Source organism: Carya illinoinensis, chromosome 8 (genome assembly GCF_018687715.1).
Source record: "Carya illinoinensis cultivar Pawnee chromosome 8, C.illinoinensisPawnee_v1, whole genome shotgun sequence".
In the NCBI taxonomy this organism is placed as follows: Eukaryota; Viridiplantae; Streptophyta; class Magnoliopsida; order Fagales; family Juglandaceae; genus Carya; species Carya illinoinensis.
The window spans coordinates 21,712,456-21,784,544 of NC_056759.1; the positions used below are offsets into that span (position 1 = coordinate 21,712,456).

At 37.8% G+C, this 72,089-nt stretch overlaps 1 pseudogene; it reads left to right on the forward strand.

Moving 5' to 3' along the window:
* The first annotated feature begins 24,065 nt into the window (after window positions 1-24,065).
* Window positions 24,066-53,576, forward strand: LOC122274503 (annotated as a pseudogene).
* Window positions 53,577-72,089: the final 18,513 nt, after the last annotated feature.

Sequence of the window (72,089 nt, forward strand, 5' to 3'; positions counted from 1 at the left end):
TGGAAATTACATGCCCGAGAAATTTAACTTCTTCCAACCAGAACTCACACTTGCTAAGCTTGGCATAAAGCCGATGTTCTCTCAATCTTTCAAGTACCAGACTAAGATGATACACATGCTCTTCAACATCTCGAGAATAAATCAGTATATCATCAATAAATACCACCACAAAAGAATCCAGATAAGGTTGGAATACCCGATTCATTAAATCCATGAAAGCAGCAGGAGCATTAGCTAGCCCAAACGGCATCACCTTAAATTCATAGTGTCCATACCTCGACCTGAAGGCAGTTTTAGGCACATCCTGCTCTCTGATTCTCAGCTGGTAGTATCCCGACCTCAGATCAATTTTAGAGAACACGGCTGCTCCCTGAAGCTGGTCAAATAAATCATCTATCCGCGGGAGAGGATATTTATTTTTGATGGTCACCTTGTTCAACTCCCGATAGTCAATGCACATACGAAGAGTTCCATCTTTCTTTTTAACAAATAAAACTGGGGCACCCCACGGCGATGTACTAGGCTGAATAAATCCCTTCTCTACTAATTCTTGCAACTGAGTCTTCAACTCTTTCAATTCAGCCGGTGCCATGCGGTAAGGAGCCTTATGCACAGGAGCCGCTCCAGGTTCCAAATCTATAACAAACTCCATCTCTCGCACGGGGGGTAGTCCGGGCAAATCATCCACAAACACATCGGGGAACCCTTCCACAACTGGAATGTCTGCCAAGGACTTCTTCTCAGACGGCGTGGATACCATCTGGACCAAGAATGCATCCGCTCCCCATGCAATTTCTCTTCTTGCCTGTATCCCCGATATAATCATCGGTTTTTCTTTCAATTTACTCCCCGCGAATTCCAGACAATCACCATCCGGAAGCTGAAAGCTAACTGTCCGACTTCTGCAATTAATAGTCGCAGAATATCGGTATAGCCAATCCATCCCGAGTATGATATCAAAGCCCAACAACTTGAACACTACCAGATCAGCATCCAAAAACCTTCCCTCAAAATTTAACGGGCATCCCAAAGCAACTTTGGAACACCACACCCTCTCACCATCGGGTAGGGCCACTACCATAGCCTTCGGCAACGGTTCCATGACCAAGTTACACACCCGAGCAAACGTGGAAGACACAAACGATTGTGAAGCACCGGAATCAAACAAAGTACAAGCATAAAACTCATACAAACGAACTCTTCCTGAACCAAACACACAACCCATGAAATCCAAAAAACAAAGAAAGAGCCAAATGCACCAAAAATTAAATCCAACTTAAAATTAATTTAATCCATACCTGTGATTACTCCAGCATCATGGGTCGCTGGTGCCTCATCATCTACCTCTCCGGGTGTGACAGCATAAACCCGGGCTTGCACTGGTTGTCTCGGGTTGGTTCTTCCACCGCGCCTACCTCCACGGTTCCCTTGAACCATTCTTGGACATTCTCGGGAAAAGTGGCCCGGCTGGCCACAAGTAAAACATCGAGCTCCACCAGAAGAGCACTCGCCCGCATGAGCTCTATTGCAAATTCCACATACAGGTACACGTCCTCCCATGCGAACACTTGAGGATGCTTGCGATCGAGTCCCGGACCGCTGAACAAACTTCTGGGGCGAACCCGAGCTACTTCCTTCACCAGAAAAACTCCGCCTCTTTTGTCCTGGAGGGGAGCCCATACCCAGATTATTTTCCCGCTCTATAAGGGTGGCCACATCCACTAACTCCTGAAAAGTGGATATCCGGTGGCTGACCACCAAACGGCGTATATCAGGGCGTAGTCCCTCCTGGAAACGCTCTGCTCGCAACTCCTCAGTGGCAACAAGATGAGGAGCGAATTGCTCAAGTTCTATGAACCTCCGGGCGTATTGTTCCACTGTTGCGCCCCCTTGGATCAAATTAGAGAATTCTCTTGCCTTTTGTTTTCTTACTGAGGCGGGAAAGAAGCGGTCATTGAACTCCTTCTTGAAACGCTGCCAGGTCACTGCAGCGAAAGATCCCAACTCAGCTTCCAGCATCACCCTCCTGGTACCCCACCAATCAGAAGCGATACCCTGCAAAAGATAGCTGGCGTAGAGTACTTGCTGAGCTTCAGTGCATCCACACACCTCAAAGGTTTTCTCCAAGTCTTTGATCCATCTTCCAGCCTGAAGAGGATCCTCATTTCCAGTGAAGTGTGGAGTCCGATGCGCTAGGAAGCGCTCATAGGTGCATCCGGCTTGCACCATGCTACTTGACCCGCCCGGATACATCCAAGGCCCTCCCTGATATGGCCAAGGACCTCCTGGTTGTGGCCAATACACTCCCTGTGGCGGACAAGGCCCTCCGGGTGGTGGACAAGGCCCTCCTTGTGGTGGCCAAGGACCTCCTTGTGGTGGCCAAGGTCCTTGTGGTGGCCAAGGCCCTGCCTGTTGTGGCCTAATATTCTGTTGCATAAACTCCGTCATCTGCCTTATTGCCTCGGCTAAGGAGTCATCTCTGGAGGTATTGTCTTGCGGTTCCTGAGTATTTTTCCTTGGTCTTCCTGGTCTTCCCATTTTCCTGACACAACACCACACTTGACCCTCCTTTAAGAAAACAAATAAAACCATCACAAAACCAACATAAACAAAAACAACACAACACAACAAGAAACAAAAGAAACCGGCATGTTAAAACATAACTAAATAAATAAAAACAAGCAAACAAGCTCAAACAAATAAACAAATAAAACAACTATACTTAACATAATTTTTAAAACACAACTTTAAAACATTCTGGTACTACCTACGGGACATGTGGTTTTACCCAGAGCCAAACTGCTCTGATACCACCTGTGACGCCCCCAAAATCCCCACGCCCGAACACGGGGAAATTGAGACGTCCGGATGGTGACACCCCGGGTCACCATCCCATCGACGGGTGCCGAGTGTGTGCAAGGCAGCAATTGTGTACAGAGAGACACGCAGCGGATAAGAAAGTCATAACTAAGTACCAGAATTTTTCTTAACGTAATACAAGCTGTTTAAAACATACATAGATAAAATATTACAAGAAACACAAATACAAGTTTGAAAACAGATAAAAAGCACAGCATCAGCAACCCGGCGGAGCCGCATCCTCGGGCTCAGCCTCCTCCTCCTCTTCCTCGAACTCTGCACCAAAAGCTACGGAACCAAGAAAGGTTCCGCAGGTAAGTATGACCCAAACACTACCAGATGAAAATACATATAACCCAAACAACAAGAAAGCAAGATCAAACAAACACACACCCCGCAACACATATATTTTACCACGCACGCCAAGACCCAAAAGGCCCACCAACCTCCATAAAGCCACACCTCGCCATTATCCCAGATAATGGCCCAAACCACCATTTTTCCCAGAAAAAGGATCATAACCGAAAAACCATACCACAACCCGCTCCGTATGCACCATGATCTCCCCTAGGGATCATCCGCACACCCTGGCTCAGTGCCACACCGTAGAGAACGGCTACGCGTGCGACACCTAAACGAGCGATGCCCAGACTCGTGCCATGCACGTACCGGGCCGGGCCATCCTCTAGCCCTCGCCAGCGAAGGGCCACGGGATCGGTGAATAGAGCGATGCCTGGACTCGTGCTCAGCACGTACCGGGCCAGACCCATCCTCTAATTTCCGCTCCCGGAGTCAGTGAGTAGAGCGATGCCTGGACTCGTGCTCAGCACGTACTGGGCCAGACCCATCCTCTAATACTACTCCGTCATCGCGCAGGGCCTCAGAATCGGTGAATAGAGCGATGCCTGGACTCGTGCTCAGCACGTACCGGGCCAGACCCATCCTCTAGTACCGAACTCGTCAGCGCCCAGACGACTACTCAGGGGATGTCACTCAGTATTGACCGCTCCCGAGTGATCAGAGGAGCTCCACCATGATAATAACCCATCACGGCTTGGGCTCGTGAGACACACGCACCCAAACGCCAAAACGCCGATAAGCATGATGCACATGCACGCGATATGCAACGCACACAAATAAAATGCAACGCACGCCACACGGCCCAATCAAAACAACCAAACACAACCAACCAAACAAACACTCCGTCCTCAATCCATCCGACCCCCGAAACTCCTCGGACTCAGTCCGGAATCAACAACCAACAATAATCAATTAAATATATAATTAATTAAATAAAACCATTGAATGAGCAATATATATTAAAATCTGAAAATAGGGTTTGGAAAATACTTACAGCGCTATACGGTATTTTTAGAAAGCTCACGGTGTTGCAAACGGCGGAAAAACAGCAACGTCACAGTGAAAATTCACTGTGGCCGTGGGTCCGAAAAACCCACTTTTGAACGGGGACAAACTAGGACACGAGATTGATAGGGTATGGTCTAGAGGTGGTTGTGAAGCTATAGGAAGTGACGGACGGCCGTGGGTGGCGGCGGAATGGCCGGAAATGGCCGAAAATGGCAAATCGGAAAACAAGCTCGTGGGAGCTGCTCCGGTGGTCGATGGAGGCCGGAAATGGGTGGGTTAGGACGGCAAGAGGTCGGTGATGAAGTGGTGAAGAAATGGTGGCCGGAGGTGGAGCGACGGCGGCGGATCGGAGGAAAAACCGTGGAGGCTTTGGAGAGCTTTTCCGGCCAAACGGCCGGCCGGATGGGGGTGATTTTCGGTGGGGAGGTGCGCCGGAGGTGGACGAACCGAATGGCACCGGCGGTGAGCCGCACGGTGGCCGGACGGCGGTAGATCGGGGGCAAGACCAGTCCGGCGTGAGGGAGAGGGAGGAGAGAGAGAGAGAGAGCTCGGGGGGGGGTGAGCCGATCGGGGAGAGAGAAAGGGAGGGAAAAAAGAAAAGAAAAAAAAAAAAAGAAAGAAGAAGAAAAAAGAAAAAAAAGGAAAAAGAAAAAGAAAAAGAGAGGAAAAAGGGAAAAGATGTAGGGAAAAGATGAGGTCCAAACCTCATTCCGGAAAGCAAAACTAACCCGCCAAAAAGATTAAAAAAAAACACAAAACAACTAAATAAAACACAACACCAAATAAAATAAATTAATTTAAAAACCAACATTAAAAACGCAAATAAATTAAAATAAATAGCTAATATATTAATTAAAATAAAAACAATTATTTCAGCGAAAATACACTCAAAAACGGGTCATCACAACAATTACTTCAGCGAAAATACACTTAAAGGCGGGTCATCACATAATCTTTAGCGATTAATTTAATTAGCCTTAACTGCTAAATCTTCCAGTTAGACAGAGTTGACTTTCTAGTTTAATTGAAGTATATTGATTGGAGATAATATTCTAAATTATTAGATGGATCCTTAAAACTGTAGTTGTTTTTCATCTCTTTATTTTATCATTTTAGTTGTATTATGTTACTTTAAAAATCTTCACCTCAATAATTTTATCTTCCATTCATTGTACATATTGCCACTTTTATTTTCTCTTTGTAAATATCATCCACCATTGTATGAGTTTGATTTTAAGTACAATTTTTTTGACGAGACGATTTAAGAATTTTATTCCTAATTATTACGCGACATCCTCCTGTACTTTTGATTGCCTTTGTGCTGCTCGTTTTGGAGCAAGTTTAATTTTTGGTACCGTTACTGGATAAAGTTAATTATCTTAAATTTAAACTCGTATTTTTATGTTTATTTTCATTTTATTTTCATTGTTAAAAAAAAAAAGGACGCTTCTTCTCCTAATTTCATTTTTTTCCTTGTTTTAGATTATTTTGACCCCAGTTTACCTTTTGTTTTTTTTTTTAATTCTTTTTTTAATTTTCTTTCTCCGTTTCCTGGGGAGTCATTCTCTTTCTCCTTGATTTTTAGTTTTTGGCTTCTTGGGACAGCGCCTCATCCTTGGTATTAAGCTTGGTTTTTTTTTTTTTTTTTTTTTTTTTCTTTATTTTTTTTGGGACGGCCTTCCTTAATCTTTCTCATTTGCATTTTTTTGCGGCGGGCGTTGTCTTCTTTATTTTCTCTTTTAGTTTTACTTTTTTTCTGCACTGCTGCGTTTTGCTTCATTTTCTTTCTGGCAAAGTAGTTATCTTACCTGTTATCCTATTTGTTTTACGGTATTTCTTTAGAGATACTGAGTCTAAGAAAACCCATTTTTAAATGAGTCATTTTTTTTATGTTTTTATTTCATTAATTTTTAAACCAAAAAGGAAAAACAAACTTTTTGATTAGTGTGTGTGCAAGTGATAAATAATATTTTGCCTTAATGTGATATGCACTGATATACATATGATTGACACACACTTCATTTCTAGCATTTTATGAAATCTAAGCATCTTATTGGAGTAGTTGAGCAAAATTTTTTTGTGAAGATTTATTTTCAATCTTAAGCATATCGCATGATTTATGATGCATCATATTTTTTTTATCATAAATGACTTAAAACACCGGGATGCTATATTTATTGAGATAAGAATTGATATGATTTATATACAATGAAGGACAAGTTTTGAAAGAACATTTTGTACATGCTTGCATTTATAGTGTTTCTCATAATGTTCAATGATTTAATATAGGAGAAGTAAATTGTAGGACTATTGAGCCTTTAAAAAAAATAAAGAATACGAAAAAAAAAAGATTTGAAAAAAAAAGGAAAAGAAAAGGGAGAAGAATCATAAATAAAGAGCTAGAAACAGTTACCCAGAATTTTGGGGGTTGAATCTTCAACCTTTAAATAGAGTTGGTGTGAAAACTGCAATCCCTTGGGCTTTGAAGTAGTTAGAATCATAAATGGTTAATCTTAAGGTTGAAAATCTTATGATAAATCATGGTTATGAGTGAGAAACACACAGTTATTTAGCAACACACATTCGAGTTCTGAGACTTTTGCCTTAATTCTACGAAAAAAAAAATGTTGAGAATGTCTTGGTGGATATAGCATCTTGTGTTGAGCAGTCACGGGCCATATTTTGTAAGAATTCAGAATTATATTTGATTACTTTTGTTTAAATTTAGAGCTTTATGCAATATTCATTTCAATTAATTTTCACTATTTTGCTTAAAAACTAGCAAAATGCTAGTCGGGGGTGTGATTGAGCTGAATTATTGCATATTTTATATATTTAAAAACTAATATATATTTAATTGTTTTATTATTTTATTATTGGTTTTAGATGAGAAAATTGTTAATATATATAAATCCGAGTTGTGATTTAAATTGATTAATATCATGATTTATGTTTAATTTTATAATTTATAATTTAATTAGACAATAATTCTTTACATGTATAATATATTTTTAATATTCTAATCTTTCTTTTCATTTTTGTTTTTGGCTTTATTATTTTTATAGTTTATATTTCTTTTTAGGCTAATTGCATGCGGGTCCACTTCATAAGAGGTTTCGAAATTTGCAATTCGTGTGAAATAAAAAGGGGAAAAGACCAAAAAGCAAGGCTAAGCATGGCTATTGTTTAAGCTATTTAGGAATGAAAGACTTCTTGACTTGTGGTTTTGGCTTCAAGCTGAAGGAAAAATTTGGCACCTTGCTGTAGAGCTAGGCAGCACACAACCTGCTGCCAAGGATAGCAACTTGCTGCAGGGGGAGGCTAGGGAACAAAATTAAATAGTGCCAAGGACTTGCTGCAGTTGCTGATAGGGCTGAGCAGAAATCTGAAAATCCGACTCCGACTCCGACTCCGCTCCGACTCCGCTCCGACTCCGACTTGTCGGAGTCGGAGTCGGAGTTTTTTTCCCATGAAAAGTCGGAGTCGGAGTCGGAGTCGGAGTCCAGGCAGATCCGACTCCGACTCCGCTCCGATCCGACTCCGATCCTCCGACTCCGACTCCGATTTCCTATTCCGACTCCGACTCCGCATCCGACTCCGCTCCGCTAGTGTACATATTTTATAAAAAATATATGTGTTTTTCTATATAGTAATCATATAAATATAAATATAGTAACATCATTAGTTAAATCCAATAATATACTAGCAATTAGCACTAGTTATTAGTTATAAACTTATAGTAAATAAGTTAATAAATATTACTAATTTACTATATACTAATAGACTAATAGTATTAGACTATTAGTATATAGTAAATTACTAATATATATAATAGTATACTATTAGTTGTATATATTAAATTAATATCTTTAAGTTATTATCTATTAGTAATTTAGTACTAGTGTAGTGTTATCACATATTATTAGTTACTAGTTATTACATCTAGACTATCTAGTTATAAGTTATTAGACTATAGTAAATAAGTTAATAAATATTACTATATATTAATAGACTAATAGTATTAGTATTAGTGTATTACTAATATATAATATATATATATATATAATAGTATACTATTAGTTAATATATATTAAATTAATATCTTCTAAGTTATTATCTATTAGTATTAGTGTAACTAGTGTTATAGACATATTATTAGTTACTAGTTATTACATCTAGACTATCTAGTTATTAGACTATAGTAAATAAATTAATAAATATTAATATTAGTTATATGTATATTAAATTAGTATCTTTAAGTTATTATCTATTAGTACTAGTCTAACTAGTGTTATTAGATATTATTAGTTACTAGTTATTACATCTAGACTATGATGACTATCTAGTTATTAGACTATAGTATATAAATTACTAAATATTACTAATTTACTATATATTAATAGACTAATAGTATTAGTATTAGTATTAGTGTATTACTAATATATAATATATATAATAGTATATATTTTTACTAACTTAAATATATTTTTACTTACTTAAATATATTTTTACTAACTTGTTAAATATAGTTTTACTAACTTATTAATTTATTTTTACTAACTTATTAATATGTTTTTATTATTAATGGGTTTTCACTTCCCCCCCCCCCAACAACAAGCGGCATCGTTTGGGGTTAAAATAACCCCAAACGGCGCCGTTTCTGTGCAACCCTAATGGGTTTTCACTTCCCCCCCACCCCCACAAACGGCGCCGTTTGGGGTTAAAATAACCCCAAACGGTGCCGTTTCTGTGCAACCCATTAAGGTTTTCACCCTCCCCCCTCGATTCCCTTCCCCTCGCCTTCACCGAAGCCTTCTTCCCTTCTTCCCTCCCCTCCCCCTGCGCCGAATCAATTCTCTCTCTCACTCTTCAGAAATCGATTCTCCCCTCCCCTTCCCTTCTTCCCTTCTTCCCTCCCCCATACCCAGTTCCCAACTTCCCAAATCGGCAAACCAAGTCATCGTACGGTGCCAAGTCCGACGCCAGTGCCATCGCAGACTTGGGTCATCAGTCATCGCACGGTGCCATCGTAGCCAGCTAAGTACGACGCCATCAACGCCGTCGTCCAACTCCGACTCCGTTCCGACTCCGCTCCGACAAGTCGGAGGTGGAGTCGAAGCGGAGTCTAACACCTTCGGAGGCGGAGTCGGAGGCCGGATTCGGCCTCCAATAAAATCGGAGTCGGAGTCGGATGACTCCAATACCGACTCCGATTCGTCGATGCTCAGCCCTAGTTGCTGAGCGCCAGACAGAAGAACAGCAACGTAAACGACAAGCTGCAACTGGAACGGGAAGGAGCAACAAAGCAGGGGAAAGCACGCCTGCAGGAGCTTTGAGACCCACGTTTTTATTTTCTTGCTTTTTGGCCCGATGCACGTACGAAATGACTATAAAAGGGAGAGGTGTTACACCTCTGCATGAGGATTTGCTTTTGGTTCTCAATATTAGTATTTTTTTCCAGTTCTTGAGAGATATTTTTTTCTTTGTTTTTAGTATTATTATTTTTAGTTTTTGAGAGAATGCAGGTGGGAAGAGGGAGCCAGGCAGCGCGGTTTCCAACTATTGCTGCCCAGTCTTCCTCCTCCACCTTAGCCTTTCTTTCCAGTTTATTTTAATTTTAGTTTTTATTTAATTTGATGTTGTTTATTTTTTTTGCAGCTTTAAGCTTTTATTTAATTCATGCATGTTTAATTTGATATCATTTACTTTTCTTGCATTTAAATTTCTACTTATTTAATTTGATGTTATTTATTTTTCTTTCATTGTACTAAGATTAGAGGTGAAGTATAATAATTTAGATATTGTTTCCAATCAACAATAGAGTTTATATTGTGAGTTTGATCAATTGAATGATTTTATTATTAGAAACTTTAACTATCCATATATTTTTCTTGATCCTTTGTGATTTCTGGATACATTGGATGCTTGAAAAATCCCTGTGATATTTAAATGAATTTGTGAATGTTTTAATCATCAATTGTTTATATTTAATCTTTAGCGATTAATTTAATTGGCCTTAACTGCTAAATCTTCCAGTTAGACAAAATTGATTTTCTAGTTTAGTTGAAGTAGATTGATTGGAGACAATATTCTAAATTATTAGATGAATCCTTAAAACCGTAGTCATTTTTCATATCTCTTTATTTTATCATTTTAGTTGTATTATGTTACTTTAAAAATCTCCATCTCAGTAATTTTATCTTCCATTCATTGTACATACTACCACTTTTATTATCTCTTTATAAATATTATCCACCATTATATGAGTTTGATTTTAAGCACACTTTCCTTATCTAAGAATTTTATTCGTAATTATTACACGACATTCTCTTGTACTTGGGATAGCCTTTGTGCTGCTCGTTTTAGAGCAAGTCATGGGGTTTCACTAGGGTTTAAACAAGTTAATATGAGTGTGTTAGACCAAGAATATCAAGAGTTGGTCTTGTTTGACTTAATCTTAATGTTTTGGCATTTTCTATGCTTTAGTGGGTTAAGTTTTTCATGAAATGTCTAAATTAGTATTTTAGCATGATTTTAGAAAGAGTGATGTGATTTTTTAGAGTTGATAAAATTGGTTTAAGCATGATGGTATGTTGGATGGTCAAGTAGCAACAAAATCATGTTTTTAGCCTAATACATGAATCGGCCTGGGAGTGTTTGGCATAGTTGTGACTTGTTTTAAATCTGCCTAAGTTGATATTTGTATTTAGTACAAACTTTCTATGAGGAATGTGATTTTTGATAAGTTTTAGAGTTCATTTGCAAAACGCTTATTTTAGGGAAAAAAATTGTAATTTCTCACAAGTAGAGGGGTAGCTTTTCAATTTTAGCCCTAAGTTAGTAAATTTTATTTTTATAAGATCCATGCTAGAGTGTTTAAATTCGATTTGGAATCCCTTGGTTTACTAAGAACAATCAACATGTTTCAAATGAGACCTATTTAATTGGTTACTGAAGCGAAGTCAGGAGCCCAACGCTGATGGTCTCAACTAAACATTTAACAGTTTTATCAATTTATTATCATGATGTATTCATTGTTGGAGTAGATGCTTGTGATATGATGTGGTACCGACAGGTCACATGACCATTGAGGAGTTGTGAGCATCCATAGTTTCATGTTAATCAAACATGAATATGTAAGGTTTTGACCAAAGCTGGTGATGTCAACTACTCATTTAACAGTTTTAGCAGTTTAATTATCATGATGTACTCATAGCTGGAGTAGATGCATATGATATGATGTGGTACCGACACGAGCACATGACCATTGAGGAGTTGCAAGCATCCGTAGTTTCACGTTAATCAAACATGTATATGTAACAAGGTCATATTCATGTCAAGTCCGGTCATGTTCAACTCAAGTCATGTTACGTTCATGTATACTCATAATATTTACAAGCCACATCACGCATTTTCAAGTCCATGTCATCATGCATACATGTAATTATACTATCATGCATGCTTATGTATACTGTTGGTAGTTTGGTAGCTCACTTGTGAGATTTGTAAAAATCTTACTTGGTAGTCTTAACTACAATTCTTCCATGAATGGTAGACAATGTGTCAAGGCCTAGAGAATCCATGAAGAACCAACTAGACGTGGTCGAATAGACCAAGGAGCAAAGACAAGGAGCTGATAGTATCGACACTTCATTCTTTGGATACGATTTTGGATATTATGGTTGAGTTGCATGAGCGGCTTAGTGATTAAGCCCAATAGTTTATATTTCCTATCGGCATTATAGAGCTCTGTCTCCTGTAGATATTTTGATATAGACTTGTTATAACTTTTGTGAGATGTGAATTCTTTGATATCATGATTATGTTTGGGACATAGTATTTCTAGTACATTGTATATTTCTCAAAAGAAAAAAAATTATATGTTGCAAATACTGCATACTATTAGGTACATGCTAGGTGCACTGCATCTTTAATTGTCATAAACGAGAGTATGTAACCTTGTGTTGCAAGTCTAGACAGTTCAAAACTTGATCAAAACACAAGCAGAGTTTATGAGCGTCACATTTATTCTGTAACTTCCTTCTTTTTCTCATGAAAATAATATATATCTTCTTCATTATGCTTTGATGAGTACAAGAAAGTGCACTCTAAATACCCTATTATTGGATTAAAATGCTAAAATGTGAATAGAAATCATATGAATTAATGTGTATTCTTAAATTGAGTTTCTATTTACGTTGGAATACTCCTAAACAGTTTTCTTTTTTTATGTTTAATTTTAGAGTTTATAAAAGAGCAAGTCAAAGCACAGTTAAATTCAAAGGAGGAGCTTCACGTGGTTTGAGAGCAATTTGGACCAAGAAAAAAGAAAAAGAAAAAAAAACAACACAAAAGGAACCTGCAAGAAGTCCAAATCTGAAATTTGCTAGAAGATAGTCTGGACATATTTTAATATTTTGACCGTAACATTTTGCTCACATATCGGATTGATACAATTCTTGATGCATTAGAAAGCTATCTTAAAGGGCTATAAATTTGTCCCTAATAAGAATTTCCAAATTCAAAATCTTAAAGTGTGTACATAGCTGCCAAGATAAGTCCTAAAATTTAGGTGATTTTTTTTATGCTGGAATTATGAAGACATTTGAGTTTATTTCCTATTCTATATAAGCATATCATTAGTACGAAATCGGGAGGAGGAGAGGCACAAGATGCAGATTTGAAGAGAGGAGAAAATCACTTCCATGGCCGCCGTTTGCTGTACTTTTCTTTGGAGATTTTTGTTGTCTATTATATTTATGGGTAACTAAATTATCAAGTAGGGCTAGGGATGAACTTGCACATTAGATGGTATTTTTAATTTATATATTTTATTTTTAATTATTAAAACTCTTTTGTTTTATTATTCTCAATTCATTGTTGATGTTTTCTTCGCTAAATAGTCATAGAGTTTAGTCTGTTTATGGATTCAGTCATGTTTTTTCTATTGAATGGATTGATTCTTTGATTATGTTCGAATCAATTACTTATCCATATTAATTTAGTTCTTTACTACAATATCCCTCCTTGAGTATATTATTGTCATTGGATCTTCTCAATAGCTATAATAGTTTACGTATTTTAAAAGTGGTGAATGATTTTTCAAAGGGTTACATTTGATTTAATTTTGTTTTATAAATCTATACCTTCAGATTGGAAATTTCGGGAATTGAGTTATTCTATGAATTAAGAATAATTAAAACACAGGATTTGTGCAAGGGATTCTCGATGCTCTATTGTTCGTCAAATTTGAGTACTTTTTCTGTTAATTACTTTGCTTCATGTTGTGCATAAACTTTAACTCAAACTAGTGAACTAAAATTTAGTGTAGTTTTACTTGCAAGTATACATGTGTTATAATACCCAACAGGGTTGAATCCACAATAATTGACTTATGTGATAAAGAAAATAACTCAAACAATGAAAATAAATTACTACAATGAATGTGCAATCCAATAGAAGAGAAAATTACAAAGATGCTGATTTTTAAATTAACAGAATAAAACTAAAATGATAAAATAAATTGATATGTAGAAAGACTAAGGTTTCGAGAATCCGTCTAATAATTTAAAATATTGTTTCCAATCAATTTACTTCAATTAAACTAGAATAATGATTCCGTTTAACTGGAGGATTTAACATTTAAAGTCAAGAAAAATAATCACTAATAATTAAGCATGAACGATTGATGGTTAAACATTCATAAACTCATTTAAATATCACATGAATTTTTTCAAGCATTCACTGTATTCATAAATCACAATGAATCAAGATAAATATAGATAATCAAAATATCGAATAATAAAATCCTTCAATTGATCAAGCTCCCAAAATAAATTTCAATGTTGATCCGAAAATAATGTCTAAATCATTAAACTTCACCTCTAAGTTTAGTACTAAAATTTAGCCAACCATGTTTATCACAAGTGCTATAGAAATTAAATAAACATTCTCCATGATAATACTAAAATAAAATACAAGAAATCAGCCACAAGAACATAAAAGTGAAGAGAAGATAGAGTTAAAAAACTCCCTTTTCGAAAAGTCGAAGTCCACGGAAAAAAATAGTAAAAACTCCTTCTCCGTTTCGTAAAAACCAGAGCTCTCAACCCAGAAAAACTCCAAGCCTACACTGTAGCTCAAACCTCCTGTTTGTCCAAACCTCCGGCCGTTTTTGTTTGTCCAGGGTCCAACCCAGAAAAATAAATCCTCCTTTTTCCATTTCGTTTCTCTCACTAAGTCTGTCCCTGCATTTTTGTCTCTCATCAGTTCCATCCTTCTCATCTCTTCGTTCAAGTCCCCCAAGCTTTTCTTTCTTTGTATTTTTTTTTCGTCCAGCTCCCAGCTCTTTCCATTCGGTTAGGTCCATGGAAAAACACCAGCCCTCATCTTCACGTTTCACTCTCTCCAGTCTGTAACTCCAAATCAGAAGCTTAAACTCAGTTCCTTTCTTTTTCATCCTCTCAGCCCATTGTCAAAATGAGAGGTCCTCCCACCGTTTCATGTGCTGCCTGTCCTGCTCTGTTTCTTTGCTCTAAAAACAGAGTTGAAAGTCCAGACCCCAAACGTAAAGTCCCTGTTTTCACTTCCAAGACCAGAATGGGAGAGTAAGCCTCTTTTTTTGTTCGTTCTCCGTAAGCTTTCTTCGTTCAGTCCCAGCCCCACTCGTTTCTCTCTTGCCCCGTGTGTCCTTATTTTTTTCTTTCCAAAAACAGAGCCCACTCGGTTCTCTTTCGTTAGAGTCTTCGCCTCCCGAAGCTCCCTCTCCAAGTCCGTTTGTAAGTCAGGCTCTCTGCTTCTGTCTGCTAGCCGTAAGCTTTTTTTTTTTTTTTCATTTTTCTAGTGAGCTAGCCCGCTGAAGTGCAGCATCAATAAAAATCCCCCCCTCTCCTAGTTCTATGTTCCAACTTCTATATCCTCTGTAAGCTTTCTTTTTTCTTTTTTTTCAAAACCTCCTCCCTATGACTTTCAGCCTCTCCTGTCTTATCTTCTTGTTCAGCGTCCACCAAAGCCAGCACTTACCAACTTTTTTTTTTCAAACCTATCTCTGTGAATCACTCCTCTAATCTCTCCAAAACCTATTACATGGCACCCCGTAAGTCTATCATCAGCACATGAAAAGGTTAGTCTTTTCTTTTCTTGTTGCAAAGTCCACTGCATGATGGTTGAAATGTGTTGCCTTTTTCACGTGCTTGATGGTTGAAATGCAGTTGTTGTGTATGCTTGTGCTTCTCAAATCCATGTGCTTCCATAAAATAATGAGTGGATCCCACGAAACCATGTGCATGTGTTTTCCCTTTGGCTTCTTGTCCAAAATCAAGTCGGTCATGTGCTAAAATTGCATGTATTTTATCTAAAGACAGGAACTCAAAAACTATAAAATCAAAAGAAGAGTAAAAGTAAAGAAAAGAAACCACACCAAAAAAATAGAAAACCAAAAGTAAATTAAAAAGTACAAATATAATATCAAAGAAAAATATTGTTTACATGAAGAAATATTGCTCAATTAAATCAGATGTTAGAACTTTAAGTATAAACCATGATTTTAACCAATTTGAGTCACAACTCAAATTTATACCTATTAACTATTTTTCCATCTAAAACTAATAATAATGTCATGAAACAATTAAAATACATTTGTTTTAAATATATAAAATATGTAATATTTTAGCTCCATCACACCTCCCAACTAGCCTTTTGCTAATCCTTAAACAAAATAGTGAAAATTAATTGAGATGAACATTGCATAAAACTCCAAATTCACACAAAAGCAATCAAACATAATCATGAATTCTCCCAAAAAATTGATTTGTGACTACTCAATACTAGGAGTTGTATCCATAAGGAAAGTCTCAACAATTGTTCACATAGAATTGAGGCAAATGTCTTAGAACTTGGATATGTGTGTGTGACTAAACTTTTATGTGTTCCTCATTAGTAAGCATGATTTGTTATATGATTTTTCAACTTTAAAATTAATCATTATTGATTCTAACTACTTCAAAGCCTAAGGGACTAGTAGTTTTCACGGCAACTCTGTTTAAAGGTTTGAACACTCAACCCTCAAAGTTTTGGGTAACTGTTTCTAGCTCTTTATTCAGGAACATTAATGAGGGACACTACAAAGTTTTGGGTAACTGTTTTCAGCCCCTCCTGTCTTATCTTCTCCTGTTTTAAATCAATGAACATTAATGAGGGACACTACAAGTGTAAGCATGTGCAAAATGTTCTTTCAAAACTTGTCATTCCTTCTATATAAATCATACTAATTCTTATCTCAATAAATATCGCATTCACGTGTTTCAAGTCACTCTTCAACAAAATATGATGCATCATAAGTCATGCTCTATGCTTAGGGTTGAAGATAAATCTTCAAAAAATAATTCCGCTCAATTACTCTACAAAGATGCTCAAATTTCACAAAAATGTCAGAAAGAGTGTGTTAATCATTTGTGCTTCAATGCACATCACAACAATTTTTTTTTACTAACACATTTTCAACATAAAACTCTCCCCCCAACTACATGTGACATTATCCTCAATGTTCTGCAAATGAATGCTATACAGGCATGAATTGAATCAAGATAAACACTACATAATATATATTGAACAGAGAGGAAGGAAGTCACTTGGGATACTCGAGTGCACACAAGGAGTAGATTTCTGTCAAAGTTAGAAGATACAAAAAGCAAAAGAAAGAAAAACAAAACAAACAAATACGGTATATACAATGACAAATCAGAAATTAATTCTAATAAGCAGGATCCTCCAGGGTAGTGGACTCAACCTTTGGTGTAAAATCATCCAAAAATGGTTTCAACATTGTCCATTAATTTTAAAAACATTACCATTCTCTGGGTTTTCTATCTCAATGGCCCCAAAAGGATAAACAGTTTTTACAACAAAAGCCGATCCATTGGGATCGAAGCTTGCCAGGAAACAAATGGAGCCTTGAATTATACAACAAAACTTTTTGGGAAGGCTCAAAAGATTTTTGAAAAATATTTTTATCATGAAAAATTGTCATTCTCTCATTGGAAACACGATAGTTTTCATAAGCTTCATTCCTGATTTTCTCTAACTCACTAAGCTGAAACTTACAAAGAGAGCAAGCTTTGTCCACATCAATTAAATTGCTTAATTTTTCGATAAGCTTTGTGTTCCAATTCCATAGATAAGTGACACGCCTTTCCAAAAATGGGTCAATATGAGGACATACCAATTGGGATTTTAAAAGCAGTACGGTATGTCCAAAGTGCATCGGTTAGTCGTAAAGAGCAATCTTTGCAACTTGGGTTAAATGTCTTTTCTAAAAATGTTTTGATCTCCTGATTAGTTACCTCAACTTGGTTACTTGTTTGTGGATGATAAAGGGTAGCAACCTTATGAGTAATACCATATTTTCGCATTAAGGGCTCGAAAGGTTTATTGCAAAAATGTTTACCCTCATCACTGATAATGGCTCGAGGTGTTCCAAACATTGATAAAATACTTTCTTTCAAAAATTTTAATACAACTTTGTGATCATTTTTCTTGCATGGAACCACCTTAATCCATTTGGACACATGATCAACAGCAGCCAAAATATAGAGATTGCCAAAAGAAACTGGGAAGGGTCCCATGAAATAGATGCCCCAATAATCAAATATTTCAACAACCAAAATTGGATTTAATAGCATCATATTTCGGTGGGTAATCCCTTCCAATTTTTGACAACACTAACAAGTTTTACAAAATTCATGGATGTCCTTGAAATTGGTAGGCCAATAGAAACCACATTGCAAAATTTTAAGAGTTGTTTTCTTTCCAGAAAAATGGCCACCACATGCCCCAGAGTGACAAAAAGACATCACACTTTGAAATTTGCTATTGGGAACACATCGTCTAATTATCTGATCCGAGCAACATTTAAACAAATATGGATTATCCCAAAAGAATTTTTTTACCTCTACAAAAAATTTCCTTCTATCTTGTTGAGTCCAAATGTGAGGAATTTCACCAGTATCAAGAAAATTAGCAATGTCAGCATACCAAGGCAATTGAGATATACTAAAAAGTTGCTCATCTGGGAATGTGTATCTAATAGGAACTGTCTCTATAGAAAATGAAAGAACAAGTCTAAACAGATGATCAGCAACAACATTCTCAACTCATTTTTTATCTGTAATTATCAAATCAAATTCTTGCAGCAAAAGGATCCATCTAAGCAACCTAGACTTTGCATCTTTTTTGGCTAAAAGGTATTTCAGTGGCGCATTATTAGTAAAAATGACAATGTGGGACTCAATAAAAAAAAACTAAATTCGTCAAGTGTAAAAATTACTGCAAATAGCTATTTTTCAGTTGTTGAATAATTCATTTGAGCCATATTTAAAGTTCTACTTGCGTAATAAATCACACGACTTTTTGTCCTTACATTGGCCCAACACATCTCCAACATCATAATTATTAGCATCACACATAATTTCAAATGGTAAATTTCAATCAGGTGATTGTATTATTGGGGCTGAAATCAACATACCTTTTAGCTTTGTAAAAGCTAACTCACAATCATCAGTCTACACAAAATAATTTTTCTTTGACAATAAATTGCACAAAGGTCTAGAAATTGTGCTGAAGTATTTTTGAACCTCCTATAAAAACTTGCATGACCTATAAAAGATCTGATATCCCTGATGTTCTTTGGGATGGGCAAATTAGAAATTAATTCATCTTGGCCTTGTTCACTTCAACACCCTGAGAAGAAACAATGTGACCAAGGGCAATCCCTTGAGTGACCATAAAGTGACACTTTTCCTTGTTTAAAATCAAATTCTTTTCTTTGCATCTAATCAGCACTTTTTCCAAATGAGTCAAACATTCATCAAATGAATTACCAAAAATAGAAACGTCATCCATGAATATTTCAACGAAACGCTCTACCATCTCACTAAATATGCTAATCATGCATCTTTGAAATGTAGCAGGAGCATTACAAAGTCTAAATGACATCCTTCAATATGCAAAGGTACCAAATGGACATGTAAAAGTGGTCTTTTCTTGATCCTCAAGAGTAATCTCAATTTGGTTATATCCAGAATAACCATCTAGGAAGCAATGAAATTTATGGTCCTCTGCACGTTCAATGATTTGATCCATGAATGGTAGGGGAAAATGATCCTTTCTGGTGACAGAATTTAGTTTTATGTAGTCAATACACATACACAAACCAGTAGTAACTCTAATTGGGATCAATTCATTATCAGCATTCTTAACTACAGTCACACCAGATTTCTTTGGTACCACCTGCGTAGGACTAACCCATTGTTGTTAGAAATAGGGTAAATGATCCATACATCTAGAAGTTCTAACACCTCTACAATGACAACCTCTTTCATGTTGGGGTTTAGTCTACGTTGCATCTTTCTCGAGGGTTTAACATTGTCCTCTAGATATATCATGTGGGTACAAATTAAAGGACTAATACCTTTAATATCAGTTATGGTCCATCATATTGCTTCTTTGTGTTTAATGAGAACACGAATTAATTTTCTCTCCTGAATTTCATCTAGTTTTGATGAGATGACCATTGGTAATGTCTCTTCTTGGCCTGAAAATGCATATTTGAGATCAGCAGGTAGAGGTTACAAGTCGAGTTTTGGTGTTTGCACACTTGAGGGGAGGGATACGATATCATGAGGTAGCAATTCCTCAAAATGTGTCCTCCATTTATCAGTGTCCATTATAGGAGTAGATTCTAACAAAAAATTCATCAATGCAAGCATAGAATCATCATTAAAATTTTCACCGTGAACCAAACAAGCCTTAAGAAAGTCTGAAAAAATTTACAAATCAAATTTATTTTGAACAAGAGTTTGGATCAAATTTACTTCATGCACATCATCATCATCGCCAGGTTGCTTACAAATATTGAAAATATTCAACTCCAAAGTCATGTTGCCAAAAGAAATTATCATCACACCACTCCTATAATTTATTAAAGCATTCGAGGTTGCAAGGAATGACCTACCCAAAATTATAGGAATTTGAGTGCAAACATCAAAGATAGGTTCTGCGGCCAAAAGCCTTCGCTCGAGCGAACTTGTAAAATCTGCAATATGAAATTTTGCAAGCCATCAGTGACACCCCGTAAGTCCATCCTTAGCACATGAAAATGTTCGTCTTTTCTTTTATTTTTGCAAAGTCCACTGCATGATGGTTGAAATGTGCTGCTTTTTTCACGTGCTTGATGGTTGAAATGCAGTTGCTGTGTGTGCTTATGCTTCCCAAATCCATTTACTTCCATAAAATAATGAGTGGGTCCCACAAAACGATGTGCATGTGTTTTCCCTTTGGCTTCCTGTCCAAAATCAAGCCGGTCATGTGCTGCAATTGCATGTATTTTATCTAAATACAAGAACTCAGAAACTATAAAATTAGAGGAAGAGTAAAAGTAAGGAGAGGAAACAACACACCAAAAAAATAGAAAACCAAAAATAAATGAAAATGTACAAATATAATATCAAAGAAAAACATTGTTCATGTGAAAAAATATCGATAAATTAAATTAGAGGTTATAACTTTAAGTATAAATTATGATATTAACCAATTTAAATCACAACTCAAATTTATACCTGTTAACAATTTTTCCATCTAAAACCAATAATAATGTCATGAAGCAATTAAAATACAGTGGTTTTAAATATATAAAATATGCAATATTTCAGCTCAATCACTTCACTTTAATTTGTATTTAAAATTAATCTTTGTTCTCTATTAATTATTTAATATTTTTCTTTAGTTTCTTTATTCATTCTGATATTCTTTTAATTTGTCTCGGAATCAACACCCCAAAGTTGTGCTACACCTACCATGTTACTCTTTGGACGTAATCAAATTTTGGCATTGTTGCCGGGGAGACGGTAGAAGAATTGCTAGATAATTTTTTTTTTCAGCAGTTGGTAAAGGTGGTAACTTCGTTTCCTCTTTTAGCTTGCTGCATCTTTATTTTACTTTCTTTTTATTTTTATAGTTTTTTTATTGTTGCATTTTTCTCTACCTTGCATGCACAGGTATAGAGACGCCTTGGGTCGATTTGCTTGTAGATTTGTGATAGAGTCAGAGTCAGAGTCTAATTTTCTAATCATTTGTTTGATAATTTTTCTAATTCTAAGGAAATGAGTGAACACGGAGATCAACCCACTAGGACCCTTCAGGATTACCTCCACCTTACATGCACAACCACATCATCATGCATCATGTTTCCAGCCAATACTCGCCAACTGGATTTTTAAACAGGGATGATACAATAACTCCCTACTTTTCATGGCTTGGAAAATGAAAATCCATATGTACACAATAGGAAGTTTGAGGAAGTAGTTACAACTTTTCATAGTCAAAATGCAACTGATGACATTGTGAGACTTAAGTTCTTTCATTTCTCTTTGAAGGATAGAGCTAAGAGTTGGCTATACTCACTGAGACCACGATCTATTGGGTCATGGAATGAGATGACTCAGGTATTCTTTAATAAATACTTTTCCCAACATAAGACCAATGATTTAGAAAGGCAAATGTTCACCTTTGCACAAAAGGACAGTGAGACTTTGTATCAGTCTTGGGAGAGATTTAAAGGGCTATTGAGTATGTGTCCTCACCATGGGTATGAGAATTGGCGCTTAGTGAGCTATTTTTATGAGAGACTTACATCTAGAGAGCACCAATTTGTGGAGATGATGTGTAATGGTGAGTTCTTATAGAAAGATCCTGATGAGGTCATAGAATACCTCAATGAGCTTGCTGAAAAAGCTCACACTTGGACTGGACCTGGTGCTACTGAGAGCACAAATACGTCACGACCATTGTGGTGGAATTTACCATCTCAGGGAAGAGGATAATCTAAAGGCTAAGGTTGAGATGCTTACTAGGGAGTTAGAGGTTTTAAAGACTAAGAACTTAAAGCCAACACACGTGGCTAATCATGCAGAGTCTTTTGGACCATGTTTTGTGTGTGGCGGGATAGATCACCTTGCCCAAGAGTATCCCACATTTGCTGAGATGAGAGGAATATATGAGGAACAATGTAATGCCTTAGGTATGTACAAGAAGCCTTTTAAACCTTTATTTGATACCTATAATCCAGGGTGGAGCAATCACCCCAGTTTTAGCTGAAAGTTTGAAAACTAGCAGCCTACACAACCCTCTAGATCATATCCTGCACCATATCATGCACCTTCATCTTTTAGGAGTCCTTTAGAAGACACTTTGCATGCTTTGATTGAGGCATAGGGTAAGACTAACCAAAAGTTTGAATCTTTGATTATGCAGGTCATTGAAGAAAACAAATAGATAAAGAGTCATATGTCCAAATTGATGAGCTCCTTGAGTGTGAATGAGCGAGGAAAGTTCCATTTTCAAGCTCAGTCTGCACCCCATGGTCAACACATGGCACAAGAGAATTTGAAGGATGTGAATGCCATTGTGACACGAAATGGTAAGTCATTATACATCCCAACAACGAACAAATCAGAGGATGTGGAAGAGGATCAAAGCAATAGTGGTGCCGAGTTGCCTAAAGAAGCCGAGGTAATAAGGAGCCCAGTTAAGGTACCATTTCCTCAAGCTTTAAAATTGAAAAAGTGAACTTTGGAACCTAACAATGAAATCTTGGAGAACTTTAAGCAGGTAAAAATTAACCTTCCCTTTTTGCATGTTATTAAACAAGTTCTTACTTATGTAAAAGTTATTAAAGATTTGTGTACAGTTAAGAGGAAGCACCATGTGAAGAAGATAGCATTTTTGACAGAGCAATTTAGTGCTTTAATTGAGTAGCGAATTCCTCCAAAGTACAAGGATCCTGGTTGCCTAACCATTGCATGCAGTATTGGAAATCATGAGTTTGGGCAAGTTTTGCTAGATTTAGAAGCTGGCGTGAATCTAATGCCATATTCTATTTATTTGCAGTTGGGGTTGGGAGAAATCAAACCAACCACTGTGGTATTGCAATTTACTGATCGTTCAGTCAAAGTACCCCGGGGCGTGGTAGAGGATGTTCTAATTCAAATTGACAAATTTTATTATCCTGTTGATTTTCTAATCCTTGATACTAGCTCTGTTGTTACTTCTAAAATTTCTGTGATTGTTGGTTGGCCTTTCCTTGCCACTGCTAATGCTCTCATTAATTGCAGGAATGGGCTCATGAAGCTTTCTTTTGGAAACATGAGTCTTGAGGTGAATATCTTCCATATTACAAAACAACCAGAAGATGATGATGATGAGAGCTAGCAGACATACATGATTGACTCACTCATGGATAGGGAAGTTTCTTTAGCTCATGATTTTGATCCCCTTGACTATTTTCTAGTTAATTCTGAGTTTGATTCTATCAATGATTCATCTGATGTAGTTGATATTTGTGCTATTTTTGATAGAACTCAGGATTATGGCACTCGGGCATGATAACCGAAGTTTGAGGAGTTGCTTGAGAAAAGTGAAGAACAAATTCCTTCAATTGTGGAAGCACCCGAAGTTGAATTGAAGCCTCTGCCTAAGGGTTTAAAGCATACTTTCCTTGGTCTAGGTGATACTTTTCCTGTTATTATCTCATCCAAATTGTCTGAGTCTCAAGGTGGGAAATTAATTCAGATCCTAAGTGAGCATAAGTCAGACTTAGGTTAGAGCATTGCTGATATAAAAGGTGTTAGTCCCCTGGTCTGTTCTCATAAGATTAATTTGGAGGAAAGAACTAGCCCTCGTAGAGACCCCCAGCGTAGGCTTAATCCCACTATGAAAGAAGTGGTGAAGAATGAAGTGTTGAAACTATTAGATGCTAGAATCATATATCCTATTGCTGATCGTAAATGGGTAAGTCCTACACAGGTTGTTCCTAAGAAGTCAGGTGTTACTATGGTGAAGAATGACCTGGGAGAGTTAGTCCCTACAAAACTTGTGACTAGGTGGCAGATGTGCATTGATTACAAAAAATTGAATGCTGCCACCCGGAAAGACCATTTTCCTCTCCCTTTTATTGATCAAATTCTTGAACGTATGGCTGGTTATCTTTCTATTGTTTTTTGGATAGTTATTCTGGTTATTATCAAATTGAAATTGCATTAGAAGACTACAATAAAACCAATTTCACTTGTCCTTTTGGTACTTATGCTTTTCATAGAATGTCATTTGGATTGTGTAATGCACCTGCTACTTTTCAATGTTGCATGATGAGCATTTTTAGTGACATGGTTGAAAATTGCATGGAAGTTTTTATGGATGACTTGATTGTTTTTTTTAATCTTCTTTTGATGCATGCTTATTGAATTTAGACAGAGTGTTGACTCGTTGAGAGGAGAAGGAATTTGTTTTGAATTGGGAAAAGTGCCACTTTATGGTACCTTCAGGTATTGTCTTAGGGCATATTATTTCTTCTATGGGGATAGAGGTTGATCAATCTAAGATTGAATTAATTTCTAAGTTGCCTACACCTAGGACAATGAAGGATGTGAGATCCTTTATTGGTCATGCGAGCTTTTATAGGAGGTTCATAGAGAATTTTTCCACCATATCCAGACCACTATGTGACCTCCTAGTTAAAGATGCCCCATTTGAGTGGACACAAGATTGTTAAGAGGCCTTTAAAACGTTAATTGGCAAGCTTACCTCAGCACCCATAATGCAACCACCTGATTGGACTTTGCCTTTTGAGATCATGTGTGATGCTAGTGATTCTGTTGTAGGTTCTGTTCTTGGACATTGAAAGGAGGGGAAGCCTTTTGTCATTTACTATACTAGTAGAACTCTAAATAGTGCTCAGATGAATTACTCCACCACTGAAAAAGAGTTGCTAGCTGGTAGTGTTTGTTTTGGATAAGTTTCGTGCTTACTTGATTGGCTCTCCTATTATTATTTTCACAGATCATGCAACCTTTAAGTACCTTCTTACAAAGAAGGATGCTAAGGTGCAATTAATACGGTGGATTTTACTTTTGCAAGAATTTGACATCACCATCACAGACAAAAAAGGTGTGGAGAACGTAGTGGCTAACCATCTCTTGAGGCTCACATTTGAGGACACCTCTAACCACTTGCCAATCAGGGATGATTTTCCCGATGAGCATTTACTTTCTATTACTTGTCTACCATGGTTTGCTCATTTTGTGAATTATTTGGCTGCAGGTGAGATATCGGTGGATTGGTGCACTCAGGACAAGAGGAAGTTCATGATTGAGGTACATAATTTCTATTGGGATGACCCTTTTCTTTTCAAATACTGCCCTGACCAAATTTTAAGGCGTTGCATCCCTAATGAAGAGATTGCTAGCGTCTTGGAATTTTGTCATTCCCAAGCTTGTGGGGGCCACTTTTCAATGAAGAAAACCGCTGCAAAAATTCTGCAGTGTGGATTTTATTGGCCCACCATATTTAAGGATGCAAACATCTATTGTCGCTTATGTGAAAAATGTCAAAAGTTGGGAGTTATGTCCCGTTGTAATATGATGCATTTAAACCCAACTTTTAATGATTGACATTTTTTATTGTTGGGGCATTGATTTTATGTGACCATTTCCTCCTTCTTTTGGATATCAATATATTATTGTGGCAGTAGATTATGTGTCAAAATGGATAGAGGCAGCAACTTGCAGGAGCAATGATAATAGGACTGTAATTAAATTTCTCAAAGAGAATGTGTTATCTCGATTTGGTACACCATGTGCTATCATTAGTGATCGGGGTACACATTTTTGCAACCGTTCTTTTGAGATTTTGATGAAAAAATAAGGGGTGGTACATAAGATCTCTATAGCTTACTAGCCCTAGACAAGTGGATAGGTAGAACCCGCAAATAGGGAAATTAAGCAAATTTTAGATAAAAAGGGTCAACCCAGATCGCAAAGATTGGTCTTTAAGATTAGTTTGAAGTGCTTTGGGCCTACCATATAGCTTTCAAAACTCCCTTATGCATGTCACCTTATAGGCTTGTTTTTGAAAAGCCTTGCCACTTACCTGTGGAGCTCGAGCATCGAGTTTATTGGGCCATCAAGCATTTTAATTTTGACATGGGAGAAGCAGGTAAACTTACGAAATTTTAGTTGACCGAGTTAGAGGAGTTGAGAAATGATGCTTATGAGAATTCTAGAATCTATAAGGCTAAAATGAAAGCGTTTCATGATAAAAATATTTTGAGAAAAATGTTTAAGCCTAATGATCGAGTGTTCTTATATGATTCTAGACTCCATAGGTATCCAGGAAAACTTCAGTCTAGGTGGACTGGCACTTTTGTAATGAAGAATGTTTTTGCAAATAGGGCGGTAGAAATAGAGGATCCTAACGATAATCAGATCTTTAAAGTAAATGGTCAATGCCTTAAAGTATTAATTGATAGGAAAATTTTGGAAGTGGAAGACATTCCACTTGTGGATCCAGTCTATCAACCTTGACCACACCACGCAGATATATTTTTCTTTATTTTTGTTTGTTTGTTTTGTTTTATTTTTGTTTTCTCTTATTTTCTTTCTTTTCCTTTTTATTTTTTGTTGTTTTCTTCGTTTTTGTTTGCAGGATAGTTTCATTTCATCATTTCAGGTTACCATCTCTGGTGCTTAGCAAGCTACCTTCGTCACTCATCAGGTGTATTCTACCATTTTTAGTTACCTCCCATTCAATTTTGATTCTTAAACATTGAGGACCATTTAAGTTGGGGGGAGGTGGTGCAAATTTAGTATTTAAAATTCTTGTTGGAACTCTGTGGCATATTTTCATGTGTCAATTTTTTTAAAAATAATTTTTGCATCATATGTGCATTTTTTTCACATATGTACTCATTCTCATTCATAGTCATCTTCGTGAATTCACCAAACCCACCATAATCATTTTTTGCTGAATCATACACAGAACCCGTAATGCACTCATCCAAGCTTTGTGGTAAGATGGTGGTTTGACACATATAGCTAGAGAACTCTTTTACTTAAGTATTCATGTGAGCTTGGAGAGGATTGAGAGCCTACAAATGTTGTGACGCCCCCAAATCCCCATGTACAAACACGGGAAAATCGAGACGTCCGGATGGTAACATCACGGGTCACCACCCTATCGACGAGTGCCAAGTGTGTGTATAAGCAACAAATGTGTACGAAAAAACACGCAGCGGATAGCAAGGTCATAAACTAAGTACCAGAATTTTTCTTAGTTTAATACAAAGCCTTTCAAATCATACATAATAAAATATTACAAACTACAAATATAGTTTCAAAGCCAACTATAAAGCATAACTCCAACTCAGAACTCCGGCGGAGCTGCATCCTCAGGCTCAGCCTCCTCCTCTTCCTCGAACTCTACACCAAAATCTACGGAACAAAAAATGGTACCGTAGGTAAGTAAAATCGAAACACCACTAGATAAAAACATATAAGACTCAAACAATATGCATGAAAGAAAAGCCAATGCACATGTCTTGTAAAACCACATTTTTTCATGCACGCCAAAAACCCATTTGGCCCAAAAACATTACCTTTAAAACTAGTCCTCGTCATTATCCCAGATAATGGCCCAAACAAGAAATCACAAATTTTCCAGAAAATGGATCACATAGCCTCAAACCAAACCTCGCCATTTTCCCAGAAAATGGCTCGTAACCGAAACCATAAAATCGATCCAATTATGCATGCACCATGATCTCCCCTAGGGATCATCCGCACACCCTGGCTCTGTGCCACACCGCAGGTAACGACTACGCGTGTGACACCTAAACGAGCGATGCCCAGACTCGCGCCCAGCACGTCCCTGGCCAGGCCATCCTCTAGTCCCCGCCAATCTAGAGATCACGGAGTCAACACGACAGCGTTACCGTATCGTGCGATCCAGTCGTCGCCCTGCGATAACTCAGGGGATGTCACTCAGTATTATCCACTCCCGAGTGACCAGAAGAGCTCCACAGAGATAATAACCCATCCCGGCTTGGGCTCGTGAGACACAAGCACCCGAAAATCCATTTACGCCAACAAAACATGATTTTCTCAATTTAAATAAAATGCGCATGAATGCAATATATAAATGCAACCTCAAGGCACAAAACAACCAACCAAGCACAAACAACCAACCCAATCAACTCCATCCTCAATCCATCCGACTCCCGAACTCCTCGGACTCAGTCTGGAATCAACCAACCAACCAGATAAATTATTCTAAGAGCAAAATATATTTAAATCTAAAAGTAGAGTTTGAAAAATACTTATAGCGCTTTATGGCATTTTTTGAAAGCTCACGGTGTTGCAAACGACAGAGGAAAAGTAACGTAACAGTGTATTTTATACTGTGGCCGTGGGTAATAAATTACCCACTTCCGAACGGGGACAAACCAAAACAGGAAATTGATAGGGAAAGGCGAAAAAGCTCAAAAATCGTGTGGCTTGGAGGAGCTCGTGGCGGCTAACGGTGGCTCGGATGGAGGTGAAACTTGGTGGGGATGTTCACCGGTGGAAGGGGAAGAAAACTGGGTGGGTGGTGTAGGCCACGCCGCCGGCGAGTGGCGGTTCTGGGCTGAGAAAGCAACCGGCGACAGAGAGAGAAAGGAGGGCTGGTGCCGTGACTTCCAGCCGTGCGTGGCGGCTAACGGCTGGTCGGATGGCCCTGAAAATTGGTGTGGGTGATCACCGGTGGGAGGGGAAGATTTTGGTGGGGGTGGTGTACTACACGGCGGCCGGATGGCGGTGGGTCAGGGCTGGTCAACAGGTAGCGACGGGAAGGGGAGAAAAGGAAGCAGCGCATGCACGGGGAGAAGAGAAAAAGAAGAAGAAAAAGAAAGGAAGAAGAAGGAAAGAAAAGAGAAAAGGAAAAATGGAAAAAGGGAAAAAGAAAAAAGAGAAAAGAAAAGAAATGAGGTCCAATCCTCACTCCGGAATCCAAAAACTGATCTGCCGAAAACGATTTTAAAAACATAAAACGACTAAAATAAATTAAATACCACATCAAATAAATTAAAAACCAATTTAAAATAAATTAATTTAAAATAAATAAACCAATATATTAATTAAATTAAAAACAACTCCTTCAGCGACAATACACGTAAAAACGGGTCATCACAAATGTAGTAAATTGTGATAAGCGTCCATTGATATGTTGAATTGGACACTTCTTTTGAGAATATCGTTATATGGTTTGTGGTAAGATGGTAGATATACTTGGGATATGATGAAAGTCAACTTAGGATCAACGTTTGAGCCTTTTAAGCTAACCCTTTCCATCATAGACCCCTAGTAGCCAACTTTGAGCCAATAAACACATGTAGCTTTGTCTTTTCATATGCCCATATCCATCCATGCCTCTCCACATTGGACTATAACCTATACACTGATTTTTCTACCCTTTTTACTTCCAAGTGTACATTAGGTGTGGAATTTGCATTTTCTTTCTTTTGTTTTATCATTTTCAATTAAAACAAAAGAAGAAAAAAAAAAACAGAATAGTACAAGTTGCAAAGTGTTCAATTAATTGAACTTGAAAGGCAAAAAAAAAAGAAAAAAAAAAGAAAAAAAAAATCAAGGTTGGGTAGCAATGGCAAGAATACCAAAGTGGCATGTGTTTATCCATCAAATTTTTGAAAGAGAGAGAGAGAGAGAAGAGGAAGAAGAAAAAAAACATTATTATTTGATAATATGAAAAGTTGGAGAGTACATCAAGTGAGAAGTGTGGTATACTAAGATATTTAATAAGATTCCCTTTGATGTACTTGGAAGTTTTTGAAACATTTTCATCTTTTTTTTTTCATATAGCTCCAAACCCAAGCCACGTTACAACCTTTTGTGTTGACCATTCTGATCTTAAGTAAGCTTTTGGAAAGAGTGATGGAAGTCTCATTTGTTAGTGTTTCTATCATATGATCAATGTTTGCTTGTTGCTTGTACATAATTGCCTAATTTCCCATGAGAGTGTGGGTACATGCATTGTCAATTCCATAGAGAGATCCCTTACACGAAACACTATTATACCCGTGAGTTATGGAGTTGAACCTTTTGCTTGAGATGCTCTTGATGTTGCATGTGTCAATGTTAGTGGTAAGATGGTTATGGCTTGGAGAACACACATACACTGTGGATTGCTTTGGGTGGATTGATCTTGATGGGTTATTGGATTCCTTAGATTTCTTTGACATGTGAATCTAGAAAGTGTGACTTGTTGGCCTTTGTGTGTGATTTTTCTTTGGTCTCTTTCATTGTTTTGACATGAAAATTACTAGGGACTAGCAATGAATAAGTTGGGGGGTATGATGAGTGCATGAAAGTGCACTCTAAATATCCTATTATTGGATTAAAATGCTAAAATATGAATAGAAATTATAGGAATTAATGTGTATTCTTGAATTGAGTTTCTATTTACGTTGGGATACTCCTAAGCAGTTTTTATTTTTTATTTTTTTATTTTTATGTTTAATTTCAGAGTTTATAAAAGAGCAAGTCCAAGCCCAGTTAAATTCAAAGGAGGAGCTTCATGGGGTTTGAGAGCAATTTGGATCAAGAAAAAAAAGAAAAACAAATCACAAAAGGAAACTGCAAGAAGTCTAATTCTGAAATTTGCTAGGAGACAGTCTGGACATACTTTAGTATTTTGACCGTAACTTTTTGCTCACATATTGATGAATTAGAAAACTATCTTACTGGGCTATAAATTTGTCTCTAATAAGGATTTCTAAATTCGAACTCCTGAAGTGCGTACGTAGCTGCCAAGATGAGTCCTAAAATTTAGACGATTTTTTTATGCGAGAATTATGAAGACATTAGGGTTTCTTTCCTACCCCATATAAGCATGCCATTAGCACGAAATAAGGGGGAGGAGAGGCATAAGAGGCAAATTTGAAGAGAGGAGAAAATCACTTTCATGGCCGCCGTTTGTTGTACTTTTCTCTGGAGATTTTTGTTGTCCATTATATTTATGGGTAACTAAATTCTCAAGTAGGGTTAGGGATGAACTTGCACAATAGATGGTATTTTTAATTTATTTTTAATATATAAATTTGATTTTTAATTATTAAAACTCTTTGTTTTATCTTTCTCAATTCATTGTTGATGTTGTCTTCACCAAATAATCAAGAATTTAGTCTATTTATGGATTCAGTCATGCTTTTTCTATTAAATGGATTGGTTCTTTAATTATATTTGAATCAATTACTTATCTATATTGATTTAGTTCTTCGCTGCAATATCGCTTCCTGAGTATATTGTCGTTATTGGATTTTTTCAATAGGGATAATAGTTTACGTATTTAAAAAGTGGTGAATGATTTTTTAGAGGGTTACATTTGGTTTAATTTTAGTTTATAAATTTATACCTTCCATTTGGAAATTTCAGGAATTGAGTTTTCAATTGAGTTATTCTATGAATTAAGAATAATTAAAATACAGGATTTGTGCAAGGGATTCCCAACGCTCTACTGTTAGTCATATTTGAGTACTTTTTCCGTTAATCACTTTGCTTCACTTTAATTTGTATTTAAAATTAGTATTTGTTCTCCATTAATTATTTAATATTTTTCTTTAGTTTCTTTAGTCCTTTTGCTATTATTTTAATTTGTATCCCTGTGGAATCGACACCTGATTATGCCCAAAGAATAACGCAGTAGTTGTAGCACAGCTTTGGGGTGTCGATTCCACAGGGAGACAAATTAAAAGAATAGCAAGAGGAACAAAGAAACTAAAGAAAAAATATTAAATAAGTAATAGAGAACAAGATTAATTTTAAATGTAAATTCAAGTGAAGCAAATTGATTAACAGAAAAAGTACTCAAATTTGACAAACAATAGAGTGTCGGGAATCCCTTGCACAAATCTGGTATTTTAATTATTCTTAATTCATTGGATAACTTAATTAGGAACTCAATTCCTGCAATACCCAATCGGAAGGTATAGATTTATAAACCAGACTTAAATCAAATGTAACCTTTTGAAAAAACATTCACCACTTTTAAAAAACGTGAATTGCTACCCCTATTGATAAAATCCAATGACGACAATATACTCGGGAAGCGATATTGCAGCAAAAAAACTAAATCAATATAGATAAATAATTGATCCAAACATAATCAAAGAACTAATCCATTCAATAGAAAAAGCATGACTGAATCCATAAACACAATAAATTCTATGATTATTCGGAGAAGAAAACATCAACGATGAATTGAGAATGATAAAACAAAAGAGTTTTAGCAATTGAAAATCAAATACATGAATTAAAAATAAATTAGAAATACCATCTAATGTGCAAGTTCATCCCTAACCGTACTTGAGAATTTAGTTACCCATAAATATAATGGACAACAAAAATCTCCAGAGAAAACTGAAGCGAACAGTGGCCATAGAAGTGATTTTATCCTCTCTTCAGATCTGCCTCTTGTGCCTCTTACTCTCCTCCATTTCGTGCTAATGATATGCTTATATAGGGTAAGAAAGAAACCCTAATGTCCTCTTAATTTCCGCATAAAAAAATCGCCTAAATGTTAGGACTTATCTTGGCAGCCATGTACACCCTTCAGGAGTTCGAATTTGGAAATTCTTATTAGAGACAAAGTTATAGCCCTTTAAGATATATTTCTAATGCATTAAGAATTGCATCAATCCAATATATGAGTAAAAAGATACAGTCAAAAGACTAAAAGTATATCCAGACTGTCCCTAGCGAATTTCAGACTTTGACTTCTTGTGGTCTCATTTTGTGATTTTTTTCTTTTTATTTTCTTCCAAATTGCTCTCAAACCCCATGAATGTCCTCCTTTGAATTTGACTGGGCTTGACTTGCTCTTTTATAAACTCTGAAATTAGACATAAAAAAAAAACTGCTTAGGAGTATCCCAACGTAAATAGAAATTCAATTTAAGAATACACATTAATTCCTATGATTTCTATCCACATTTTAGCATTTTAGTCCAATAATAGGGTGTACAGAGTGCACTTTCGCACACTCATCAACACTCCAAAGCTATGTTATAACTACTGCGTTATTCTTTGGGGCTAATCATGCTTAATGGATTCTCTTTACATTATGATTTTCAGATGTTGAGTTTAAATTGTTTGGATTGATGGTATTGTGACTCACGGGTGCGTGAGTTTTATTGTGTGTCAATCATCATTAGTGGGTGGAGCAGTCCTCATGCCATTCCTACAACATGTTACAACGAGTTTCATACAAGTAAAGAGAGTCCTTGTGATGATCGAGGTGGGATGCTTTCATTTTGGCCTAATTTGATAGGTAGTTAGAGAGATTCCCTGGGTGTATAATGTGTGGTGTCTTCAAGTCAGTTGATTGGGAAGAGAGATTCTCTGGGTTGATCATATATGTTTTTGTGTGTGTGACAAGGTTGAGTGAATTCCCATGTCGGATGATTTGAAAGTGGTGAATCAACTTGCACATTGGCTGGATGGAGTGAGTTCCCAAGTCAAACAATAGAGTGATTTCCTACTTGGTATTTTATGTAATAAAATTAATTATGATGAGTTTTATGTGCTTGAGAAGATGGTGGTTTCTCACCTCGGTGATAAATATGTATACTTGAGATTTGCACAGAGAGTGATCCTTGCCATGCTTCTATACTTGTGTTTTATATAAAGGGTGGTTCCTCGCCATAACTATGAATACATGTATTTCTATTTAGAGGGTGATTGATCACCATGCATAAATATACGTGTTCACAAATCTTTTATATGAAATAGTGCATTGCATCTTCACTATTGTCATTTCATAACCGTTTAACCTACCTACAGTTTCGTCGATCGGAACTATAGACTTTGATGCAGATATAGCCCTATAAGAGGTTCTTGAGGAAGGACTTGCCCTGCCTAAGTGATAGTAACAAAGGTTTGTCTCCTTTAATAGTTGTATGCATTCTTACATATGTATTATGTAGTCAAGGGATAAATCATGTTACGTTTGTCGTACTTGGATGTAAGCAATGAACAATTGGTGTTGTGTGGTATTATTTGGGAAGTGAAAGTGACACATGGATATTTATGATTAGTGGATGAGCTTTTTCCACTTTAGACCTCTAGTACAAATAGCACTTAGCTTCTGATTAAACCTTTACTTATTCCACTGCGATACACACATACATGTACTTTTTACTCACACATGCATTCCTTGTAAAATTGCAAGTCTATTGTTGACCTAAATCTAGGGTATTGCCGATCAGCTAGTACCCTTGACACTACGGATCCTTGCAAGTACTTTACCGAGGAACGAGGCATTACATTACAAAAATCACTCAGTAGCGAATAATATTCGTTAAGCAAAGATTGAAAGCAATGGCTAAATGGTGCCTTGGTTTGCTCTTCTTGAACTCCCTATTTGGATTTTATTTTAACTAAGAAACTTGGTTATTTGAGGTTTTCCAGACAAAACTCATCAAGATTCCATGAGAGTCCTAATGGATGAATAACCAGGAATGCACTTTGCTTGCTGGTCTTAACCAAAAGCAAGTTCAGACAATCAACATCCCAAACAAGAGCCTTGATGTGAATAAACAAAACGAAGAGGATGCACGATGGCAATCAACCCACCATACAAAAAGCTTGGAAATCATCCACCTATCTTGGAGCATTAGCTGCAGGGTCACCCTCGAGCATTTGCTCGAGCACCTCAGCCCCTTATCTTCACTAAGCAAAGGCACACTCTAAGCAACAACACTCACCTAGACCTACAACACTCTTCTCGGACAACAAGGGAACTCTCCAACCAACAAAACCTTCCTAAGGAACAATGCTCTTCCCTACTACAAGGCTTTTCCAAGCAACAAAGGTTGACTTGGAACGCCAGCTAGGGGTTGCCCTAGAACAATTCGGGCACCTTAGCAACCTATCTTCACCAAGACAGACCATCCTAGGGCACTCAGTAAGTGTGTTGGCTCTTCATAAGACCACCCTTAAGCCTTACTTAAGGGCCTTAGGCCCTCGCTACACTCCATAAAAAAGGCTCAAGTTTACAATTCTAAAACTTGTTATTTGGATTATTTAGACTAACCAGCTTGGTTTTTAGTGAAGACTTCTCATAACAGCCAAGCTATCCTGGAGTCAAGCACTTGGACCTCAAACCACAACATCATAGCCGAGCACATGTCCTGTCGTAGCAAACAAGGCACACATGCACCTTCACCCATGCAGTGGTCAAGAAAATCTACTGCCCACTTAGCATGCCACTTGGGTGAACAACCAAGTGTTAACAACAAGAATGTTATAAGGGTTAACACTAGCATTCATTGATCGGTGATCAAAGGTCAACAATCCACATGTGATCGAGGTTAGCCTTCTCCCATACAGTGGTTGAGAAAATTTTTCACCCATATAATGCCCCCTTGGGCAAACGTCAGATGTTAACAATGCTCATGTAATTTGGGTTTGCCTTTGCCATGTACCAATTGAGAAAATCTCTCATTTACATAACGCACCCCTCGAGTGGACTCTTGAGTGCTAACAATGCACATGTGATCGAGGTTAACACTCACACGAATTTATGGCGAACAAAGGCTAACAACACACATGCAATTGGGGTTGGCCTTCACTTAAACAGTGGTTGAAAAAAATCTCCCGCTCCCTTAGCATGTTGAGCTTTAACCATGCACATGCAATTGATGTTAACGATTGCCCCTCAATAAAGTTGTCAAGTGATCCTCGCTCTACCTGGCTGAGAAATGTTAGTGTTCGTACATGCGGTCGGGGCTAACACTTTTTCCATAATTGCTGCCAGAGTGGGTTTACCTTTAGGAATGATCCTTCGAACTCCATAACTGCCTTGAGCAAGTTGCCTTTTGGAATGAGGTGACTAGCTCAACAATTGCTTGAGATGGACCAAGGGGGTCAACAAGATCCCTAACTTCTTAAGCACGGGTTACAAAAAACAAACTCTAAGCTTAATACTTGAACAACAATGCCAGCGTGAAATCATATCAAGGGGGAAAAATCCTTTAGAGCCAACAAAAACAAAAATGATCATCAAATTTAGAAATACACACTCTTTGTTAAAGATAAATAATCATACACAACCATTAGTATGCTCGATTATTAGGCAAATTCTCACACACAGAGGCCCATCCTTGAAGGTCCTTATCATAAATTTTGCAAATCTCGTTGAGATTCGCCTTCGAGGATCTTCATTGCTTTATATGAAAGTGAGAAACCAAGAAAAATTCCTCAAAATTTATTTTTTACAGCTTTCATAGACCATCTTTATCATGTTATATTTGGTGATTCTCGTTAGACAAATCGACATTAAGAATTGTAGGCATTTGTTGGATAAATATGAATGGGGTCGAGCCCATTGGAATCCTGTCACTAATAATGAAGGAATGGGTAAGACTATGAAGAGATAAGACAAGGAAGAGATAAAATTAAGAGATAAGACAATGAAGGGATAAAGATAAAAGAAGTTGACTCAGATACAAAAAATGGGAAAATGACATAAAGAAAGTAGGACTCAACAACTCTAAAGAAGGAAGGAGATTGTTGATATCGTGTTTTGCAGCCCAAGCAACTCCTTGGAGGCCCAACTCTCACCTGTAGCTGTGAAGAAATGAGAGTTTCAGGGTGGTGGGGCACACCTCCGATACTTCAGTCAATATATGATTCTTGTTGCAGGAATTACTTAAGCTTGAGTACGAAAAGTGTCTGAAAGCCTTCCCTTCACTGAGGGAGAGGATATATATATACCTGGTTAGGGTGAACCCTAGAAGGGAGGGATCATGGAGATGTTGCTCCGTACTAGGGTTGCACCTCCCTGCAATAGTTCTATAGGACCTAATTGTGGTGGCCACTGACAACCCAAGAGGCACGTCGTGGCATGCTCACACTCGAACTTCATTAAATGCGGCGTGGCCTTGGTTATGTGCACCCACTCCTAAGGTTTTTTCAGCCACCAGAGTTTAGGGACAAGGATTGTCCTTAACCTTGTGCGCTGGGAACTGTTGGCCAGTAGTGGTGTTAGACAATCTGTCCTTCAACCCCTGACTAGCATGTGTTGTCCAGCTGCTTCTTCTCCTAGCCCGTTTCAAGAATAACCCCCATCACAGTACCCCTTGAATTCTAACCACATATGTGTGGTGGGAATTCAAAATGCCTATACCCCGGGACCGTTCCCCTACATTATTAATGTCCAGGGGAGCCTCAATTTCTTTCCCTTCTTCAACTTCTCGACAGTTTGATTTGATGGGGGAGTCTCCCCATGTACCATATTTTGCATTGGCCCATGCTCCCTTCGCTTCCAATGTGGGTTTCCCACGTCTTTGTCGATTCGTATCGGTTGAGCTCCACGATGCCACTCGCTTGCATCATCAATGTCTAAGGGTGCCTTGGTTTCCTTCCTTGATCTTTGTGCACTTCATTCCCTTTTCACTCTTAGTCTAGAGACCTGTATTCGAGTGGCCGTCTGGGAAGAGCTTCGGATGCTCTAGGCATGAACATAATCCTGTAACGAGTTTAGGAGCTCAGCTTACTGGTCACGAGGCTCGGCAAGTGTAGGAAATTGTATTTGAGTGGCCATCTGGGCAAAGCTTGGGATGCTTTGGGGCCGACCATAACCCTGTGGTGAATCTAAGGACTTGGCTTACTGGTCACGAGGCTCGGCAAGTCTAAGGACTTTTATTCCAGTGGCCATCTAGGTAGAGCTCGAGATGCTCTGAGCCTGGCTATAACCCCACGATGAGTCTAGGGAATTGTATTCGAGTGGCCATTTGAGTAGAGCTCGGGATGCTCTAGGCCTTGCCACAACCCCGCAGTGAGTCTATGGACTCAGCTTGCTAGTCATGAGGCTTGGTAAGTCTAAGGAATTCTATTTTAGTGGCCATTTAGGTAGAGTTTGGAATGCTCTAGGCCCAACTGTAACCCCGCGATGAGTGTAGGGGCTCGGCTTGCTAGTCACAGGGTTCGGTAAGTCTAGGGACTTGTATTTGAGTGGCCATCTAGGCAAAGGTTAGGATTCTCTGGGCCCGACCATAACCACGTGGTGAGTCTAGGGACTCAGCTTGCTGGTCACGAGGCTCTACAAGTTTAGGGAATTGAATTCGAGTAGCTATCTGGGCAAAGCTTGTGATGCTCTGGGCTTGGCCACAACCCTCTGGTGAGTCTAGGTGCGCAGCTTGCTGGTCACGAGTCTTAGCAAGTCTAGAAACTTGTACTCGAGTGGCCATCTAGGTTGAGCTTGAGATGCTATGGGCCTAGCCAAAACCTTGTGGCGAGTCTAGGGATTCAACTTGCTAGTTTCCTATTTTGACAATGGCGTGTTGAGGTGAATATCCATATATCTTCATTTATAAGCACATTTGCTACATTCAGGGATAACATACATGGTTCCTAGGCGAAATAATGCTTCAGATGCTTAGTGTTCCATGCGTAGGGGAGTTTGTGGCCTTGGTCATCTTTGAGGTGGTAAAGGCCAAGTCTATTGCCGGCCGTCACTAGGAACAGGCCTTCCCATCACTACCTTAGCTTCCCTTCTTCCTAAGTGGTCACCCTGGTCTACTTCAGTGCTAGGTCCCCCCACTTTGAAGGAACGATGTTTGACTAGTTTGTTGAAATATTGCTCGGTCTTTGTAACAGTCTATTAGAAATTCAAGATCAAATTTCTATAGGCTTTAGGAATCTCATGAAAACCCTGCAAGTTTTCACAAATAGACTGATTGCATAGGTTTTAGTCTCTCAACACAGTCAGTATTATCACTCACTATGGTGCCAAAAATGTGATTTTATTTATTTGAGGTAGTTAGAAGTGTCAAAATGTGTTAAGGTCTGCGTCATTAGAATCAGTTAATTATTTAGGATTTTATGGCGCAATAATCCCATTTTCAATTTTCGGATGATATGTTTGTTTGAAAATGCTTTTTGCTTTTTTTGAGGCACTTTGGGGTAGAATTTTGATAAAAAAAAAATTCACAGTTACGGTTGTATGAATATTTAAGATTTTACAGTACAAAAATTATTTTTCACTTTCTCAGAGTGAATAGTAACCTCAATAGTAACACCTAGCGCAATATTTTCAAAATCACAGTATGGAATGTCAAATTAGGTTAGAGAAGTTTTATTTGGACACTTAGTAAATAGTTTTGGACATTTGGCACAAAGAGTAACCATGAGATGAATTGTAAAAGAATCAAGGTGTGAGATCATGCCACCGAAGAGAAATCCTATTCTTTCGTTTGATCAACCAAATTGTGCCAAACCAAAGAAGGTTTCAACTCTAGTGAAACCCTAAATGGTTGGTGTTGCCCAGATGATTAACACAAGATGAGGGGTGAATTGAGTTGTATTTAAAAATTAACAATTATAAATCAAATACACAATATAAAATATAAACAAAATATGAAGCAGCAATAAATATAAAGAGTAAGAGTAAGAGAGAAGCAAACTTAGTATGTTAACGAGGTTCAGCCCCACTGCCTACGTCCTCGCCTCAAGCTACCCCTTGAGAATTCCCAAATTTACTATTCAACCTCCTTCAGGTAGAGATAGAAACCTATTACACCTTTGAACAACACGGCTACAAGGGATCCGTGTATAACACTCTCTACACTTGCAATCACCTTACACGTGGTGATTAAAATATTCCTTGTGTAGAACACTTTCTACATGCACAAGGGTTATACACACCATTTTACTGATATAAAAGCTGATAGTGGGTAGGTTATTAGAGAATACTCCTCAATGAGTGAAATAAGAACAATACAACGCAAACTATATCTCTTAAAATGAACAAGGGTTAAGGCTCAGTGCTTAGAGAAGAGAGAATGAAAGCTTTGAATGAATATTATATGCTCTTGGTGTTGTAAATGTGAAGCTCTAAAATGATCTATTTATAGGCATATAAGACTTCATATTCAAATTTAAAAAGATTCTCATGTAAAAGATAACATCAATCCCTTTTCAAAAATTTCAAACCTAATCTTTTTACTTTTTGCATATGACAAAAGGAGCACACTTTACTTTTCAGATTTTTCAAACAAAATCATCTACCTTTTTCATAAGTCAAAAAAAGCATCAATCACTTTTGAAAATATTCAAATAAAGCATACACATGTGAAAGATGACAATGAATCATCTTTAATATTTTCAAGATTTTCAAACAAAATATCTACTTTTTGTATAAGTCAAAATGAGCATCAATCACTTTTGAAAATATTCAAATAAAACATGTACATGTGAAAGATGACAATCAATCATCTTCCCAAATTTTCAAATTTAATTTTCAAAATATTCATGCATATGTGAAAAATGTATTTTAATGTTTTATGATAAAATATTAATTTTGAGCCTTAATCCTAATTTTGAATTTTTAAGAGATTTACAACATTACTTTATAAATTTAATGTGAACTTGTTCCCTTCTTGCTCATGCTTGGTTTCTTGATGTGCTTGACTCCATTGTGTAGACAACTTGAGCTTGAGACTCCTTTATTTTTTGAATTCATTTGTTATCATCAAAATCCATGTATAGATATATAATTATATGAAATTTGAAACCTTGGGTTCAACAGTTGGAATCCAATTGAAACCCGAAAAGCTGGGTTGAAATTGAAACTCTAAACCGTTTCCCCAAACCCTAAAGTTGGCCTCCAAACCCTTTTTGATTTGATTTCTAGCATTGTGTTTAATCACTTGATTCAATCACTTCCACGTGATATTAATTCATCAAATACTTGTTATGATATTATTATCCAAATTTTCAAACCTTAAAAATTTGATTGGGCTAAGAAAAATCAGATTTGGACTTGATAGCATTACAAACCCTAACCAAACCCCCTTTAAATCCCAAATTGAAGCCCACTTGGTTGAGGCCTATCAAGGCCCACGAATTTGGCCACCTTGGTGATGCTTCTTGAAGAAGTTTCCTCCCCCAAATGTCAAGCCATCTTAATGTGAAGGAGAAAAACACCTCATCGCCCTCTATACCTCACAACTGCTGCAGGCAATCCATGCCCCTCAATATCCTTCACTTTATGTGACATGAGCACCCACAATCAAGAGTCATTCAAGCCCATGCCTTCCCCCTACAGAGGTACAAAGATGTGCAAGATACATTTTACTCCCTTTCATCACTTCTTCACCCATTCTTTGAGAGAAAACCCAAAAGAGCTCTTTCAGATAGATTTTAGGGTCTTCTTGCATGGTGATTTTTGATCATTTGTAAGTATTTTCTCACAATTAAATCCTACATAAAAGTTGTTCATATTTGAGATTAGTTTGCATCGATATCTTATTCATCTCATTCTATGGTCATTGGTTTGGTCAAAAGTATTTTTAACCATGTAAAGGTTATTCTAGGCATGAAACTGGAGAGTATGTTATGTTTTGAAATTTTTGACCAGGTTAATGGACATATCTTGGTCTGAAACTTTTATGAAGTGTTGTTAGCATGCGTTTATGAATGTTCATTGAGGTTTTATTGCACAACTAAAATTTTTGATGATAGATTTTCTTAAATCTAGAAACTTGAAAACTGGAAGTGGAAAAATAGTTTTTGTTTTGAGAAAGTTTGAATATTTTATGGTCTGATCTTACTTCAAAGGCTTTGATATTTTTATGTCAGGATTCTAAGTCTCCTATTTGCATGTTAGGATGTTATTTGAAGAGATTTAGTATTAGTTTCAAAGATATAATTTTTCTATGTTAGAGGATTTCGATTAGACCTAAGATTTGATGTTTTTGGGTTAGATCCATGTTTTATTGATTTTTAGCCATGTGATTTTAAGTTTGATGGTTGGATATTCTTTAAGACACATTTTTAAACCATGTGATGTTTTAGTTTGAAAATTTCATCTTTTTAATCTGTGGATCAAGATATTGATCAAAGTTAGTGGAAAAAAAGTTTTTGTTTTTAGACTAAGTATAAAACCAAAACTCCATGGTTTGGAGCTTTTAGCCTTGGAGTTTTTGGTTTTACACTTAGTCAAAAAACAAAAACTTTTTTCTTAACTAGCTTTGATCAATCTCTTGATCCACGGTTAAAAAGATGAGATCTTCAAACTAAAACATCACATGGTTTAACAATATGTCCTAAAGAAGATTGAACCATCAAACTTAAAATCACATGGATAAAAATCAATAAAATATGGATCTAATCCAAAAACATCAAATATTAAGCCTAACCGAAATCCTCTTGTATAGAAAAATCATATATTTGAAACTAATACTAAATATTTTCAAACTAACATTCTAATATGCAAATAAGAGACTTAGGATCATCATATAAAAATATCAAAACCTTTAGAGTAAGATTAAAACATGAAATATTTGAATTTTCTCAAAATAAAAACTATTTTTCCACTTCCATTTTTAAGTTTCTAGATCTAAGAAAATCTCTCATCAAAAACTTTAGTCATGCAACAAAAGCTCAATGAACACTCATAAACACATGCTAAAAACACTCCATAAAATTTTTAGACCAAGATATGTCCATTAGTTTGATCAAAAATTCCAAAACATAACATACTCTCTAGTTTAACGCCCATAATAACCTTTCCATGGTTAAAAATACTTTTGACCAATCAAATGACCATGATATAAGACGCATAAGATATCTACAGAAACTAAACTCAAAGGCAAACAACTTTTAAGAATGAGTCAGTATGTGAAAATACTTAAAAAGGCTAAAAATGCTCCATGCAAAAAGATCAAAAAATATACCCGAGAGGGCTCTTTTGGATTTCTCTCTAAGAATTGGGTGAAGAAGTGATGAAAGGGAGTGAAATGTGTCTTGCATGACTTTAAACTTTTGGAGGGGGTAGGTATGGGCTTGAATGACCCTTCATTGGAGGTGGCTATGTCACATAAAGTGGAGAATAGTGAAGGGCAATGACTGCCTCCTGTAGCTATGAGGTATGGAGGGTGATGAGGTGGATTTCTCCTTTACATCAAGATACTATTAGGTGTAGCCAAGGGCAGTGGATGGCCTGCCATGTGAGAGAGGAAGCTTCTTCAAGAAGCTTTGCCAAGTGGCCAAACTCATGGGCCTTAGTGGGCCTCAACCAAGTGGGCTTCAACTTGGGGTTTAGAGAAGGTTTGGTTAGGGTTTGGGATGCTATCAAGCCAAATCTAATTTTTCTTAGGCCAATCAAATTTTCAAGGTTTAAAAGGTTAGATAATGACGTCATAGCAAGAATTTGATGAATTAATAGTATATAGAAGTGATTTAATCAAGTGATTAAACATAATACTAGAAATTGGATCAGAAAGGGTTTAAAGGCCAACTTTAGGGTTTGGGGAAACCGTTTAGGGTTTCGGTTTCAACCAAGTTTTTGAGATTTCAATTAGACTCCAACCATTTAGGTTTTCACTAGGGTTGAAACCATTTTTGATCTGGCTCAATTTGGTTGATCAGATGAAAGAATAGGATTTTGCTTAGGTGGCATGATCTCGCACATTGATTCCTTCACAATCCATCTCATGGTTCCTCTTTGTGCCAAGTGTCCAAAACTATTCACCAAGTGTGGATAAGATCTTTCTAAGTGTCCAAATAAAACTTCCCTAACCAATTTGGACATTTTACACAGTGATTTTAAAAATACTACAATAGGTGCTACTATTAAGGTTAGTATTCACTCAAAGAAAGTGAAAATAAATTATATACTGTAAAATTTTAAATATTTATGCAAACCTAATTGTGTAATTTATTTACTAAAATTCTACCCCGAAATGCCTCAAAAAAAGCAAAATGCATTTTCAAACAAGCGTATCGTCTGAAAACTGAAAATGAGATTATTACACCATACAATCCTAACTAATCAATTGAGTCAATTGACATAGACCATAACGTATTCTGACACTTTTAACTATCTCAAATAAATAAAATCATATTTTTGGCACCATAATAAGTGATAACACTGATTATGGTAATAGACTAAAACCTATGAGATTAGCCGATTCATGAAAATTTACGGAACTTTTACGAGATTCTTAAAGTCTATAGAAATTTCATCATTAAATTTCTAACGAGCTGTTACACTTTGGTTTTGCCTTTGGAAGCCCCACCAACAGTTTCATTGGCCGCCATTTCTTCGGCCTGAGAGACTACCCTTCGCCCTCAAAGGACTACAGCTTTTTTCTTTACCAATGGGCTTTTTGCAATAACAGCTGTTGGTATTACTAGTCGCTCCATCGTGGAGAGAACCCAGTTTGTGGTGTACCTTATTTATTCTTCCCTTTTAACAGGCTTTGTTTAACCCATAGTTTAGCATTGGTTTTGGTCATCTGATGGTTGGGCGAGTCCAAGCCGGGCCAATAATCTTTTACTCGGCTCACGTGCAATCGACTTTGCCAGTTTAGGAGTCGTTCACACGGTTGGCGGCATAGCAGGCTTTTGGGATGCGCTAATAGAAGGCCCAAGAATCGATGCGCTAATAGAAGGCCCAAGAATCGGCCGGTTCTACACGGTCATAGCGTATCCCTAGTCGTGCAGGGTTCCTTTTTATTATGGTTCGGTTGGTACGGTTTGAACCCTGGTTCATTCTTGACAGTCGTGAAATCATACGGTGTTGGTGGTACTTGTTATGGGCAGTGGAGCGCCATCTGGAAGACAGCCATCATAACCACATTGGCAGGGTGCACAGCCGCGCTTACGACCCTATTCAGCGAATGCTTACTGGTTGGCCATTGGAACGTAGCAGACATTTGTAATGGTCTTTTAGGTGGGCTTGCTGCAATCACCTGATCAAGATGCTCGGTGGTAGAGCCATGGGCGGCAATGGTGTGTGGGTTTGTGGCTGCGTGGGTCCTTACGCATGCAACAAGGTCGCGGATCGAAAAGCTGAAGTACGACGTCCCACTGAAGCCGGTGCAGCTGCACAAGCGGTGCGGTGCTTGGGGGCTAGTGTTCACGGGATTGTTTCTGAGGGTGTCGTACGTGGAAGAAGTACTGGCTCACTCAAAAATGAGTAGCACTAATGCTATCCCAAGTGCAGGAGGATGTCGTGTAATAATTAGGAATAAATTCCTAGATCGTCTCCTCAGGGAAAGTTACTTAAAATTAAACTCGTTGAAAAATGTGAAAAACTTCACAAAGAGAAAACAAGAGGATGATATGTGCAATGGATGGAAGACGTTACTAGTTATGGACTAGATTCATGTTTTTAGATTTTGATTATCGGATTGGAATGTAAAGGACTAATAGATTAAACTCAGAAATTAATAAAACTAAATTAAGAATTAAACTAAATTAGAAAGTAATTGACAAAACATGTACTGAAAATTGAAAAGCCTCAAAATCAATAATCTAGGGTTCATCACAAATTCTCAAATTAAACCATAGCAATTGTAATCACTATTAAAATGAAAACTTAATGAAACAATAAAAATAAATAACATGAAATAAGTAAACAACAAATAAATTACCCAACTAAAACAAAAAAAAAAACAAAAGTTCTCTACCAAACCCTTCTTGCAATAAATTAAACTAGCATACTTGATTAAAAACTTCTAAAACAATTCTCTTGTTGCATGAAACCAACTAGCACACTTGAAAGAAATTAAGGTATTACAATTAATGAGATAAAATTCTAAAACAATTCTTAATACTTAATAAAAATTCTTAAAACAACAAAGCATTATAGGCAAAAACAAAAACTGCCGAACACCACTATGTTTAAATTAAAGCAACTGCCGAACACCACTATGCTGTTTTCCAGCTTAAACAGAAAAAAAAAAGGAAGCAAAAATGAAAGAACAAACTAGTGGTTCCAAGCTTAGCTAGGTTCTGCTGCTGCCGCTAGTCTTCTAAATGAAAAGAAAATAATTCCAAACAAAAACTTCCTTCTGCTGCTGCTGCTACCAGCTAATAAATAGCTGATCTCCAGCTGCTCCAACTAACCGAATGAAAAAGAAAGAAGGGAAAAAAATAACTCTGTTGTTTCTGCCCTCGGTGCTGCATATGTGCATGTTGGTCTGCATGTGCATTGTGTTCTGCATGAGTGCTGTCCAAGTGCTTTGCTGGTTTTGCACTTTTCTGCATGTGTGAGTCTTCTTCTCTTGCTGTAGTAGCTGCTGCACATGTGAGTTTTCTGCTTCAGCTGTCCAAAGGTCTGCATGTGTGAGCTGCTGTGGGTCCAGCTGTGTGCTGTCCGAATGAGGTTGCTGCACGTCCAGGTTGCTGTCCATGTGGTCTGAGTGAGTTGCTGTCTGCATGTGTAAGTTGGTCCCATGCATGGTCCGAATGAGTTGCTGTCTGCATGTGTAAGTTGGTCCCATGCATGGTCCGAATGAGTGGTTGCTGCATGTGCATTGTGTGAGTCACTTTTCTGCATGTGTGAGCTGGTGTGAGTGCAGTTCCGAGTGAGTGCTTTGCTGCTGTGTTTGTTCTACTGCATGGTTGCTGTCCATGTGGTCCGAATGAGTGGTTGCTGCATGGTGTCCGTGTGGTCTGCATGTGCATTGTGTGAGTCACTTTTCTGCATGTGTGAGCTGGTGTGAGTGCAGTTCCGAGTGAGTGCTTTGCTGTTGTGTTTGTTCTACTGCATGGTTGCTGTCCGAATGCAGAAGAGATTAACAGACAAATATTGCACACAAATCTTGCAGGCACCAGCTGGTATGAACTCGTTGACAGCTTCAAATATTAACTGGCTCTTAGATTCTTTAATGCAGTAAACTAATGGAAACAAATCAAATAGAAGAGGTTGGAATGAGATTGAATACGAGGAAACCGGCAAACAAGAGCATGTTGAACTGTTCTTGTTGGTGGAAGTTGGAATGGTGTTGGATGAATCTGATCTGTTTTGGGGAGAAAAATAAAAAGAAATAAGACACAATTTGTAGCCAAGAATTTAATGCCGAGGATGCCCTATGGTTATGGGTTGGCAAGAAGTGCTTCTATCTTTTGAAGATGGAAAGATAGCTCAAGAAACCTTATGAACATGAAGAACAAGGAGAACAATGGTACAAACACAAATGATAATAGAAAGCAAGAAAAATTATGGACTAGAATGCACGGTAATCAATAGTTGGTAGAATTCAAGCAGAAATTCATGCTTTTAATCAATTAAAATCACAACTTTGATTTATTCACTTTAACCATTTTTCCATTTAAAACCAATAATAATGTCATGATGAATTTAAAATACATTGGTTTTAAATAGCTAAAATATGCAATATTTCAGCTCAATCAAGTATACCCGAGGAGGCCCGAAAGACCATTTGGGTTGATAATAGGGGGAGGAGGGAAGCTAGTGTGGGCACAAATGGTAGAAATAGCGGTGGTATCAGGATGGGTTACGGCAACAATGTGTCCTTTGTTCTATGTGCTGGATAAATTGAAGTTGATGCGGATCTCGAGGGACGATGAGGTTACGGGCTTGGATTTGATGAGGCATGGTGGTTTTGCTTATGCTTACCACGATGATGAACTGGATGATCATCAATCTTATTATCACATGAAACAGAAAAGGAGAATGAAGAAGGACATTCTGAACAAGCACACAATGACATGCAGAAAACACCATGCAGCAGACAAGTTGGTGTAAAGCAAGATGCAGCAGCTGGAAAGCATAAAGCACAACATAGAAAAGTAAAGCAACAGAGAAGCATAGAAGCACACATCGACAGATAATTAAGAGTGCACACAATTGCAGATGAAGTGATGTAAAGCAGTGTCTTAGGTTGTCATGAAAAGCCATGTCCTAGATTACTTGTAAATCAGTAGAAAATGAAAAGTTAATTTTAGGACTCTTCCTCTTTAGTTTTTCTATTTTTTGTAGTGTATATATACTTGTAACAGAACCTGTATTCGAGAGAGTGAATGAATGAGATTTCCAATAGCCTTCTCTTCCATCTGAAGCTATATTCTTTTCTCATATCTCCCTTCCACCTTCTGTTTTTCACAAGTGCTACTCTGCACCTTACTTTCTTACATGGTACTAGAGCAGTAGTTGTTGTAAACAATGGAAGAAGAATCAGTCAACCAAAATAACCAGCATGTTTCACGCTTCCTCAACTTCTCTGACCAAAATAATCCATATAGGATAGAACATGGAGATAACACAGCAGCCAGTTTGGTTGCTGACCTCCTAACCACAGAAAACTATGTTACTTGGTCTAGAGCTATGAGAAGAGCACTCAGGGCCAAGAACAAGATTGGCTTCATTAATGGGGACATCAAAAGACCTGCAAGTCAGGATGATCCCCTCATGGAGGCTTGGGAACGTTGCAATGATGTAGTGGTATCCTGGATTCACAACTCTGTGAGAACCAGTTTGGTGTTTGTTGATGATGCTTGTGCTATTTGGAATGAACTGCAAGACAGGCTTTCACAACAAAATGGGCCACGTATTTTTCAGCTAAAGAAATCTTTGGCAAGCCTCTCACAAGGAGATGATTCAGTGAGCATCTACTTTGGAAAACTCAAGACCATTTGGGATGAGCTAGCCCTATATGACCCGATGCCTGAATGTAGCTGTGGTCAACTAAAGATCCTAATGGAGAGGTACCAAAGGGACTGCGCCATCCAGTTCCTTATGGGATTAAGTGACTGCTACTCCAACACTAGGGACCAAATCATGCTGATTGAACCCATGCTTGCATTGAATAGAGTCTTCTCCATGACCCAACAACAAGAGAAACAACACTAGATGATTTTTGGTACACCTTCCCCTGACCTTATGGCCATGTTCACTAAAGGGAGTTTTGGTAACTTCAAGCCTACAAGCAGGCGTGAAAGGCCTTATTGTACACATTGTAAGATGCAAGGACACACTTTAGATACCTGTTTTAAGGCTAGAAATGCAAAAACATCTGTGTGTAGCCACTGCAACATGAGTGGACACGTGATAGACAAATGCTACAAGCTGCATGGGTATCCACCAGGGCATAAAATGCACAATAAAGGAAAGGGATAAAGGAGAAGGAGGTGATGATAAAATGGCTCTCACCAAAGGGCAATACCAACAGCTTCTTGCCTTGCTGCAGCAGAAGGATCACTCAGTCAAATCTCCTGCAGGGCAACATCAAACCAATTTTCCCATTACAACAAACACTTCCAAGATGTCTGGTATTTTCTCTTGCCTTTCAGCCTATACACAGAAACCCTCTAGTTTTTCTGATATTCCTTGGATTCTGGACACGGGTGCAACTGACCATATAGTTTGCAGCCCCTCTTTCTTCAACACAGTCACTAAAAGTGCACCTTGTTCAGTTAAGCTTCCGAATGGTGAGAAGGTTCCAGTCACACATATAGGAACAGTTAGAATTACTGAATACATCATTTTGAATGATGTGCTTTGTGTTCCATCATTTTCTTTCAATTTGTTATCTGCCAGAAAAATTGCTAAGGACCTTGCTTGTTGCCTTGTTTTTCTGCCAAACTGTTGTTTTCTACAGGACCTTTTGTCATGGACCACGATTGGGATGGGTGAAACCAAGGATGGATTGTATCATTTGCTGAAAGTGAAAGTCTCTCCCTCAACATTAATGACCACCCTTTCAAAATTTTCCAAGAAAGACAGCTTCATTTCTGCTTCTGTCATGAATAGCATTTGTGTTTCAGACCTTTGGCATTGTCACCTAGGCCATGTTTCAGATTTTAGGATTTCTTTAATTAATGATCCTATTGTACGAAAACCTTTACCCTCAAATGACAAAATGCCTTGCTGTGTTTGTCCTATGGCCAAGCAGCACAAGCTGCCTTTTGCTCACAGTTCTCATCACTCTTCTAACAGTTTTGAAATTGTTCATTTTGATCTTTGGGGGCCCTTTTCAGAAATAGCTTATGATGGAACTCGTTTCTTCCTCACTATTGTGGATGACTTTACTCGAACCACTTGGGTTTACCTCCTTAAAAATGAATCTGACACAAGACAGTGCATAGTGTCCTTCTTCAACTTAGTTGAGACCCAGTTTGGAACTAAAATTAAAACTGTTAGGAGTGACAATGGTGCTGAGTTCCAAATGAAAGACTTTTTCAGTAAGAAATGTGTTATTCATCAAAGGAGTTGTGTCCAAACACCTCAACAAAATGGCATTGTTGAGAGAAAACATCAACACCTTTTGAATGTTGCAAGGGCTTTGAGATTTCAGTCTAACATCCCTCTCAAGTATTGGAATGAATGCATTCTCACTGCCACTTATATCATAAATAGGATCCCAACTCCCTTGCTTGACAACAAAACACCTTATGAGACCCTATTTCAAGCCAAACCAACCTATGAACACATGAGGGTGTTTGGTTGTCTTGCTTTTGCCTCCACCTTATCTCAAGGCAAAAAGAAGTTTGATCCTAGGGGGAAGAAGTGTGTTTTTCTAGGGTATCCTTTTGGAGTGAAAGGTTACAAGTTGCTTGATCTTGAAAGCAAAAGTGTGTTTGTATCTAGAGATGTCTTCTTTCATGAGTCTATTTTCCCTCTCCAAATGAATTCAACTCCACAGCAGCTATCCATGCCCACCATTGAGCAGGATGTTGACCATCCTTTAGCTAAGACTTCTCCTTACTATATTGACCCTCATTGTGATGATCATGCTACAACTCTTCAGCCACCACAAACAGAAAATCATCCTCTCTCTTCACCAAGACCATCGCATCTTCCCAACAGCATTCATAGCCCTGTTTTTACCACATCAGAGCTATTGTCCACACCTGAATTTCCTGAAGACAGTAACCCCGTACACCTTCCTGCTTCTACAGATCAGCCTTTGCAACCCCCTTTGCTTCAATCTCCACCTCAAACGTCAACCAGGGCTAAGAAGGCACCTCAGTACCTTCAAGATTATCACTGCCAGTAGGTCACCCTTGGTTTCCCTTCCCACTGTGTGGATCAGACAGCTCCATCCTCTTCAGGTATATCTTTTCCTTTGTCAAGCACTTTATCATATCAAAAAGTCTCTCCTAATTTTCAAGCCTTTTCCACCTGCATTTCCACTCAAACTGAGCCACAAACATATCACCAAGCTGTTAAAGATCCCAATTGGTGGAAGGCTATGGAAGCTGAGTTGACAGCTTTAGAATTAAACAACACATGGGTGATTTCTGACTTACCACCAGGAAAGGTTCCAATTGATTGTAAATATGTTTACAAGGTGAAGTGTAACTCAGATGGAACAGTTGAAAGGCTAAAGGCTTGACTTGTTGCAAAGGAATATACACAACAAGAAGGGATAGACTACCATGAGACTTTCTCTCCTGTTGCTAAGATGGTTACAGTGAGAAGTTTGCTTTCCATAGCTGCAGTGAGAGGTTGGCAATTGCATCAGTTCGATGTGAACAATGTATTCCTTCATGGGGACTTAGAAGAGGAAATCTATATGCAACAACCTCCAGGGTACAACAAACGAAGGCCAGATCAGGTATGCAAGTTACAAAAGAGTTTGTATGGCTTGAAACAAGCCTCGAGGTAGTGGTATTCTAAGCTTTCTGCTGCATTGCTTGAGTTTGGTTTTAAGCAATCAAAGGCTGACTATAGCCTTTTCACAATGAAAGGACCTAATTCATTTACTGCATTATTAGTGTATGTGGATGATATTATTGTGGCTAGTGATAATGCAGAATCTGTTACCCTCATGAAGACCTTCTTGAATAAAAAATTCAAGATTAAAGACTTGGGTCACCTAAGGTATTTTCTTGGGATAGAGGTGGCTCGATCCTCCAAAGGAATCCACATTTGCCAAAGGAAGTATGCACTTGACATTCTTGCAGATTCGGGTACTCTTGGTTCAAGACCTCCTAAGGTACCTATGGACCAAAACACTAAGCTAAGCAAGGGCACTGGTCAAATGCTTCCTGATCCAGCAGTATACAGGAGACTCATTGGTCGATTACTCTACTTAAGAATTACAAGACCTGACATCTGCTATAGTGTGCAAAATTTGAGCCAATTCATGGACAGTCCAACCCACATTCACTTAAGTGCAGCTCAAAAGGTTCTAAGGTACATAAAGGGAGCTCCTGGTCAGGGGATTATGTTCTCTTCCTTAGCTGAACTTCAATTGTTAGCATATTGTGACTTAGATTGGGCATCCTGCCCCAATACTAGGAGATCAGTCACAAGATATTGTGTGTTCCTTGGAACCTCCTTGATATCTTGGAAGTCCAAGAAACAGTCCATTGTATCCCGATCCTCTGCTGGAGCAGAATATAGGGCCATGGCTGCAACTTGCTGTGAAGTGACTTGGATAAAATATCTCCTCACAGATTTGCTAGTACCTCATGCACAAGCTGTCACTCTTTACTGTGATAATCAAGCAGCCTTACATATTGCATCTAACCCTGTATTCAATGAAAGGACTAAACATATTGAACTAGATTGTCATCTCATAAGGGATAAAATATTGGAAGGAAGTATTCAGACTTCTCACATTTCTAGTAGGCTACAATTGGCTGATGTATTCACTAAGGCACACCCTGCTTATCTCATTGATTCACATCTAGGCAAGATGGGAGTAGTCAATTACTACTCTCCATCTTGTTGGGGGCTATTATCACATGAAAAAGAAAAGGAAAATGAAGAAAGACATTTTGAACAAGCACACAATGACATGCAGAAAACACCATGCAGCAGACAAGTTGGTGTAAAGCAAGATGCAGCAACTAAAAAGTATAAAGCACAACACAAAAAAGTAAAGCAATAGAGAAGCATAAAAGCACACATCAACAACTAATTAAGAGTGCACAAAATTGCAGATGAAGTGATGTAAAGCAGTGTCTTAGGTTGTCATGAAAAGCCATGTCCTGGATTACTTGTAAATCAGTAGAAAATGAAAAGTTAATTTTAGGACTCTTCCTCTTTAGTTTTTCTATTTTCTGTAGTGTATATATACTTGTAACAGAACCTATATTCGAGAGAGTGAATGAATGAGATTTCCAATAGCCTTCTCTTCCATCTGAAGCTATATTCTTTTCTCATATCTCCCTTCCACCTTCTGTTTTTCACAAGTGCTACTCTGCACCTTACTTTCTTACAAATCTGGTAGGGGAACTAGACCCCCTGAGTTTGCAATGGTGAAGGTAGAGCCAACGACCGGAACTCCCACAACTGCTGACCAACCCCCAAAGTCGTCCGACATTTGATAAGGCTTTGTCTATCCTATGCCAAAATAATGAAAATAAAATAAAGAAATAACAAAAGTGAATAATTATCTAGTCTGTCATGGGTTACCATTGCGACAATAGTGGTATATTGGCATTCGATGCTCTTATACTTGTTGGTGTAGAGTATTGAGTCTATCTCGTCATATTTTAGCTTCACATACATACACATGACACAAAATATTATATATAGGGAGAGAGAGAGAGAGAGAGTAGCAAAAGGGAGAATAATATTGTGAAGCAAAAGGAACGAATGGGTGGGAGAATAGGATCTTATTCTCAAAATGAAGATATTGTGTGACGCCCCCAATTCCCACGTACGGACACGTGGAAATCGAAGCGTCGGGATGATGACAACACGGGTCACACATCCCATCGCCAAGTGCCAAGGTGTGTACATGCAACAAGTGTACTATAAAATCACGCAGCGGATAATAACAGTCTTATAACTAAGTATCAGAATTTTTTTGTTTAAATACAAACTCATTTGAAGTACACATAATAAAATATTACAAGTCTCAAATATCATTTCAAACCAAATTACAAGACATGCAACTAGTAGAGATAATTTTTGACATAAACAACTCCAAATCAAAACTCTGGCGGAGCCGCCTCCTCGGGCTCAGCCTCCTCCTCCTCCTCAACATCTGCATCAAAATCTACGATACTAAAAATGGTGCCGCAAGTAAGTAATAATCCAAACGCCACAAGATAAAATATATTAAACTCAACAATATGCATGAAAAGATGCCAAATGCACATATCCCATAAATCCACATTTTTCCACGCATGCCAAAAATCCCATTTTGGCCCAAAACATATCCTTTAAAACCAGTCCTTTCCATTATCCCAGATAATGGCCCAAATCAAGGAAATCACCATTTACCCAGAAAATGGATCACAATAATTTCAAACAAAACCTCGCCATTTTTCCAGAAAATGGCCGTATCCATTATCCAAAACCAGTTCCAATTTATTGCATGCACCATGATCACCCCTAGGGATCATCCGCACACTCTGGCTCCTGTGCTACACAGCAAGTAACGACTATGCATGTGACGCCTAAACGAGCGATGCCCAATCTCGCGCCCAGCGCGTACCTGGACTAGGCTATCCTCTAGTCCCCTCCAGCCTAAGGACCACGGAGTCGACACAACAGCGTTACCATATCGTACGATCCGGTCATCGCCCAGCGACAACCTAGGGGATGTCACTCAGTATTATCCACTCCCGAGTGACCAGAAGAGCTCCACCGAGATAATACCTCATCCCGGCTTGGGGTCATGATACACACGCACCCGAAAATCCATTTACACTGATAAAACCAAATTTTTCTCAATTTAATACATGCACATGAATGCACCATGCAATGCACACCTCAAGACACAATTTATCCAACAAAACTCAACATCAACAATAAACAAACAACTCCGTCCTCAATCCATTCGACCCCCGACTCCTTGGACTCAGTCCGGAATAACCAACCAGTCAAAGAATTTATTATAAAAGCAATAATATATTTAAATCTAAAATAGAGTTTGGAAAATACTTACAGTGCTATATAATAATTTTTGAAGGATCAAGAGGCTGCAAACGGCAAAGAAAAAGCAACGTAATAGTGTAAAATACACTGTGGCCGTGGGTTGTAAAATACCCACTTTCGAATGGGAACAAACCAAGACTTGTGATTGATAGGGAATGGCCTAGAGATATTTATGAAGCTAGTGGAAGAGAGAGTTGGCCGTGGGTGGTGGAGAAAATGGCAGTGGAAGCGAAAAATGGCAAAAACGAAGACGAGCTCGTGGGGGCTGCTCCAGCAACGGATCGGAGCTGGAAATGGGTGGTTTAAGACAGCAAGAGGTTGGTGATGATGTGGTGAAGAAATGCTGGCTGAAGGTGGAACGACGGCGGCGAAATGGCCCAAAAACACTGCGGCTTGGAGGAGCTCGTGGCGGCTAATGGTGGCTCGGATGGAGGTGAAATTTGGTAGGGAGGTGCGCCGGCCGGAGGGGAAGATTTCTGGGTGGGTGGTGTTGTACACGTCGCCAGCGAGAGGCGGCACTGGGCGGTGGAAGAAAACGGCAAAAATGGGGGAGAAAAAGAGAGAGAAACACGCGTGGGGGAGGGGGAAACTGGAGGAGAAAAAGAAGAAAGAAAAAGAAAGAAAAGAAAAAGAAAAAGAAAAGAGAAAAAGAAAAGCTGGGGAAAAGAAATGAGGTTCAATCCTCACCTCTAGAGTCTAGAAACTGATCTGACGAAAACGACTTTAAAAGCTATAAAACGAATAAAATAATTTAAATACCACATAAAGCTAAAATATAATAAATAACTAGTAAAAACAACAACATAATTTTAAATCCAAAAACAAACTAAAATAAATTACACAGCAATATAAACTCAAAACAATAATTAATATTAAGAAAGCTCTATAAAATAAATATTACAACTAAATAAATTCAATTAAAATACAATAATTTAAAATAAAAGAACTAATATTTTAATTAAATTAAAATACCTTTTTAGTGAAAATACACGTAAAAATGGGATATCACATCTTGGATGGAGGATTTGGTTTATAAATATTCTACAAGCCACATTCATTCTATTTATGATGTGTCATTGTCCATTGGACTCTGAAATTTTTCTTTAAAAAATAAAAAATAAACGATGATTAAAAAATGATAAAAGCGACACATTTCATATAATAAGATGAAAGTGATATGAAACTGTGATTTGTGGTATTACTTTTTAGTTTATAATTAGTTTGTCGTTAAAGATTTAAAAAAAAAAAAAAGACAAAAAGAAAAAAAAAGGGCCGTTTTTATACGGTTATCCCCATATATTATATTAATATTAGCTATCGATCCTTAATAAGAAAACTTGTTATAAATATCTTATTAATATGGTTTAGGTTGGAAGGAATCAGCTGTGTAATTTCTTATTTTTTATTTTAAAACTACGAGTAGTAAAATTTTATATACCAGGGAATTGAAAATTAATATTATAGCTTTAAGTAAATAATAAATAGAGCCATCATGGGCTCCTGAGTCCTAGCAAGTCACGCAAGTCTCCTTTAAATACATATGCATGGATCATGAGTATTATTTTTGGGATGTGAATATGTTCATATACAATGGAACCATTTTATCATCTAGATGGGCTTTATTCCCGCATTCACTCGTATCTAACTCTGTAGAGAGTAAGAGAGTAAAATTGGAATCTTGGCAACTCTCATTGATGCCCCAAAAGAAAAAAACAAGTAAAAAACAAAAGGGTAGTTGTGACAACCTGGACTTAGTCAAGTCCTCGCCAGTCTTTTGTCAGCATGTTGTATTTAATTTTGGGCCATTTAAGAGGTATAGAGTACTTAAAAACCTTGGGATTTATTTCATTATTTATTTATCTTGGTGCATTGAACATCTAAGCCCATAAACAGTCCCACCAAAGCCCATAGAATTCAAGCATCACCTTGAATTCGGGTTTGGAACCCTAGTGGAACTTGGGGCACATGCCCAACTCACCAACCTCTGGCCTTTTGTCACACATGCGGATTCCACCCAAGAGACACCATGAACCTAGACGTAATTTGGGGCAAAAGGGGTGAGAGACTTTAGGGTTTTGGTAACCGAAAAACCCAACATGCCTCTAATTAGATTTTGACAATTCCCAAAGCTACGAGCAATGATTAGGAATGGGAGTAGACACTTAGAGCCACTAGAAAACAGAGGTACAAAACTCAAGAAGACCCTTAGGGTTTGGGCCATGAGGGTTACATGCCACCTATGACAAGTTCACCCACCATTTGACACTTGTCACACATGTAAAGGGGTAAGAGGATTTCAAGAAGATGGCATAGGGAAGTGGCACATGGGGGATGCCAAAGGGCATAGGCACACATTTCCAAGAGGCTCCTAGGGTTCAGTCAAGGAGTGCTTCACGCCCATCTAAGAAAGACCAATCAACCTTTTTGCCAAGTGTCATGCATGCACTTGGGATAGGGTTTTCCTAGAAGGATGCAATGATTGGAATGGAAAGGGGCACCTATTTCTTCTAGGAGAAGGCATATAGGGTAATGGAAAGGGCTCTTAGGGAAGATGCATCACATGCTACCCCAAGAGTCTAGAAGAAGATGAAAAATCTTTGTGGGAAAAGGAGGTGGGCGGCAACACACACACACGGCATTGCCAAGTGGCAAGCATGCACTCACCCATTCTCTAGGGATGATTAGGGTTTTGTGAAAAGACCCTTAAGCCCAAAGGTTTTTTGAACCTGGACACAAAGGAGGGACACAAAGAGGTATTAGGGTTTCAGTATAGGTGCTCACATGCCACTTTTCAAGAGACCTTTAAAGTTTCCAAGGGAAGTAAAGATATGGGAAGATGAAGAGGGGATTCAACCAATGATGAGGGGCATGCCACTTGGTGCCCATGCATGAATTTCATCCATTTTCAAGGTGAAGTGTGAGAGGAAACCTAAGAGGGCACATAAAAGGATAGGGGCCAACGGTTAGAAGGCCTTTTGGATGCCATTTGTTAATGCTTTACAATCTCTTCACCTACCACACGCCCAAATCCACTTTCTCTCCAATTCAAACACTATTTCTCACTCTCTCTTCTTAGTCACAGGCAAGGAAGAAGGTGACAACCACGTTCTTAAGGAACACATTGCACAACACAACTCTAACCCTCACTACTCACAAGTCACGCACACACACAAGGGTGATGGGGTCACTAGGGTTTTAGATCCAAGGAAGACCACCACCATCATGCCTGGGTGTTCAACCTTTCTTTTGTGAGAGTTTCTTGATGGGAAAAAAATTAGGATTTTACCAAAAGGGGAAGCCGAAACTAGGAGAAGAGATTCCCACCTCGTTTCTAAGGAATCTTGGCCAACCTGCACAACACGTACCTCACCATGCACTCATGCTCACACCTAAGACATTGTCGAGGTGAAGGGAAAAACACGACCACCTTTAACCAAGGGCCTCTAGCTGGGCCAAATGCTTGGAGTGTCACTAGGAGCAAAAAGAAGCCCTAGCACGACCACACATGTTGGATTTAGGATACATCTTCTTGTTTCTAATATTTTGAACAAACACTTTTTACAACTTGCTTGCTCATTGCTTTGGGTTTTTGTAAGTAGACTCTCAACCTACTTTGGATAATATTTGTATATGTCGGGTAAACTTTGCATTTTCATGTGCCATTATATGAAATAATTGATTGGTGACAATCCCTTGCAATGTGATGCCTTGTAATCAGCTTTGCGTGATGTTCTTAGTATGTTTACTTGTTCATGATATTTCGGATATGCTTAGAAATATTAACTCGAGTTGCTTGTTATAACATGGTTGTCTAAGTCTCAAAACATTCAGCTATGTATATGTATTTGGGTTTAAGATGTTGCTCTTTTATTGTGGTATGTCTCAAATGCTATTGCCTATGTTTGTGAACTAAGTATTTGAATATTCTAATATTTTCAAGTAGTAACATGAGATGTTCAATGTTGTGTCACATGGTTACATGATTCTCAGCATTTACATGTCCACATGATGCATTAAAAAGAAAAGTATCATAAGTTTCATGTCACGTGCATTTGGGTTGTGTACTCTTTTCAAATAAAAGAGTTTGTACATGTTTTATCATGACTCCAAATGCTAGGACGAGGGAATATCCTGATGAAACTCCTATGTCTACTCTAGAGTGCGTAAATTGGAGTGGTAGTCCCTAGGTTGATGAAGTATCGTTGGCAGACCTCAAATGTGCAAAGCCCGTCCTTGTGGTGGGTCCTTTAGAAAATGATTTTACTAAAAAATAGATGGAAATTACGGTTCCTTTTGAAAATTTCTTTTCCTGTCGTGCCAGGACAAACTCTTTTATTTGAAAAGAGTACACAACCCAAATGCTAGGAAGAGAGAATGTCTTGATGAAACTCCTATGTCTACTCTAGAGTGCGTAAATTGGAGTGGTAGTCCCTAGGTTGATGAAGTATCGTTGGCAGGCCTCAAATGTGTAAAGCCCGTCCTTGTGGTGGATCCTTTAGAAAATGATTTTACTAAAAATAGATAGAAATTACGGTTCATTTTGAAAATTTCTTTTCCTTTCGTGCCAGGATACAAAAGACTCCATGTTTATAAATAAAACTTATTTTCTTAATTAAAAAGGTTACAACGGAAACATTAATTTTCATAATTAAAGTCTCGTACAGAATAACATGCCTAGGCTTTCGTGCTGTTCCCCTTGGCCTGTGCCTATCCCGACACGTCATACTCATCTTGTCCCTGGGAGGGCACATATAAAAACTAAAATGAGTCGATGACTCGTAAGCATTACTTCATATAGTTAAAATATAATAACATAGATTTTTAGTCATGCATTCATCACTCCATACATACATATCATATTTATCATGCATATACATGCAATTCGTTTTAAAAACGTTGCAAGGTGGGTTTTTTTTTTCTTTAAAAACATTTTCTTTCTTAAAACAATTTCCCACGCCTCACTGCCTTCATTTCTTAAAGAGTCTTTTCATGCATACATCTTTTCTTACATACATACATGCATACATTTTTTTCTTAAATCTTTCATTGGCCGTTGCACACTATTACGCCTCGTGTGCTGAGGTTAGAGGTCTTCTGGACCTGATTCCGCCCATGGTCACGAGTTGAGAATCCATTCCGTTAGGGTGTAGCACTGGGTGCTCTACTAATACTACTTATCTTGTATTGCAATCTGTCCAGTCCAGTCCATTCGGTACCATTTCCTTTTCCATTCATATGGCCGTTGTGTATATTCTGTGATATTCCGCTCCTTATTTCTTCTTTAATTATGAGCCTCGTTCTACATGCCATACCTCTATGACGTGTTTTAAAAGATATCCAGCGGATTTCAAAGCAAGATAGATATTTTAAAGCTTATGGATATTTTAAATATTCTTGAAATATTTATATGTGATATTTCCAGTATTATTAGATAAGCTTGTTTTTAAAATAACACAATTATAATATTTTGATGAGCTCTAAAAATATTATAATTGTGGATAATTTTTAAATTAAATATTTTAAGCCATTTTAAAATATTAAGAGATTTAACTTTAGGTTGAAAACTCTAAATTAATTTAAATGATTTTATTCTCTTTGAGTAATTAACGATAATTCATGATTTTAAATAATGATGAAGAAATATTATTTTCTAAACTTTATTTTATACAATAACATTCTATCTTAATTCCTCTTAGTGTTTTATTTTAAACTTTAGTTTAAATAAAACACTTACGTGTTTTCAAATTAGTGTTTAAACTCACTGTTAAATCGTTTTGAAGATCCCGAAATGAAGGACTTGGATTAAATACCCAAGCCCCTCTCTTTTTCTCATCACTTTCCTCTCCTTCCTCTCTTTCCTCTCTCTCTTCCCCATGCCTGACTTGCCCAGCCTCTCTCTCACCGTAGCCTTCATCTCCTCCCAGCCCAGCCACCGCCCGCCACAGTTGGCTTCACCGCCGGTAGCCGATCACTCCCCTCATGCCAGCCAATAATTCTTCCTGTCAGCAAGCCCCTCGCACTCCCGCTCTCCTCCCACAGCCTCTCTAGCCAAAATGGGTAAAAACCCATCCCTCACCTCCATGCTGCCATACACAGTAGTTTTGGCCTCACCGCCGATCACCAACTGACCCTCACCCTTCAGCCAACATCCCCTCCCATCGACGAGCTCCCATGTGCTCTCTCTCCTCTTAGAGCAACTTGGCCAAAATGGGTTTCACATCCATTTCCTCCTCCTAGCGCCACTGTACGCAGCCAAAATGGCCATTGAGTACTTCCACCAACACCACCACATCATGGGCTTCCTCCCTATGTTCTCCTTTCCCCCTACCTCTCACTTTCTTCGATGGGTCTCCACAAACACACACGTTCGGTTGCACCACCGTGCACGACTACCCACAGCACCTCACCACCACCATCTTGTTCCTCTCACTGCCACTACCTTCCCAACCATTTTCATGACCAATCGATCTGCCAAGGCATGGATTGCACTACTTGTGGCCGATCCGTTGCCCTGAGCCAGCACCTCGCCATCACAACTCCACCACACCTTCCTCTACCTCTCCCTAGCTTCTCACGAAGTTCCATAACCTTCCTCCACCTCAAGCACCTTCACTCTCTCCCTGATGCACTGTTCACGGCGTGAGGCCGTTGTGCTCCACCACCTCAGACCACCATGAGGCCATCTTGAGCCTTTCCAAGACCACACCTAGCTATTCTCAAGCCCAAACAGCCACTTTATGTGGTGGATAGCTGTCATAACGGTGTTTACCGCCACGTACAAGTCCTCCGACGTCTTGATCGTGATGGACAGTGAGCAACGCACGGGTTATCCTATCGATGGTATAACCCTCTATCTCTCATTATTTATTTTTATATTAGTTGGTTGGTTGGACTGTAGACTATGTAGTTAGTAATTGAGGAGTTCCCTGTTTAGTTGTGAAATGAAGTGTAGTTGTGAAGTATTGGGCTTAATTGTGTAGTGTGCTATGAAGTATGGGTGTGAGGTGTGCCGTAGTTGTGATGCGACATACTGTTGTGAAGAGAGTACGCATCAAGCGTACTCCATGTTGCTTAGTGACGCATCGTGTGATGTGCATCGTGATAATAAGTGATGTAGTGAAGGTGCGTACTCCATGTTGTGTAGCAATGCACCATGAGGTGTGTATCATAGTGATGTGTGTCGTAGTATGAGTGGAAGAGAGTTCACGTGAGTGTACTCTATGCTATGTCATGATACACTGGGCGGTGTGTCACGAAGGGTTGGATGGCGTAGCTGAGAAGCATAGGGTGTGTGAGCCATGTCGGGAACGGTGGAACAGTGTCCCGAAATGGCTGTGACATGGCCTATAGTTCGAGGTGACGGGTATGACCTTGTGGTTGACTTATGGTCGAGTGTATATAGAAGTGGTGGAAAGGTATCAGAGAGTGCAGCGGAAGCATGACGGGCATTGTGCTGTAACTCAGGATTTGTCTTGAGCTGCGTGAAGTGATAGAGGTGCATTTGTGGATGCAGTCCTCTCCTATCAAGTGTTGGGATGAACTTGTACAAGGCCAAAAAGTAGGAAGAGTCCTATCGACCGAGTTTGAGCAAATTGGTATCGGAGTATGGAGCTTGTTTATACAAGCGGGACATTCATTAGAATTATAAGTTGGTCTTAGGTGATAAAAGGGATAAGATATATGTGCCTCTGGCGAGACACGTGTGCCTGACAGATTCACCTTATGTAATGGATAATCTGTCTCGAGTATAGTTACACGGTGTTTTAGCCTCAGAGTTGGCTTTAAGTCGTGTGGCTTGTATGGATGGGAATAAGGATTTAGTATGTCCTAGGATGCATGAAGGTAATGACGAGTATATAGTCTAAGGTTGGAACACATGACTCTGTCGGTTGGAATTATGCATAGGAATATGGAAATAGAAGAATGAGATGGAGGTCTTAGTGTCTTAACCCTAAGGTGAATCACGAAGGTTCACTTTAAGGAATAAGACCTCGAAGGTTTTAGCATAGTAAATGGCAAGTAAGAGCCTAGGGATGGATGGAGAGTGTTCCAAGTGAGGCATAGTTCTATTTATTAGTATAGTTGCTTATGCATTATATAGATGATAACGTAAGGTTATGTGTATGCATGTAGGTTGCCATCTGACACACACACAAATGGACTACATGGAATGAGTATGGCAGGAAGTCTTGGTTAGTATTGCGTTCATACTCTTATAGAGTTTTCTTAAATAAACGAAGATGAAAACGAAAGCTTTTTCTTTAAAATGAAAACCAAAGGTTTTCTCTAGCAGACACGTTTAGAAAATGAAATCTAAGTATAAGTTTTCAAGTATAAGTATGTAACGGCCCTCCTTGGCAGCCCCTTTACACACACCCAAAGTAAGTATGTGTATGCATGTGGATGGATGCTATAAGCTGTATGTATTGTATGTATGTTCACGAAAGGAAACGAAAGGAAGCTTTAAAAGATACATGAACCAACATTTTCAAAAGATGCAAATGAAAGAAAACTACTTTTAAAACGACTTTTACGAAAAGAAAGAAAACTATTTTTAAAAGAATGACTTTATGAAGGAAAGAAATTGAAGAATTGGAAGAACATGTAAGAACTGAAAGAACTGTAAGAACTGAATGTAAGAACTGAAAGAACCGTAAAGGACTGGAAGGACTGAAAATGAAAGGAAATGACTGAAAAGGAATGAATGAACTGAATGCATGATGTATGAAGATACGTAACGACGATATGAACAGAAATGGGAAAGGTACCAAATGAACTGGACTGGGCAGATTGCAATGCCAGGTAAATAGTACTAGTAGTGCACCCAGTGTTGCACCTTGACAGAATGGATTTCCAACCCATGGCCACAGGCAGAATCAGGTCCAAAAAACCGCTAACCCCAGCACACCGGACGTAACAGTGTGCTACGGCCAATGAAAGTGATAAGAATAAATGGATGCATGTTAAGAAAGAATGCATGAATGTATGTAAGAAAAGATGTATGCATGAAAAGACTCTTTAAGAAATGAAGGTAGTCACGCGTGGGGAACTGTTTTAAGAAAGAAAACATTTTTAAAGAAAAACCCCACCTCGCAACGTTTTTAAAACGAACTGCATGTCCATGCATGATAAGTATGATATGTATGTATTGAGTGATGAATGCATGACTAAAAATCTTTGTTATTATATTTTAAAAGTAATGCTTATGAGTCATCGAATCATTTTAGTTTTTATGTGTGTCCTCCCAGGGACAAAATGAGCATGATGTGTCAGGATGGGCACAGCCCAAGAGGAAGAACACGAAAGTCTAGGCAATATATTTTGTATGAGAAACATTAATTATAAAATTTATGTTTTCTGCTGTAACCTTTTTAATTAAGAAAAAATGAATTTTTATTTATAAACATGGAGGCTTTTGTATCCTGGCATGAAAGGAAAAGAAATTTTCAAAATGAATCGTAATTCTCGTCTATTTTATTAAAATCATTTTCTAAAAGACCCACTACAAGGACGAGCGTTACATCTTCATACATCCATTCCTTTACAGTTCTTTCGTTCCTTTTCAGTCTGTTCAGTCCTTTACAATCCAGTTCTTACGGTTCTTTACAGTTCTTACATTAATTATAGTCATTCAGTTCATTTCGTTCATAAAGTCATTTAAAAAAAATAGTTTTCTGTCTTTTCATAAAAGTCATTTTAAAAGCAGTTTTCTTTCATTTGCATCGTTTAAAAACACGTGTTCGTGTATCTTTTAAAGCTTCCTTTCAATTCCTTTCGTGAACATGCATACAATACGTACCGTGTATAGCATCCATCCACATGCATACACATACATAATTTGGGTGCATGAAAAGGGGTTGCCAAGGAGGGCCGTTACATACGTATGCTTAAAAACTCATGCTTAGCTTTCTTTTTCATAAAGCGTGTTTCATAGATAAATCCTTTCATTTTTGTTTTAAAGAAAAGCGTTTCGTTTTCATCTTTGTTTATTTAGAAAAACTCTAGAAGAGTATGAAGGCAATACTTACTTGGACTTCATGCCATACTCAATTCATGCAGTCCATTCGTGTGCGTGTCAGATGGCAACCTACATGCATACACATAACCTTACGCCATCATCTATCTAATGTATAAGCAACTATACTAAAGAAAGAACTATGCCTCACTCGGAACACTCTTTATCCATCCCTGGGCTCTTACGTGCCATTTACTATGCTAAAACCTTTGGGGTCTAATTCCTTAAAGTGAACCACCGTGATTCACCTTAGGGTTAAGACACTAAGACCTCCATCTTATTCTTCTATTAACCACATGTCGATGCATGATTTCAACTGACAGAGTCGTGCATTCCAACCTTATACTATATACTCGTCACTACCTTCATGCATCCTAGCCCATACTCAATCCTCATTCCCATCCATACAAGCCACATGGATTAAAGCCAAGTCTGAGGCTAAAACAATTTGTAACCATGCTGAGGACAGATTACCCATTACATATGGTAAATTTGTCCGAGACACATGTCTTGCCAGAGGCACCTATATCTTATCCCTTTTATCACCTAAGACCAACTTATAATTCCAATGAACGTCTGCTTATATAAACAAGCTCCATACTCCGATAACAACTTGCTCAAACCCGGTTGATAGGACTCTTCCTACATCCCAGCCCCTTTACAAGTTCATCCCAACACTTGACAGAGAGGACTGCATCCACAAATGCTCCTCTGTCACATCACGTAGCTCAAGACCAATCCCAAGTCACATCATGACGCCTATCATGCTTCCACTGCACTCTTTGATACTTTTCCACCACTTCACACATACTCTCAGCCATAAGTCAACCACAAGGTGGCACCCGTCATCTTGGACTACAGGCCACATCACTACTACTTTGGGATACTGTTACATAGTTCCCGATGCTACACAATACACTCTATGCTCCTCAACTACGCAACCACCCTTTTATATGCGACATGCCTTACGGTGCATCGTTACAAAAAATGGAGCACACGCCACGTGCACTCTCTTCCATTCACACTACGACACACATCACTAATGCACGCCTCACGGTGCATCGCTACCGACATGGAGTACGCACCATGCGTACTTCCTTCGCTACATCACTTATTATCATGATGCACATCACACGATGCGTCGCTACATGACGCGGAGCACACGCCACGTGTACTGCCTTCACAACAGTTGCCTTATCACAACTACGGCACAGCTTACACCAATACTTCATAGCACAGTCCACAACACTATACAATTATGCCCAACACTTCATTACATAGCAAAACTTCACTTTACAACTACACAGCGAACTCCATAATTACTAACAACACAGTCCATGATGACTTGCAAAATTTCATATTGCAGATTTTACAAGTTCGCTCGAGCGGAGGCTTTTGGCCGCTCGAGCGAATTCAGGCAGATTCAAACGCTTGACTACCGCTCGACAGGGAGCTCGAGCGGGTTGCTGAAAAACAAATATCGCTCGAACGGAGACATTGGCCGCTCGAGTAAAATCAGGCAGAGTCGAACGCTCGACGTGCGCTCGATAGGATGCTCGAGCGAAATCAGACAGAGTCGAACGCTCGATGTGCGTTCGACACCCTGCTCGAGCGAACATCGTATTTTGACAGATTTTAGGTTTTCCGCCGTCACACCATATAAAAGCAATTTTTCACTCTAGGGCCGCGACTTTTGACTGGAGAACACTTCTTGGGACAGAAAAACATAGCTAGAGGGATTCAAATCATTTGTTTTGGAGAGGAAATTCCAATTATTGCACGTACGTTAGAATCATACACGAGCACGGATGGGAGAAAAGCGTTGAATCGTTCCCTTGAGCTTTTGAAGATGATTTGCGGTTGCAAGGAGGATTTTTCAGTATTTTTTTTTCTTCCAATCTTCTCAGAACAATTATGGTGAAGTCGTTTATGTTGAATTCCATTTCTAGCATGAGCTAAATTTACTTTATTCTAGGAAAACGATGTAACCTATTTCCAAACTATGCTTGTTTGTCTATGCTAATTTAATGCAATTCTCTCTTTGTTTATCTGATTTATTCTGAGTTTATTGCTTCTAATTAACTGGCCATTAATTAGATGATAATTAATCTTGTGATTTGCTATCGAAAGAGGGAATCATAAGGTAGATCTTGGATATTTCAGCATAGGTAAGTATAGAGATCGAAAGACTTGTATGAACCTATGTAGTAATTAAATCTTTGGTCTTATTGTGTCCTTGATTATTGAATTTACATATTTTTGTGTGAATTGATAACCAAGAGTCAATTCCAATTGACTATCGAAAGAGGCTTTTGGATGATTTAGAGATTTGCTAATAGACAAAAGAGATTTAAATTAAGTTAGCTGGATGAGAAAAGCATAGTGAATAATTAGGTGAAATCGATTTCCCAGAAGTTTTCATCCCCATTAAGTTGATCTTCGAACATCAGCTTTATTTCCTTTGCATATTTCTCTTTGAGTCGATTTTAGTTTAAATTGCAACTACAAAAAAAATCTTAGTGATTCCTCTAGATAAAATCAAGTTTAGTATAATTTTGGTATTTGACAAACGTAAGATACCAATCCCTGAGGACGATACTCTTCTTATTACTTTACTATAAAACTACGATACTGTGCACTTGCAGTTTTGCACCGGTCAGTCCACAACCTATCAACTAACTAACATATTTACATAAATAACGAGAGATAGAGTGTTATACCATTACTTCATCATTATTTAAAATAATGAAGTCTCATTAATTACTCAAAGAGAATAAAATCATTTAAATTAATTTTGAGTTTTCAACGTAAAATTAAATTTTGTAATATTTTTAAATGACTAAAATATTTAAATTAAATAATTATCCACAATTATAATATTTTGATGAGCATAATATTTTTAGAGCTCATCAAAATATTATAATTGTGTTACTTAAAAGCAAGTTTATCTAATAATAATGGAAATATCACATATAAATATTTTTAGAATATTTAAAATACTCGTAAGCTTTAAAATATTTATCTTACTTTGAAATCCGCTTAATATCTTTTAAAACATGCCAATGAGGTATGGCACATAGATTGAGGCTCATGATTAAAGAAGAAAGAAGGAGCGGGTTATCACAAAATGGATTCTTGTGGAAAGGATATTGAAGCAGGGTAGCATCTAAAGCTAGTAGATGCCACATGTGCTATATGCAGTGAAGGCAAAATGGCGAACTACTGCATAGTAAGGACTATGATGTAGTCACCACGGTCAAGTGGGTCATTGGGTGATGCGGTAACTAGTGGGAAACCAATGGTGCATAGGGGAGCTGAGGTATCCAAATTACATGTTACAAAAAGTGAACAATGCAATGAGTTAAAGATGAGTTATATGTAACTGGAAATGTGCTAATAAAAAATATTTTATTGGAAGGTCAAAGGATCAAAGTTACATGTTTTTTAAAGTCAAATTGCATGAACTAAGTTTTGTGTCAAGTACATGTCCATGCATTCATTTCATGGTTTTCCTTTATATGCCTATATTATCTATGGTATGTTGTTTGTTTATTTACTGAGATTTCTTAAAATCTCACCATGTTAGTTTCCACTACCATTCCCAACTTGGAATGATAGAAGTTGTTACAAGACAAGAGATCGAATATGGGGAAATGTAAGAGGCCAACACCCCAAATAGTCAAGGAGGCCTCGAAGAGCCCTGAGCACTTGGCAGAGCCATCCTTAGTGGAGAGGCTAGAAGCTACTAATCAATTCATAACAGAAGTGCTACAGCTCTTTGAGAAGTTGAGAATGATAATCTACAAGGGCAAGGCGAAGTAGAGAACATGTAGAATTTTAAGATGGATCCTAAAATTTGTAGTTAAAAGAGGGAATGGTTTGAGTTATTATTCTTTGGACCCTCTTGTATTTTAGGATGTTCAAATAATGAAATCTTTTTGGGATATTTAGTTTTCATGGTACCATGATATTTTGCAAAATTGCTCTAAATCTTACTTAGATTTACATGAATTCCCGCTGCGATTTATTGCATACTACAAGAATTACATTAGATACATTGCATCTTAATTGTCATGTAGGGGGTATGTAGTTTTGAGTTACATATCCCGACACTTCAGTCACCGTAAAATCCCAAGTAGGGGCTGGGGGCATTATAGCAGCTTAGAGGCACGAGTCCTTGAACGGAAAAGTGCACATTCCAATGGGGTAGTATCGTGTGGCATAGTAGTGCCATGTTCAATCCGTGCACACTTAGGCCTCATTTGGTTTCAGAGATAAGATGAGATCAAAGTTGAAAATTGAATAAAATATTGTTAGAATATAATTTTTTTCAATATAATTTTTGTTTTAGGATTTTAAAATATTGAATTGTTTATTGTATTTTGTATTGGTGTTTGAGAAAATTGTAATAATTAGATGACATGAGATGAGTTGAGATAGTCTGTGTAATCTATAACGAGGCCTTGGGTTTTTTTCTTCTTCTTTTTTGAAAAAAGCAACTCGAATTGAGGTGTGGGGCCCCATTCCTCAATAAAGGACTTGATGAGAATTCGTGGTGTCAAGAGGCCAATATGAAAGCACTTCACCCCAATCATCATGGGGAATCACTCCTACTCATATGAAACTTGGGGCAACTTATCATAGAAATGGCCAAAGAAATCCTCAACCCATCCATGATCATTGATGGATAAGACTCAAATACTCGAAATCACCTCATCACAAAATCCAAGCTAGTCACACATCAAGATCCCAAAATCACAATGTAAATATATTTGTAAACATAATGAAAAAGTGAAAGATTTATTATTTCATGACCATAAAGGGGAAAGTTATAGAATATACAATGCAAATTTTATGACATACTCTCACACAACATTTACTCCACATACCCAACACTGTCTTAGAAGCACCTAAAAAACATACTATGGCAGTGCTAGTGTTGCTCTACCTCTACTCTCCATTTCACCCTTCAAGTCACTTGCTTTCTTTGAAGGTTCCAACTCCAAAGAGGATCTAAATTTTGCTTAGAATAGGATGGACATTTGAAGCGTCAAGACATACAACACAAGGTTACTTGCCCTCATGCATGACATATAAGATGTAATATTCATGAAATACATATAGCATTATGCAATATTCACACCGGATAATTTTTTTTCTTTAACAATAATATGCACCAAACTAGAAATTTCCCAGACACTTAAAACATACTTCATACATAATGACATACTAAACAACTAAAATCATAATGCTAGTCCAAAATGGCTATGATCAAAAGAGTACTAGAGATGCAACTCCATAGTACAAGTGGTAATTTAAGTTAACCACTATATTAACATTGATGTTGCACCGTCATTCAGTTGACAGTGTTTAGTTGGTCGAATCTTGATTCTCCTTCGGGTCCTATAACAAGGTCTACCATTCTGGGTGGAATGGTAATTGGGACTACTACTGTGAGATTTGATTACAAATCTCAGTAAGTTAACAAAAAACCTCCACATAGGTTAATAATGCATGCATAGTAGTAAAAGTATGAATGCATAATCAAAGTCAAAAATAATTATAGCATAACTTGACATACAAAATAGCATAACTGACATAACTTAAACTGAAACATAAACTGAACTTGACTTGCTTAAACTGAACTGGAATTAAACTAAGACTTGACTTGACATGAAATTGATCTAAAACTTGACTTAACATGAACTTGATTTGAAACTTAACTTAATATGAGCTTAGAATCTTGTTTCTTTAATTGCTTAAACTCAACTTCTTGGGTGATAAACCCTAGATCCATGTATCCCAACCAACTGCCACATAACAAAACAGAATCTATACAAGCTACAAGTGTGTTAATACATACTCCACAGTTGTTGTGGACCCATGTATTCTACATGTCACAATTGATGTATTTAACGTAGTGTATGCACTACCATTGTTGTGACCCTCTACTTCATGCTCCACAGTTGTTTTACCCCATGAATTGTTGAAATGAAATGTTGCTCCATCGGCATTAGTACTTAGTGTGCTCTAGTGACCAGCTACTTAAGCCCCCGCCGGCTACCTGTTGACAGTATTTTGACAATTTGGAAAATTTCACACCTATTTAGACACTCCAGCTTGAACAAAGGAGTTTCACTAAGATATTACTCCATCCTAATGATTGAGTTGAAATATTGCATATTTTAGCTATTTAAAACCAATGTATTTTAAATTCTTCGTGACATTATTATTGGTTTTAGATGGAAAAATGGTTAATAAACATAAATACGAGTTGTGATTTTTAATTGATTGATATCATGTTTATGCTTAATTTTACAACTATGATTTAATTGGACAATATTTCCTCACATATATAACATATTTTTGATAATCTATTTTTCATTTTAATTTATGTTTGAGTGTTATTTTTATCTACTTATTTTCAGCTTAAATAAAATTCACATGGAATCCAAGACAAGATGACTTTTTGGTCGTTGTTTATAGATGCACGCGGTGAAGAAAATGGTTTACGGTGGACAAACACATGCAATGTCAAATTCTAAAAAGGGAGTTGAAATCAAGTGGAGGCACATACGTTGAAAAAGAAAAATAGAATGTAGCGGGATTGACGGAAGAAAAAGGAGGAAAGCATGCCTGGATTTTCAGAATTTATGAAAAGCAGAAGAAAATGGATTTGGACATTTACGGAAAGGAAAAAGAGGTTGGCTAGTGGTGAATGTTGGACATTTATGAGAAAAAGGCAAGAGATATTATATTCAAGCAGAATCAAATATTTGATGTCAGTTGATACAGCTAAAGTGGACTTGATTGGATGACATATTCACTTTGGAGGTGGAGGAGCTATGGAATATTATTTTGGCTGGCTCTACTCCCTTACATTGGAGTGGAGAGATGTCTAGGAGATTTGAATTTTACATGTTGGAGTACATGTTAGAGAGTTGAGGGAAAGTGGTTCGGTTGGGACTTAATTAATTTTCATAGTGAAATGTAGGGATGTGGGAGGGAAAGGAAAGCAGATTCGGTGCTGGATTCATGATTGAACAAAATAGAGAGTTGGTGCTTTATATCATGGAGTGATGAATTATTAAAGAGCTGGCTGAAACGTGATCCCACGTCTGGAAGAATAAAAGGAAAGCTGGATGCATGATGAGCAAATAAAAGAGAGCCGGTGCATGATTGAATAAAAAAGAAAAATTCGGTTCATCATTAAGTGGAAGAACTGATGAGGCGAGGAAGGATTTTGAGCTGGCTGAAACGTGATTCCACGTCTGGAAGAAAGAAGAGAGCCGGTGCATGATTAAAGTGAAAGCAAA